General features: G+C 40.2%; 1 long non-coding RNA gene across 1 annotated transcript; it reads left to right on the top strand.

The window, feature by feature from the left end:
* Nucleotides 1-22,486: 22,486 nt before the first annotated feature.
* Nucleotides 22,487-70,082, top strand: LOC112546683 (uncharacterized). Its single transcript, XR_003090398.3, has 3 exons — nucleotides 22,487-22,595; nucleotides 68,700-68,737; nucleotides 69,146-70,082. It is a non-coding gene; the product is annotated as an uncharacterized LOC112546683 (long non-coding RNA).
* The last annotated feature ends 2,007 nt before the right edge of the window (nucleotides 70,083-72,089 follow it).

The raw sequence follows: 72,089 nt of genomic DNA, 5'->3' as shown, positions 1-72,089 counted from the left end.
GGAAACAGTCACTGGAAAAACTAGTTAATTTTAATATTTATTTAGTTCTTCTTCTAACTTAGCATTATATTTTGTCTATCTACCTGTAACCCAGATTTAAAATCATCTGAGTTCCTTCCTGGCAAAGGAAAGAGAAGAGTATAAGCTACTGGAGGCAAGATGGATTGGTTGTTAATAGCAGACTTTATTTTCAATTTCCTTTAGTCACAGTGACACAAAGTAACTGCTTTTTGCATTTATAGTGTTTGTCTAGGGCACAGTCATATATCCTTGTCATCTCATTTGATTAATTGCCTCAATTCCAGGCCTCTGCCCCTGGGTGTCAAGGACATTCTTTCCTGCCTTATTAATAAAGAGAGTGTCCCACACAAATACAAGAAAAATGCATACAAATCTGCATTTCTTGGAATTAGTTGTCTTGTCTTTTCACTGGAATGTCTGCCCTAGCTCCCACTCCTCAATTTTCTTCTACAGTCATATCAGAAAGCTTCGTCATATCCAAGGGTACGTCTAAACTACATGCCTCCGTCGACGGAGGCATGTAGATTAGCCAGATGGGCAGAGGGAAATGAAGCCGCGATTAAAATAATCGCGGCTTCATTTAAATTTAAATGGCTGCCCCGCTCTGCCGATCAGCTGTTTGTCGGCAGATCGGGGCAGTCTAGACGCAACGCGCTGACAAAGAAGCCTTTCTTGATCGGCACAGATAAACCTGGTTTCACGAGGCATATCTGTGCTGATCAAGAAAGGCTTCTTTGTCGGCACATCGCGTCCAGACTGCCCCGATCTGCCGACAAACAGCTGATCGGCAGAGCGGGGCAGCCATTTAAATTTAAATGAAGCCGCAATTATTTTAATCGCGGCTTCATTTCCCTCTGCCGATCTGGCTAATCTACATGCCTCCGTCAACGGAGGCATGTAGTCTAGACACACCCCAAGAGTTTTGTCTGACTATTTCAAATCTCTGTCCTCCCTGTGAACATCCTTATTTCCATTCCCCCAAAAAATTAGTGGGTTGGGTGTCTGCGCAATTTGTCAATATATATGTAGTCCAGTAATCACATCTAATGTGAAAGAAATTTCACATTTCTACAAATGTTTACAGGTCACTAATAAAAAGATTGTCAATGTATTCAAATTCAATTTATTTTTGCTCCTTTTTGTAAAGCTTTCTGTTCAGCTATAGAGGGGAATAACATATTTATATACGCTACAATATATATTCCATCTTTAAAATGTATTTGGCCTGGATTTGATCAAGTTTATCATTAAACCTAGTCCTACAGCTGATCCATGTACCCAATCCATCTGGACCCCTAGAATCTTCTATATTCTTGACTTTAATGTATGTTCCAGTGTAGATCCAGTTGGAGGAGGGGGACCTTAGTTTTGCTTGTATTATCCAAACCATTTTGACCCTACTTTAAAATCCAATGGTCAACTCTTTTAAAGCAAAAGGGAAGCAAATTAAATGCAGCAGAGTGTAGAATTTTGTCTAGTATGTTTAGAAATAGTGATGGGGCTATCTTCTTTTCCCCCACCTGTGCTCTGTTTAAAGATAAAAGTATTTTAGATTGCCAGTCAATATCTAAACTGTATATTTAATTATTTTATTACACAAATACTGGTGGCAATATTTCAATGAAACTTTTTACCTGAGATTTTAAGAACAGAGAATGGGATCCCACTACTGCTGAGTAACTATCAGTTTGTTTATTTTTTCATATGTGATGACACGATACTGAATCATCATTTCATTTTGGTCTGTAGCATAGTAGATGACCTTCTGTGCAAACTCCCATCAACACTGTCACCTAACAAGGGGTCACCATGTGAAAGTAGTAGATAGTAAGTTTAAAACAAATAAAAAGAAATATTACTTCTTGCTAGAGGAGGTTGTGAAGGTCAGGACTTGAATAGGGTTCAAAAAAGAGCTAGATGGATTCATGGAGGTTAGGTCCATCAATGACTGTTCTCTAGGATGGGGAGGCATGGTGTCTCTAGCCTCCGTTTGTCAGAAGCAGGGAAAAGGCAAGAGTGGGTGGATCACTTGATGATTACCTGTTCTGTTCATTCCCTCTGGGGCACCGGGCATTGGCCACTGTCAGAAGACAGGATACTGGGCTAGATCAACGTTTGGTCTGAGCCAATATTTTTCTTATGTTCTTATATTTTAACAAAATTAGTAATGTGTTAAGGTTAAAGTCACTAATAGTCACTAAAAATTGGTTTACAACTTTAATTTGATCCTATGAAAGTCCCATTTCATACTAAGCAGTATGACATATCGACAAGAGCACAATTTCATTTTCTCCTGTGAGAGCCAATGTAGGCTGAGGATTTCCATTTCAATCCCATTTAGCATGAGATAACAATCTAGTCCACGCACACAGCTCAAAATGATTTGCAATTTGGATCGTAAATTTATAAATGTCAGTTCAGTGAATTAGACTTGAAGGGAAATGTTCGGCAGAGGTTTTAAAACCTGCATGTAAAACATAGGACAATTTGTACAGGAAAGAGGTTGCTTGCTTCTGTTATACTGTACAAATCCCAGAGATAGCTAAGGCTGAAAAGAATAAAATACTCTGCTCTTCTTCCATCTATTCACTTACAGACCTTTTTGATCTATACTGGTTTCTTGCTGCCCCATGTGGAGAAAAATATCAGCATAGTTCTGGCAGTTAAGAGCTTTCCCAACCGAACAACATGTTTTGGAGCTGGTACATAGCAACTGCTAGAGAAATACAGATGTGAGGCTCAAACTTAGGCACAAAAAATTGGAAGATTTTATTTTTAAATATGAAAAAAACACTTCCACATGTTCTCCCATCATACAAGTGACTGGCACAATATTTCACTGACAGCCTTGATCCTACAATCACTTATGCATTTACTTAACATTACTCATCTCAGTAGTACATTGTGCACTAGTGATTGAGGCATCCAGGCTTAGTTTTGAGGGGAGGTTTGGGGGGGAGTTTAAGATACTTATTTTGTGTGGCTCTTCAAACTGAAATGTTGTGAGTTTGTGAGGCTGAGATTTACCCCACACATTCTGGAAAAGGGTTAATGCAGGTCCAAGATGCCAAGTAACCTGCTTACTTGCACTACGAGGATGGGCCCACCCTAATTAGAAATGAAACCCCTTCTTTGCAGGGAAGAGCAGAGTTTGTTAAAGAGCAGAGTAATCCTAATTGCAGGAGAGTATGTAGAGATTTCCTTCTCTCTGGGAAGCAACTTGAAAGTAGCTAGAATTCTATGCTGCAGTCTGCCTGAACCCCTATATGAGTGGTAGGTGTTTTAGCACTGAACAGTGGGAGTATTAAAAACACAGGAGCCTGATGCAAAGCAGCTGGACAAATTGTGGCTGATGTGATGCACCTGTAAGGAAGATTTGGCTTTGTTTACATTACTTTTGGATGTTGGTAGAGGACTGTGTAGACCCAGAAAAGGCAGAACTCTGCAAAGTGGTACCCCAGTCTCCATTCCCAGTTTCCTCAACCCTGCTCCTTATCCTCTCTCTCTCTCTCTTCTCTTCTCTTCCCCCCATGCCTTCTGTTCACTTCCTAGTGCCAATAACTCCCAGTCTCTCTCACTGGACATCTCTTCAAAGCTCAGTTTCCCTCTTCCTAGTTCCTTGTCCCAATCTCTTTGCGCAGCCAAGCACAATTTCCCTCTGCAAACCCTTGCTTCTTTTCATGTCTCCCCTCCTGACACTTCCATCTCCAATGCTTCCAAGTCCCAATCCTCTCTGACCCCTCTTGCCAAACCAGTCCCAAAGTCCCACATGCCAAGTTCCACTTTCTATTTAGCCCCCACCTCCGTCTCCCTCAGTGAGCATACAGTTCCTCAACCCTGGATCCATGTCCTAGTCTATTCTCCTCAACCTCTGGCAATTAAATCAGGCAGATTTCTACTTCATATTGCCCTGACACAGCGGGAGGTATATCAAAAATGGAAGAAACAGCAGACGCTCCCAGATCTTCATTTGGGTGCCCAGTCTCATGCTGTAGCCTCTCAGAGTACCAATTGTACGGAAAGCTCTACTGAGACCCATGCAGACAGAATCTTCAGAGATTTATTGGTTAAACTCCATGGGTTTCTCTATAGGTGGGGTAATGTGCCATAAAGGAGTGTGATTTCTAAAGCACACTACTGGATTATGCATTAATTGGTGTGTCTAGACCAATGGTGTGCACTTAAGCTTCCCTAGTATACTTTCTTTTAGCACTGTTTCAAACACCATATTAAAGCATCTCATCAGGGAGAATGGTGGCCTTTTTAGCAGTTGCTTTGCTCACCAGGAGGCTTTTTCAGGACATTTGGTCGCCAATTTGATGTTATTAATTTTTCTTACAGAGGTAGCAAGGGAGCAAGCTTGTCATTTCTTATCCCACAAACTGAAAATAACATCGCTAGTCCTAGTCCATTCCACAGTGAAATGCTGTTTACATCAGGAACTGGCAGACAGATAACTAGTGACACATTTTTAAAGTACTTATACATAAATGCTAGAAGACTAAATAATAAAATGGATGAACTAGAGTGCCTATTTTAAAGGAGGTTATTGATATAATAGGCATCACAGAAACTTGGTGGAATGAGGACAATCAATGGGACACAGTCATACCAAGGTACAAAATATATCAGAAGGATAGAACAAGTCGTGCTGGTGGGGGAGTGGCACATATAATATATGTGAAAGAAAATGTAGAATCAAATGAAGTAAAAATTTTAAATGAGCCTAAATGTTTCATAGACTCTCTCTAGATAGTAATTCCATGCTCCAATAATAATAATATAGCAGTAGGGATATATTATCGACCCCCTGATCAGGATAGTGAGAGTGACTATGCAATTCTAAGGGAGATTAGAGAAGCTATCAAAATAAAAAAACTCAATAATAGTGGGGGATTTCAACTATCCTCATATTGACTGGGTACATGTCACCTCAGGATGGGACACAGAGATAAATTTTTTGATACCTTAAATGACTGCTTCTTGGAGCAGCTGGTTCTGGAGCCTACAAGGGGAAAAGCTATTCTTGATTTAGTCCTAAGTGGAACGTAGGATCAGGTCCAAGAGATAATTATAACTGGACCGCTTGGAAATAGTGACCATAATATAATAAAATTTAACATCTCTGTGGTGGGAAAAACACTTCAGCAGCCCAACACTGTAGCATTTAATTTCGGAAAGGGGAAATACACAAAAATGAGGAAGATAGTTAAACAGAAATTAAAAGGTAAAGTGACAAAAGTAAAATCTCTGCAAGCTTCATGGAAACTTTTCAAAGACACCATAATAGGGGTCCCAACTTAAATGTATACCTCAAATTAAAAAATAAAGTAAGTGAACCAAAGAGGTGCCACGGTGGCTTACCCATATAAAAGAAGCAGTGACAGATAAAAAGACATCTTTTAAAAAGTGGGAGTCAAATCCTAGTGAGGAAAATAGAGAGGAGCATAAACTTTGTCAAATTAAGTGTAAAAATATAATAAAAAAAGCCAAAAAGGAGTTTGAAGAACAGCTAGCCAAAAACTCAAAAAGTAATAGCAAAATGCTTTTTTAAGTACATCAGAAGCAGGAAGCTGGTTAAACAACCAGTGGGGCCCTGAGATGATCAAGATGTTAAAGGAGCACTCAAAGATGATAAAGTCATTGCAGAGAAGCTAAATGAATTCTTTGTTTCAGTCTTCACAGCTGAGGATACTGGGGAGATTCCCAAACCTGAGCCATTCTTTTTAGGTGACAAATCTGAGGAATTGTCCCACATTGAGGAAGCTTTGGAACAAATTGGTAAACTTAACAGTAACAAGTCACCCAGGCCAGATGGCATTCACCCAAGAGTTCTGAAAGAACTCAAATGAGAAATTGCGGGTCTATTAACTGTGGTTAGTAACTTATCCTTTAAATCAGCTTTCGTACCTAATGACTGGAAGATAGCTAAAGTGATGCCACAATTTTAAAAGGGTTCCAGAGGTGATCCTGGCAATTAAAGACTGGTAAGTCTAATGTCAGTACCGGGCAAATTAGTTGAAACTATAATAAAGAATAAAACTGTCAGACATATAGATGAACATAATTTGTTAGATGAAAGTTAACATGGTTTCTGTAAAGGGAAATCATGCCTTACTAATCTGCTAGAGGTCTTTGAGGGGGTCAGCAAACATACTGGCAAAGGGGAGCCAGTGGGTATAGTGTCCTTAGATTTCCAAAAAGCCTTTGACTTAAAGGCTCTTAAGTAAAGTAAATTATTATGGGATAAGAGGGATCCTTTCATGGATTGAGAACTGGTTAAAAGACAGGAAACAAAGGGTAGGAATAAATGTTAAGTTTTCTGAATGAAGAGTGGTAACTAGTGAGGTCCCCCAAGGGTCTGTCCTGGGACTAATCCTATTCAACTGATTTGTAAATGATCTAAAGAAAGAGATAAACAGTGAGGTGGCAAAATTTGCAGATGATACCAAAATGCTCGAGATAGTTAAGACCAAAGCAAACTGTGAAGAGCTTCAAAAAGATCTCACCAAACTAAGTGATTGGGCAACAAAATGGCAAATAAAATTTAATGTTGATAAATGTAAAGTAATGCACATTGGAAAAAACAATCCCAATATATATATATAATTTGATGGAGACTAATTTGGCTACAACTACTCAAGAAAAAGATCTTATTCCCACAATAAAAGAACTAGGGGTCACCAAATGAAATTAATAGGCAGCAGGTTTAAAACAAACAAAAGGAAGTTTTTCTTCACTCAGCACAGAGTCAATTTCTGGAACTCCTTGCCAGAGGATGTGGTGAAGGCTATGACAAAAAAGAGCTAGATAGATTCATGGAGGTTAGGTCCATCAATGGCTATTAGCCAGGATAAGTAAGAATGGTGTCCCTAGCCTCTGTGTTTCTGTAGGTGGGTGACAGGGGAGAGATCATGTGAGGATTACCTGTTGTGTTCCCTCCCTCTGGGGTATCTGATATCGGCCACTGTTGGCAGACAGGATACTGGGCTAGATGGACTGTAGGTTTGACCCAGTATGACCATTCTTATGTGCCCCAGTTTGGAGTGGAAGCCAACAAGCCATTTTTAGTGGATGCTGAAATTAACCTTGCTCTTTGCATAATCAGCAACACCCTTCTATCAATACCAAGTCCATGGCCTTCAGTACTCGCTAACACTGTGCTAGCAAATACCCAATGTGTTCCTGAGACAATTAGTGAGTACATAAACATCATGACAAATATAATACTACCACTCCATCATGATCTAAAACAAGCTCCTTACCAATGACTAAAATCAAGGAAACCCTTACAGTGCTGGGCCAGATAGAGATATTAACAGACAATGATCTGAAACCAACATGGCTGCTGACTTACCAAACAAAAATCTAATTAGTGGCCCAACTGCACAAATGCCAGGCTTCTCCTCCCCATAGAACATAGGGACATCTCTAAACTATAACCATACCAGACATGGAAGATGTGTTGGCTTACTCCATAAATAGAATGCGAAGGAACTGCTGAACTGTGACTGTGGTGTGATTCAAACTGTCAGACACATCTCAAACAGGTGCTCAATCTATGCTTCTCCTGGAGCTGTCACAGCGATTCACATGACTACCCCCTCTGCATTACCACGGGTAAGATACCTTAATATCCTGCTCTAGTCATGACTTTCGCTGTTCCACTATTGCTATATGGGGATATGAGACGGAGCAGGAGAAGGGTCCAAATGAACCACTTAGTGCAGCATATGTTAGAGCTCTTTAGAAATCACACCATCACAAAGTACATTATCCCATGTGTAGACAAGCATGTGTGAATTCTGATTTTCCAGCAGCTTATAAATTGGCCTAATTTGAGCAGATTTTCATGGAGAGAAAAAAAGAGATGCAAGCTGACACAAAAGCCACCTCAGTGACAAATTTCACTTCTCGGTTCCAAAGCATGGGCATTCTGGATCTGCTAAAAAAATGCTTGTAGGAAAAAACAACATCTATTTTTCTGGCCATGGTATCAGAAATGGCTCACTCATTTTAGCTGAAATTTTACAAAGCAATTTGGCCAGAGGCAGACATCCAGCATGGAAAATTGTGCCCAAACATTTTTCCAAAGTTATAAACATCTGGAAACAGGATCATATAATGAGAAGTGACGGGTCATATTGATTGTAAGTGGTGGAACCAGCCTACCTAGAATGAGTCAGGGTATGTCTAGACTACAGGTTTTTTTTATTTTTTAAAGTGGCCTTTTTTTGAAAAAAACTTCCCCTGCATCTAGACTGCTGCCACGTTCTTTCAAAAGTTAATTGAAAGAACGTGGCCGTTTTTTCAACCGCGGAAAACCTCGTTTTACGAGGAAGAACACCTTTTTTCAAAAGTGCTCTTTTGAAAAAAGGCGCTATGTAATACAAACTGCATTTTCGAAAGAGAGCATCCAGACCCAGGCAGTCTGGATGTTCTCTTTCGAAAAAGCGGCTTGCTTTTTTGAAAGTACTGGTTGCAGTCTAGATGCTCCTTTTCGAAAAAGTCTTGCAGTTTAGACGTTGCCTCAGTATCAAATTGGATTTATATTGCTATAACTGTTGCTTTCATTCAATTACTTTATACAAGTGTGAAATCAGAATAAGTTGCACATAGTTCTAATGCACACATACATGTTGTTAATTGTCACATTGTCTTTTTACTCCAGAAATTCCTCCGCTTCCTCTTTTTTCATCAGAAACAAGTCTAAGTGAAACATCTTCCCTGGCTTAATTATCATTATGACTCATTAAGAAGACAGTATATCCTAATGTGCCTATTGCTGCTGTTGAGCAGAAGCAATGGTCAAGTTACAGAGTTACATTGTCAGTCATATTAATACATTTAAAGATATAAACATTTCAACGGGCTTATGTAGTTTGCAGTCTGTGCCAGCAATTGGACTTTGCTTTACAAACATAATACCCTTCACTCAAAGGAGTCAGGCATAAAAGATCCTCTGTGTGCACTTAATCTGCTTAGTGTTATCAGTCTCATGACTGTACCAGAAGAAAACACATCTATTTTAAATACTCCCTGAAGAAAGAGCTTGAGTGCCACTCCTTGAAAGGACTCGTCCCCTTTCCTCTGCAGGTCTCTTTCCTTTATGTCATATCACTGCTGAGAGTGGGTAGCTATAGATTGCACTCTGTGAATGAGAATTTAGGCTCAATAATGTAACTAGGGTACAGTCTACAGTACCTGCCAATGGTCAGCTGGAAAATAATAGACTTTCTGACAAACAAAATATAATTTCAGAATGATAACTATGAGGTCAAGTATGTGCTGATGTCCTCATTTTCAAAGAAGGCATTCTTAACATTGCTAGTGTTTGAGAGTTTAAAATCTCCAGCCACATTTTAAAAGTACTCTGATGGGATAAACATAGTGATGAATTATGCTTTTGTCAGCATGATCTGGGAGGAAGTTACTTATGCATTATCTGTTTTACTTTTTTAAGAGCGATTAGGAGGAGGGCACGCTCAGGCATTAAATGTCTACTGGATTTTCTTAAGCTGTTTAAGTAGCATATCTGAATGTCAGTCTGAGCACACAGGCTTGTCTGTCAGTAATTGCTTCATGTCTGAGGACAAATACTCCTTTCCACTGGAATGGAAGAAAAAAATCTGGCACGCTTCCCTATCCTCACAATCCCCCTGAGCTCCCTCCAGTCAGATGCAATGTATGGGGCAGAGGGGCATGGAGGTCACAGATTTCTGCTGGGGTAGGAGTTGGACTGAGTGCAGCTGAGGGAGACATGACAATGAAAGGGACTGGCACTTTCCCACTAAGTTCTGCTATGAGGCACCACGAGTGCAGGTCCACTACTGAGTGCAAGGAAGCTAACTGAGTCGTATCCTTTCTTTGCCTGCAGCCTCAGGGCACATCTACACAGCAGGGCTAAAATCGAATTAAGTTACACAACTTGGGCTACATCAATTGCATAGCTGAAGTCGAAATAGCTTATTTTGGCTTTTGGCACAACGAGAAGTCGAAGGAAGAGCATTCTTCCTCTGACTTCCCTTACTCCTCAAAAAATTAGAGTTACAAAACTCGAAGTAATAAGTACTCCAGCTGCCATTATTTTTTAAATAATGGCTTGAGGTGTAGACCCTCTCATTAGAATAACATCAGTTGTTCTAAAATAATGATGCTGTTAGATATACCCTCAGTTACCTGTTTGGCTGTAGATGTCTGGAGTCCATTCCAGCCTGCACTGTACCCACAGCAGGGAAGCAATGGGAGAGGTGGGGAAGGAGCGTGAGTGAGGGGAATAGGAGCAAGGTGTTGCCAGCTTGGAGAGGATATGAAAGGCACAGAGCAGAGTGGGAAAGGAGCCAGAGGCAATGAGTGTCCCCTCACTATGAAGGGTTACATCTTGCCACTACTTCCAAATGAACTATATGGGGGTTGGAGTCCCCAGGTGGGAATAAGGCAGCTAGGTACAGGAGTGGGAAGCGCCCAATGTTTCTCGTCTCTTGCCCCTATCCCTCAGCTTCTCAGGGGCTCCCAGATACACAGCTGATATTCACCATTAATTTATGCTCGTTGCCTTCAGTAATTCATTAGGAGAGTTTGAAGGAAATGAGCAGTGCAGGGTACCATAGAATCCAACTTTTACCACTGCTATCCAAAGGTTCAAAACTACAGCTTATTACTAAAAGTTCATGAGTTGTCTTTTAAAACAATCAGAGTTGGTTTCTTATTTCCCCTCTTTTTTTGAACTGTTAGTTTAAAGCTTTTTGATGCAATTATGAGTGTTAGAAATTTTTTTAAAATGAAAACTGAAATTCTCACATAAGCACAAGACTTCAGGAGCTGGAGGTTTTAAAAACTACCAAATACAGTGAGTTTTATGATAAAATTACAAGTGTTGGCAACACTTGACAGGGACACACAGGCAAAAGGGCCAAAGCCGTGAGCTGGGTGAGTCACGGGGTATTTGTGGGGAGGTCAAAAGGTTGGAAGCTGGACCCGCTGTTAGTTTTGTGGAGAAGGAAACACAAACCATTACTGACTTACCTTTTAGAACTCAATGGTCCTATGTCTCATTTACACTAAAGTCATATTACACTAGGCCAGTGGTCCCCAACCTTTTTTATACTGGAGACTGGCAAACCCATTCACAAACTTTTGGCAGACTTGTAACATTTTATTTGCCCCCTTCCAGAACTCCCAGTTCCTGCCCCATCCCCCTCACTTAGCACTGAGCTGCTTCCCAGCTGCCAGTTGAGCACTGCTGCCCAAGTCACAGTTGCTCTAAGGCTGTCATGCTGGGCTCTGTGTGGCCCTCCCCCCATGCAATGAAATGCTCTTCCATGTCTAGGAAGAAATTCCACCCCTGCCCGGCGCTGGTTGGCTGAGAGGCAGAGCAGGACATGCCTCTCCCAACAGCCATGGCGGGAGCGATGTACTCCAACTCTGGTCCCCAGAGCCACCACAGCTTGGCAGGAAGAAGTCTACAGCCCAGCAGCAGCCACGGCCCGGCAGTTGGGAATCGCTTCACTAGGCCACAGTATACCAGTGGCAGTGTAAAGGGCTTTAAGTGAAAGCAAATATAAATTACGTCTGTGACAATGTGACATACTGTAAATTAAAAATCAAGCTCAGGGCACTCTGTTCTCCCTTTGGAAATAAACTTTGTGGTGTATGATTTGGCCCTTAATCATTAATAACTAGTGAACCTCTTATCAGTGCTTGCCACTTATTATAAAAATTATTATATTCTGCAACAAGTATCACAGTGGTACATTACCTGCTGTGTACTGATATGAATTACAAGTTCCTGTATCATTAAGGTATCATTTATCATACTGAATTACTCTCAAGCGTGTGCTGAGTGAGTGACTGCATACAGATCTGTTTGAAGCCATAGAGCGGGAATGGGTAATCTTTCTTCTAAAGAGGCCAGTGACCCACAGAAAAAATCAGTAGCAGGCCACACACATCCCTGCGATGGGGGCAGCAGAGTGTAGAGAAGTTGGGCTTCCTCTGGGTTCTGGGGTTGTGTGAGAAATGAGGGATACAAAATGCAGGAGGGGACCAAGAGGTTTGGTGTGTAGGAGCAGGGGTTGGGGTGGGGTGCAGGTTCCAGGAGGGTATTTGTGCATGTGAGGAGGCTCAGGGTTGGGATGCATGTTAGGTGCAAGGTCTGGGAGGGGGTTAGGATTCAGGAAAGGGTTCAGAGTGTGGGCTCTGGCCAGGCAGTGCTTACCTCAGTTCACTGCTGGTGGGCAGTGAAGCAGAGCTAAAGTACCAGAACCAGACACAACATCCAACTGCTAGGTGGAGGAGCCATGCAGCTCTTCACAGTGCACACTGCCCAAATATTGGCCATGGATCCTGGTCAGTTGGCGTTGCAGAGACAGCGCTGGGGGGGTAGGAGCAGTGCACTGAGCTTCCCTGATAGCCCTTTTACCTAAGAGATGCAGGGGCATGCTGGTGACCTGGCGCTCTTGGCTCCAGCCCAATGGGGGTGAGCACACTTATGTTTGGGGCATCCATGCAGTGCAGAGACTTGGTGTGAACCACATAACAAAAATCAGCAGTCCAGATGCAGCCAGCTCTGCCATAGAGTCACAGCTTAGCAGCTTTCATCTTCTTCCTTTGACAGGATAAAAGCAGGCACAGTGACAGTGATACATCCTTTGCACCTGGAATGTCCTTTCCCTACAGTGACACTCCTTTTGCAGCAGCACTTCTCTTGTGAGTGGTTTGGAGTACAATATGGCTGCCTCTCTGCTGAGTCCCACTGTATCGCATGCCAGTATCTCTGCTGAAATGGGAGCATGCTATGTTGAAGTAGAGGATATATGAGACTCTCTTCGTAAGGGGTTATGAGAAAGGAGCTCCTATGACAAACAACCCAATTTCAACTGCCCTCCCATCCCCATCCCTCTTAGTATCCTCTTCCACTGAAGAGCACCCCAACTTGACTTAACTCTCCAGTGTTTCAGTCCTATTTCATTTCAGCTATTTACATCTTTTTCAGGCCCCCCAGTAACAAAGACACAGACCTTTCCCTCCCATCTTATTGTAGTGTGATATATGGTAGATAAAGAAAAGGAAGACATCTCAGCTACCAGTTACAGAAATCTGTCTATTATGTTATGACAAACTCTGCTGCTTCCATTTGGCCATCAAGGAGTTATTTGGGAATGGGAACGAATGGCCTCGGTGGGAATACAAAGGCAGTGAATCAGTCATTCCATGCATAAAATAAACAGGCACTTTGTGAATTATGGGGCTTTATATAACCCCATCTTGGGGTTCTAACGACAACATAAACCACTCTAGCTCAGCTTTTCTGATTTATGCTGTCAGCAGAACATCCTGGTGAAATTATAGGCTAATAATTCTCAGTTATCTATTATACAAATATATAATAGCAAAATGTGCCCAGACAGGAAGATCGGAGAACAAACTGATATTTTTTCTTCTTTTTTATTATTGTTTAGACGTATAAAACACAACGGTAATCCATCTAATCCATTATCAAGTCTCCAGTGATGTGCAATGTCTGGTGCTTCAGGAGAAAGGGAAAACCCATCTAATATATCCAAATGTCAATTACTTTCTCTTAAAGGTGCAAAAAGTGTAACTGTTACCCGTGAAGTTTGCAAAATGGCAATATATAAATAGGATATTAAATAGAAAAATTCATGGATCATCCAGAGATCCAGTGAAAGCCTAACATGCTGCCCTGAAACCTCAAGCTTGTTGTGGAGCTACACACGGTGGCAAGTGTGGAGAAGAATCTGAGGCAGCATATTCAGCCCTAAGAGAAAGCAGAGCCTCTGTTTGTTTTCTAGGAAGATGTTCTAATTAGGAGCACCGATGGTGGGATTGGTCTGTACCTTTATTAGAGACTCTTATAGGTTTCACATCTAGCTCCCCTCTGTAATTCCGAACCAAAGACCACTGAAGCTAATGGAAAGACTCACAGGGTACGTCTAAACTACATGGCTCCATCGATGCTGTGCCGATTGTTGGCACAGCGCGGCAGTCTAATCAGCTGGACGGGACTCTGCCGATCCCAGAACCCTTCGTCGGCAGATGATGTAAACCTCATCATGAGGTTTCATGAGGCATAAAGGATCTGCCGACAAAGGGTTCTGGGGTTGGCAGATCCCCGTCTAGACTGCCGCACTGTGACAACAATCAGCTGATCGGCACAGCGCAGTGGCCATTTTGATTTAAATGAAGCGGCGATGATTTAAATTACAGCTTCATTTCCCTTTGCCGTCCTGCCTAATCTACATGGCTCCATCGACGGAGCCATGTAGTTTAGACACACCCCCATTGTCTTCGTGGGGGTGGGTATATCAAGCCCTGATTGGAGGGCCTGGCAGCTCAGATATCGCACTCAAAGGTGACTTTCCTCGTAACTTCAGTAGTGGATACAAGAGGAAATTCAATATAATGCCCCTTGCAAGCAGACACCATAAGAAAAAATTGTTTTCCGGTTAACTCCACAGATGCTTTTGTACACCAGATCACATTTCTTTTAATTCTTATGTTTCTGGAAGATAATTTCTCCTTTTTGTTTAATGTGAAATACTTTGAACAAATGCTTTGTTCATGCCAAGACAGCCATTCTTATAACTTCATGTACCAAATACCTAACTGGCAGTTTCTGAAATGCCAGGTTGCTTAATTTATACAGTGTCTTGGGAAAAAAATTGATGACTGAAGACAAGTAGAATACTATGTCCACATAAGAAACATCTACTACAACAGTTCTTTGCTTAATGGGCCACTATTTAATAGCACAGGAGCCATTTGTTAGACTCTGGTTTGAGAGCTGCTTAATGAGGATTTGGTGTCTCTTCATTATTCATCTAAAATCAGCTTTCTCCCATCCCTCAGATATCTATTTTTTAATCTCCAGATAGGAACTACCAGCTGGCAAATGGTGGATGGCCTCTGAATTTAAGCAGATTTAGTAGGACTTCAATGGATGTTTATAGTGCTTAAGCTAATTGGAAATAAGATTTACAATGCTTCTTTTAACCAATGCCATTCTAGATTTGGAAGAGGGAATTACTGAGACCTCACTAAGACTGTAATCTAATTTGTTCATGAATATAACCTCCTTAAGTACGCATAGAATTGTCACAGCTAATCTAGGTAACACAGTATGTTTGATTCTTCAGCTATTATTTCTCTCAATAGTAATTGAATGAAAGACACACTCTTTTATAACTGCATTATATCAGACCAATATATCACGGTCACTCTTGAGAATTATAATCAGACTATAATTTTTTAAATAGGAAGATTATCTGTAATTTCACTGAAATTGTTTTTTATTTAGTTCAGCCTATTACATGTAACTGAAAGTCAGCAAAAGCTAAAGACAAATAGATTGGTACAAATCAAAGTGTTTAAGTTAAAAGTGATGAGGGGTCCTGGGAAAGTCTTAGTTTGTCTTGGCAAAGGAGATGAAAGATTCTGGAAATGGGAGGTGTATGTTGAAATCACAAAGTGTGATTTGACTGCATAAGGTTAATGGCATAAGGGTGACATCCCTTCTTTGATACAGTTTATCGGGGAGTTACTAAATAGAAGCAGAGGGAGTATGTGACTGGAAATAGTGAGTTTTGCCATCATGGCTGTTGTAATGCCAGCTGATTCATGGGACCCCCTATCTATGATGACACCATTGGGTTTTCCTCATCCTGATCCTAGAAGTCACCATGACCAGATTAATCCAGAGAGGAAACTGAAGACATCACCACCTTCACTGGCTTGGGGCAAAACATTTAACAGCTCCTAGAACGTAAGACTTGGAAGACTGTTGCCATCCCCTCCTTCATGTGTCCTTTTTCTTCCCTGCCTTATTTTTTTTTCCTTCCTATCTCTTTCCATTTACCTTCTATTTCATAAATTTGCCTTAGCCAGCTAGGAGTTTGTCATCTGAAACATTGCTGAGATCCTGTGAGTAGTGTGGCAGTAAAACATCCAGATGGTGGTACAAATTTGTCAGGTCTTGGCGTGGCTGATAAGACTGTGTGCTGTGCCTATGTTGCTCCAACAGCAAAGCTGCAAATGAGACCTGGCAGCAGAGACTGATGCTGCTTTTTCTCTCTTTTCTTTGCTGTTCTTTTCTATCAGCTTTTGAGTGTGTGTTTGCCTTGTTTTGTCTTCAAGGAAACAAGATAGAATTTTAAGAACAGTAACAACAAACATCTCTAGCCCATCTCAACTAAATTTCTCCTCTCCCCCCCCCCCCAAAGGACAATTAATATCAGCTCTAATACTATCAAATGGGGCCTTTGCCTTAGAAAAGCTCCATGTCACTAAAGGAAATAAGGGATTATTAAAATGCAAGCCTTACTTAATACTTTAAGTTGCAAATATTAAATAGTGTGGGGTATCTTTAATAAATGACTGAAAAGTCTTTTAAATGTAGCTTATTCAATGGGAGTAAGCCAGCAATAACTTTATATAAAGCCCAAAAACAAAATATAAGATATTAATGAAATCCTTGTTCCCTAAGGTTATGTCTACATTGCAGCGTTATTTTGGGATAACTGATATTATTCTGAAATAACAAAGAACGTGTCTACACTGCAAGCCATTATTTTGAAATAATGTTGAGCTGGATTACTTTTTACTCTGATTCCTGCAACCCTCATTTTATGAGAAGTAAGGGAAGTTTAAAAAGAAGAGTGTTCTTCCTTTGACTTCCTGTAGACCAAAAGCCGAATTATGCTATTTTGACTTAAGCTACGCAATTGACATAGCTCAAGGTGTGTAGGTTAATTTGACTTTTGTCTTTCTATGTAGACGCGCCCTAATGGTACATCTACACCCTTAGCTTGAAATAAACTACGCAATTTGAGCTATGCAAATTATGTAGCTTATTTTAAGTGAATTTCAAAACAGCTTATTTTATAATTTGGCACTGTCTAGACAGCGCCAAATTTCAAAATGAACCACTATTCTGAAATGTCCCTTAATCCTCTTGGAACAAGAGTTACAGGGACATCAGAATAATGAGCCCATTATATTTCGGAAAAAACGGACGCGTTGTTAAGAAGCAGAATAGCTATTTCAGGATACCACCGCAGTGTAGGATACGTCTGTACCCTAATATTGCTGTATTAGCAAACAAGGATTTCAGTAATATTTTATTACTTGTTTGAGGCCTTTTGAACCTCCCCACATATAGATCCACAAGTAAGTGGCCTGGATTTCAGAGCTGCTTCACATCTGAAGATCTTATTTAAATTGGCCATTTTTTTCCCTTTTAGGCTGGAGATGACAGTGCAGCCAGTAAAAGTTACTCATTGATTATTCATTGTATTTATCATAATTGACATGACTGAAAAGAAAATGGGTTGCTTGAATTGACAACAGATTTTTTGGCCTCCTTGCTTTTATTATTATCTTCATATTTCTTCTCTTCCCCATCCTGTTAGTTTCACATAAATTATTACAAAGATATTAAGCAATATTATGTATTTCTATAGCAAGTATTGAGGATTTCAGAGTGCTTTACAAATATTACAGTTGTGTGTTTAAACTTGGATGTGCTCACAAATACAGCTGATGGGAGGATTTTAAAGAGGATAACAAAAGCTTTACGAACACCTATAACGAGTTATTCAGTTCCTCTGCCAGACAAATGATTACGAAACTTACAGAGCAGACCTGAAGAATGACTAACTTGCTTATACGTTAGGCTGATATGCCCTGTTATGCTCCTACTGGTACCTACCCCTTTCAAGATCAAAGACAAATATAGGCTTCAGTGTCTTAAATGATTTTGTTCAGGCTAAGGAAAATCTGATACTTTGATTGATGGGTATAGCTATTACCTATTAACCAACTACAAATGAAAAATGTTTGTGATTGTAGATGAAATCTGAAGGAAGGAAAATGAAGAAATCCTGCGAATGATATGAAATTCTGCTTTAACTTTTGGGAGTGAAATCTAGAGGATTTTTTTTCCCTAGAGAAAATTATGGTAGGGTAAATTAGTAATGGAATGATCCTCCTTTACCATTTTCCTTGCCGAAGTATTCCTCGGGTTACGTACAAGATAGGGACTGTAGGTTTGTTCTTAAGTTGAATCTGTATATAAGTCGGAATTGGCGTCCAGATTCAGCCGCCGCTGAAACTGCCCAGCGGCTGACTACAGGAAGCCCGAGGCAGAGTTGCTCTGCCCCGGGCTTCCTGGAATCATCCGCTGATCAGTTTCAACAGTGGCTGAATCTGGACGCCTGGGACAGAGCAGCTGGGGCACTGCCAGGTAGGTCCCCGCAGCGCCACACCTCAGCGCTGAGGGGACCAACCCGGCAGCACCCCAGCTGCTCTACCCCAGGCATCCCCAAGTCAGCTGCTGCTGAAACTGATCAGCGGCTGATTCCAGGAAGCCCAGGGAAGAGCAACTCTGCCTCGGGCTTCCTGTAGTCAGCTACTGGTCAGTTTCAGCAGCGGCTGACTTGGGGACGCCTGGGGCAGAGCAGCTGGGGTGCTGCTGGGTTGCTCCTCGGCACTGCTGCACCAACCCAGCAGCTCCCCAGCTGCTCTGCCCCAGGCGTCCTGATTCAGCCACTGCTGAAACTGACCAGCAGTGCCTGAATCAGGACACCTGGGGCAGAGCAGCTGGGGTGCTGCCGGGTTGGTCCAGTAGCACCGAGAGCGGCGCTGCGGGACCAACCGGCAGCACCCCAGCTTCTCTACCACAGGTGACCTGAGAAAAGCCTGGTCTGCTGGGGGTGAGGGGGGAGTACTAGCTGCGCCCCCCCCAGCAGACCAGGGACACGCGGGCGGCGGGACCGAGACGCGCCGCGGTCCCGCTGCCTGGGTCCTCCACGTCTCCCTGGTCTTCTGGGGGGGACCGCATCTCCCTGGTCTGCGGGGGGACCGTGGCGCATCTGGGCGGTCCCCCCGCCCGGGTTCTCCACAGCTTTTCTCCGTGTTTCCCTGGTCTGCTGGAGGGGGGTCCCCAGCAGACCAGGGAGACGTGGAGCAAAGCCGCGGAGGACCCGGGTGGGGGGACCGCCCAGATGCGCCGCGGTTCCCCCGCCCGGGAGGCATACCTGGGTGGTCGACAAATGCCTTTGATGTCGACACCCGCGCATCCAAACTACCGCTCAGAGCCGACAAACAGCTGATCAGCTGTTTGTCGGCTCAGCGCGGCAGCCATGTAAATTTAAATGAAGCAGCGAGTCTAGACGTACCCATAGTCAAAAAGCTCAAGAGCAGCAAGTGGGGGAAGAATCACATAAAATCTCTAAAAGAAAAGTAAGGTCTAACTAGCGAAAGGCACTCTTGAATTTGAACCCTTGAAGACCGAAAGCCAGAAAACATCTAGATACATAGAGATAAGAGCCTACCTTATATCCCCTTGGCGGGTGAATCACAGAGATGACAAAATCTGAACATAAAATGCCTGACTAGGTGATAATTATTACATTGCAACTGCAAATTAAAATGTATAACCTTACTGTATTATATTAATTACCTCTTTGAAAAGTAGATAAGGTCTAGTGGGACAGCTTGCAAAATCCTCTTTGTAGAGAAATGTGAATTTCTTTCTTTTACAAGCAACTTAGGGGTGAGCATATTGCAAATCTGATTCGCTTGATTCCAAAGATGTGAGAGGAAATAAGGATGCCACTCAATGCTTGTAATGGCTCTGAAATTTACTTGGGTCATTCTATTCATTCTTCCAAGTTTGGGATGTGAGTATGATTTTGTACGAAACATTAAGCAGGAGTGAGAGAAAAGAGTGTTTTTTTAGCAGTGTAACTGTGATTTTCATATCATATATTGTTCAGAGCACTGTGAGGGGCTTAAAGTATAATAAACAAATAATAAAAAAACCTGTCAGTTTCAATCCAGAAATATTTTTCTTTGCAAAAATTCATGAAAATTGATTTAGCTATTGTTAAGTCATTGGAACACACAAAAAAACAAAAATATTTTATTTTAATCTTCTTTTCAGGCACACATGCATAAAGCAAGATCCTAAACCCATATATAGACTCCTACATGCCTGAAATCTAGACATTCTAAGTGGGAGTTGCGGGTATGCAGCACCTGTGAAAGTTAGGCTATATGCAGTTCTGATTCTGAGAGCATGTTGTCGAATTTAACTGAGGGGAGAGAAAGAGATGCCAAGGGCCTAGTAGTTTAGACAGGCATATAAGATACTTGTCTCATATAGTGCATAGGCCCTGTGCGCAGTCTAACTCTTGTTTATATCCTCATTGGGAAAAAATGCCTCTCGTCCTCTGAAGGCTACCGCACTCCAGGTCATAGCACTGAAGCTGGGGAGAGCATCCTGAAAGGCTGGTTCTCTAATTCCCAGGGACAGGACTGGAAATGGGTTCCACCCTCCATCCAAGGTCTCACATTCTCCCACACAGCTAAACTGGTATAGCTGAACTGGTATAGACCAATAGCAAATTACTTCCCATCTAAAGCAAGGCAAGAATAAAATAACACTGACTTATAGTCCATGGTCTGTCCCTGGACTTTTCATAGAATCATAGAACACTAGAACTGGAAGGGACCTTGAGAGGTCATCGAGTCCAGTCGCCTGCCTTCATGGCAGGACCCAGTACTGTCTAGACCATCCCTGTCTATCTAACCTGCTCTTAAATATCTCCAGAGATGGAGATTCCACAACCTCCCTAGGCAACTTATTCCACCCTGACAGTTAAGAAGTTTTTCTAATGTCCAACCTAAACTTCCTTTGCTGTAGTTTAAGCCCATTGTTTCTTGTCCTATCCTCATAGTCTTAGAAGAACAAGTTTTTTCCTAATTTTTTTGAAGTGACAATCTAGCCATTTGTATTTTGTGGTCACTTTTGAGAATCATTACTTCTCACAAACATTACATGCACAAAATTATTTTAATTGCCACTCCCATCAACATGGTAGTGTGACAGAGCTTAATTAAATTCATCATTGTTTTGGAAAAAATATTTATGTACCTAATTCCAAAATGAGGCTAACACTGCCTTAGGAGAGAATTAGACTCTCTTGTGTTACTTTCGCTCTTCAGAATTCTATGCCATGTCATAATACCTGATTTCCGATGACACTTTTATAATTGCCAGTTTAAAGTACATATGTTTTGTGAATAAAAGTGAAGAAATATTTCAAAATAATTATTCAGCAAAGCTAACTGAAAGAAAAACTCATTTCTTTATCAGACTTGGCCTAAGCAATGGTCTTTTTTTATTAAACCTGTGCTTAAAGCTGCTTGAAGAAATTGTATAATTACTGAAACTCAAACCCCAGGGAGCAGGAAAACAGCAATAATCTCTTAGCAAAATAAAATAAAATTCAGATGATTTAGACTCAGAGGACCTGGGTAGAGTTTCTCAGTCAGCTGCAGGCTTCCCATGAGATATTGTGAAAGTCATGTTAGAGCCAGATTTTGATAACCTGGTTCATAATAAGTTGCATTGCACTCTTCATTGATTTTACAGGGACTACTTGTGAAGAAAAGTACTAATTTTCCACGTGAAGATCTGGTCTTTAATCTCACTCTGCCTTCTTTTCTCAGCTGTAAAAAGAGACACTAATTTTTGTGTATAGATTAGATATTATAATGATAGTGATCATGACCTGATCCAACAAAGTGCTCGACTTTAAGCACAAGTAGTCCCATTGAAGTCAATGGCCCATATACTTACATATTAATCTTTTTATGGTCAACCTTATGAAAAAAATCTAATTAGTGTGTGTAGGATCTAAATGTTGTGGTAGTGGATGATTTAGAAATGACTATGATAGAATAAAATAGCAATTGGTTCCACTTCTAACAGAAATAATCCCACTAGACTGGTTGTATTGATAAAATGGGGAACTGCAGCTCTTATACAAAAGAGGGAGAAAAGGTGAAGTTAAGATTGTCATGAAATAGGGCAATGAAAGATGTAATTGCTTATTAAGAAATATTCATCCCCAGCATTCTAAATGTGTCGTCCTGTTTTATTACTATTCATTATATCTACATATATCAGCAGTGCATTAATTAGCATACTAATTATATTCTCTATCACACAATATACAACATATTCGGAAGTTTCAATACACATTCTTTCTGAAATCTACAATCAAAAAAATCAGTTAATTATTTTTTAATATAGGATTTAAAAATCTAACTTAGCATGCACATTAAACCAGATCTGATCAACCTTGAACTTTGCAGTATTCAAAATCCAGATATGAACATTGATACTTGAGCTTACTTTAAGAATGAAAATATCCACCTTTTCTCATTCATGCAGCATCTGTAGTGGGGAAGAGCCAGATGGCTAACAGAAAGTAATAAAAGCAATAAAAGATAGATATATTAGCCCTACTGCGAACAAATCTTTGTTGTCATGACAACCAAGCAACAGTTATTTCAGGTTAATAAGACACCTGGGGTCAATTAAGAATCCCAGAACTCATTTGAGACACTTGCATTGATTATGATGCCTGGAGACAATCTAGAACCTGCTAGAACCCGTTGAGGCAGTTAGGCTTGACTGGGACACCTGGAGCCAATCAAGAACCAGCTGGAACTGGTTAAAAGCCTCTCCTTACTAAAGTTTAATGGTATGTCAGCAATGGTGGGAGGAGGATATGCTGCTGGAGAACAGTAACTGTAGAGATGCTGTCAGGTACTAGGAGGTACAGAGGCAAGGGGCAGAGAAAACCTTGTTCAGGGAATAGCCCCTTCAGGCCCCAGAAGTCCAAGGAAGGAAAATCTCTGTTAGAGGGGGAAAGACTGTTATAAGAAATCTCATCTGTTGCTTCCATATCCTACAGACTAGGAAATTTTTCCACTTCCTTTTTTCCCCTGTTACACCAATGATGACAGTGGATAAATTAGACTTTTGCTTGCCCCTAACATGAAGTAAAGGGGTTAGACTGAGTGCTGTAGTCAGCCACTAATGTGAGAAATTAGACAGTGAGTTGCTGTTTCCTGCCAGACAGGGAAAGATAATATTCAATCGCCTGCTGTCTAGGAATGCAGGACCCACTGTGTGGAATTAGCTTCGTCACACCTCCCTTTGCTGATATTCAAGATGTAGGTCTAGGTCTTCATTACTTATTGTTAGTATTCAAATGAAACTAGAGTGCTGTTGAAATGCAATACATATTAAACTGATTATTTTATATCCAAACAGTTTCAGGGTTAAAGCCTGGAATTTTTATATGCTTAATCTGATATGACATGATGGGGAAAAAATAAATATTCTGGGACAGAAATGTGTAAACTTTTTCCTGGGCAGTGCTATAAGCAGTATACATGGATTTGCAGTTTTCTAGACAGAATAAAGTATACTGCTAGTCAAAACATATTACAATACATAGGTCATACAGGATAATATGAAATGGCCACAGGCATCTCCATAACATACGTTCAACACAATTTGTTTGGTAGATATGCCAGTGATACTGTGGCAGTATTTGATTCATTTGTCTTCCAGCTTGTTAGTGTTATACTTAAGAGGATAATGAGAAGCAGAGAATGATTATTATGAAACATAAAAAGTATAATTTAAATTCATCTCCAGTATATAATCAGTAATTTAGATATATTGCAACTATATCCTTGATATTGCTGGCACTTTGATACCCAATGCTACCTTTCTGCATCAGTAGAGTTGTACTGACATCAGCAGTTTGTCTACTGTGTAGCAGATGACTTTTCCTCTCCAAATTGGTCAGTTGCACTGGTGGGTCCTTCTTTTATTCATTGCTTTTGTCCATCTCTCCTGGGAATGCCCTTATAAATCTATGTTGCAAGAACTGACTTTTCTAAAAGAAACTCTGCTGGAAGGTATATTTATGGAAGGACAGTGATCCTCAGCTTTAGAGACTTGGAAAACCACTTTATCCAATGGAGTTATTGAAAGCCAGAAAAAAAGTGTCACCGTTCTCTTGTGGTCCTCTGTCACTTAATTAAATAAAATACCTACTCTTTTCTCCCAGCAGCACTCTACTGGCTGCTGAGAGGCATGTTCACTGGTTGAGAGGTGAAATTATTACATTTACTTAAGAAATAACTAGCAGGTCACCAGAAAGTACCCAGATCCTATAACAACTTCTATGCAGACAATTTACTAGGAAAATTTGTTCTTGAAATGCTGCAATAATGTTACATTGCAATCACTCCTGCACTCTCCCAGAGAATGGAAGAAAAGAGAGTTTATCTGTTTTCTTCCATCCTCTGGGTAAAGGAACAAAGAAATAAACAAAGGAAATGTCAGAAAAATGTCCCATATTCCTCATTCCCCATCCAAATAGTTAAAATCAGAGCATATGATGTGTGCTGTATAAAATGTTTGTACTTTTAAGAACAAAAAATAATTTTCCACCTCTGTTCTACATTTCATATGTGAAATATCTTTGCTCAGAAATATGTGCAAGTTAGTAAGAACAAGATCAAATTAATCCTCAGATACATATTTTAAGTATATTTTCAAGTAAATTAAATAACAAAATTAGGGAAATTATGATTTACCAAAGCAGCACATATTTTGTTCTTATATTAGAGGTGATGCCATCTCTGGGCTTCATATAGAGGCTTGTGCCTTTGACGTTGGCCAAGAAATCTCTCTTGGTGACTAGCTGTCCAACTGCTAAATTCTGTGTAGTTCACTGAATATGTCAGCACTCTAGTGGTTAAAACTAATATATGATCACCCAAATACAGGTGTTAGTCAACCAGTTTGGGCATCATTACTTAACAAGGTGTGATGTGCATAGCAGCCAGAGGATGCACGTTTCAGCTAAAGTATTTATCTCTTTTGCCCTCCAAAGAACTACTACCTAATTAATTGCAACAACTTAATACATATTTGCCCGTCTGCATCATTGTATGACAGGCTTTCTGCATGGGATGGAGAACAACCTCATCAAGAAAATGTTCCAGATACTCTGGTTAGAGCTGAATATAATGTGATGGTTTACTGAACTAGGGTTTCAAGTATCAGAGGGGTATCCATGTTAGTCTGGATCTGCAAAAGCGACAACGAGTCCTTATAGATTAACAGCTGTATTGGAGCATAAGCTTTCATGGGCAAAGACCCACTTTGTCAGATGCATGTATTGGAAATATCCAGAGGCAGGTATAAACATGCAGGCCAGAATCAGGCTAGAGATAACAAGGTTAATTCAATTAGGGAGGATGAGGCCCACTTCTAGCAGGTGATCTGGAGGTGTGCATATCAAGAGAGGAGAAGCTGCTTTTGTAGTTAGCTAGCCATTCACAGTGGCTACATCTAGATTTCATCCCTTTTTCGTAAAAGAGATGCAAATTAGACGTATCGTAATTGCTAATGAAGCGGGGATTTAAATGGCTGCCGCTTTTTTTCGGCACGGAGCTTGGCCGGAAAAAAGCGCCAGTCTAGATGTGGATCTTTTGGAAAATAAAGCCTTTTCCAAAAGATCCCTTATCCCTTATTTTAAGAGGAGAGATTTAAATCCCCGCTTCATTAGCAATTGCGATACGTCTAATTTGCATCCCTTTTATGAAAAAGGGATGCAATCTAGATATAGCCAGTCTGTTTAATCCTGAACTGATGGAGTCAAATTTGCAGATGAACTGTAGCTCAGCAGTTTCTCTTTGAAGTCTGGTCTTGAATTTTTTTGCTGCAGGATGGCTACCTTTAGATCTGCTATTGTGTGTCCAGGGAGACTGAAGTGTTATCCTACAGGTTTTTGTATATTGCCATCCCTAATATCTGATTTGTGTTCATTCATTCTTTTACGTAGGGACTGTCTAGTTTGGCTGATGTATATAGCAAAGGGGCATTGTTGGCACATGATGGCATATATTACATTGGTAGATATGCAGGTGAATGAACCAGTGATGGTGTGGCTGATCTGGTTAGGTCCTGTGATGGTGTTGCTGGTGTAGATATGTGGGCAGAGTAGGCACCAAGGTTTGTTGCATAGATTGGTTCCTGAGTTAGAGTTAAAACTAGAGTTTGTGATGGTTTACTGAACTTATTGCTTTGCTGATTTGAGACTGTCTATGTTTGGCCGAGAAATAGCGGTAGATACTTTATTTTAAAATACAAGTATTAAGGTGTTTGTCATGAATCATAAATGGCCAGAGTAATTAGTTTACATGTTCATGACTGTCTTTTGCATTTTTTTATTCTTGCATTTTACTACTCATCCTTAGCATTTGTTTTATAAAATTTATATTTTCTATTGCATTTTTTCTCTTTCCAATTTGAAACTATGAAAGAAAGGAAGAAAGAAAGAAAGATATATGGCTAATATTTTACTTCAAAGTGCTATGAGAGTGGTACCCATGGTTCTATTTATGATAGAAAGGAGACAGAGCCATTTGGAAAGTAGTGGTATATTAATTTTAGCAGTGTTGTCTTCAAGTCGTCATTGTCAAGTCCAAGTCAATTCTCAAGTCACTACAGTTCAAGTCCCAAGTCGAGTCTCAAGTCTTAATTTAAAAAATGTCAAGTCACTTTTGTACAAGCCATCAATATTGGCATTTTAGGACAATTTTTTCACCAAGTTGATTTAACAAAATCAGCAAGTCTCAAGTCGAGTCTCAAGTCAAATCACCTAGGCGACTTAAGTTGGACTCGAGTTCATCATGGGACTTGAGTCAACAACTCTGCATTTTAGTAAGTGTGTCATTCATAGTCCAGTCTCATATTTCTTACTGAGGCTACGTCTAGACTGAAGAGATCTTCCAAAAAAGCTGCTTCTGAAACAGAGCATCCACACTGCCAAAGCGCATTGAAAAAGTGATTTGCTTTTTTGAAAGATAGCATCGACACAGAATGGATGCTATCTCGCATTTTAGCTGTGATTACTATGGATAGAGTGGTCACCAGGGCACCTGTGCTTTTCCTTTTTCCTCTTCTTTTGAAAGAACTCCCTCTTTCCCGTCCACACATACCTTTTTCCGATAGAGCTCTTTCAGAAAAAGGCTTCTTCCTCGTAGAGAGGTTTACCAATGTCAGAAAAAACCCGCTGTCCTTTTGATTTTTTTTTTGAAAGAACGTGATTGCAGAGTGCACATAAGTGAAGTTTTTTCTAAAAAACTCTATAGTATTGACATAGCCTCAGAGAAAACTTACTTCAATTTTCTCTATAGAGAAGGCAAGCTCAGGCCCTAATATAACTATTTTTAATGTATGATTATTGGAGGTTACTGCTTCATAGAATTTCCTGGATTTTTTTCTTTTACACTGCTATGACACAGTGGCCAGTAACAAAGTATGTCATTTTGAAAGATGTCAAGGCCTGTTGTCTCTGACAAATTATATTTATATACCAAAGGCATTTTCCAAATATAGAACAGCTCAAAGAAGCTTCCACTGCTGTTATTTTATAGAAGGTGACCTTAGTCGGATCATGATTTTATTTTAATCATTAATAGTGATAGAAATTAATTGACACTGAAAAATATAGTGAAACTGACAGATCCAGTGAGGGAATTCACCGTTCGGATTGTTCACATTACTTTAAATATTTCCACATTTTTCTTGATAAAATATCAGCACTCAGATATGGCTGACAGATCACTTAATACAGACTTGAATACAGAAAATCTCGTGAAATATTACATTTTCTTGTTGTCTCTCTACATAAAATCATGATAGTTTTCAAAGTCCTTATAAACTGAATTCATTTCTTCATTCCATATAAAAGTCATGATCCTCATTAAGGGCAGAGATGAACCCAAGACAAAAAAATCATAATTGGAATTCAGTCTGAATTTATCCCAAATTTGGCAGTGTATGAACCAGGGGTTTTATTTTGGACTTTCCTTTAACTAACCCAACCTTTCAAAATTGCTATGAAAAGTTTCCAGCTAGGAAACCTATCCACCAAGATTATAAACCCATTGTACTCAGTGCTGTATATGCACATAATAAGCAACTGGCCCCGCCCTGAAAAGCTTACAACTGAAACAGACAACATGGGATAAAGAAAGATTTATTAGCCACCCATCATGCCTGACAGATTGAGGAACTTGTGTAGGATCACTGAAGGAGTGTGTGGCAGAATGGGAATTTAACCCCAGATCTTCTTATTTCTAGTCCAGTATATTAAACACAAGGATAGCTTTCTTATCAATGAAGAATAGTGATATTAAATGTTATTGGTCCATTTAAAGAATTACCTCAGGCAAAGCTCACTTAGCAGCAAAGGTCCAGATCCTGAAAGGTATTTAAGCATCATAAATTCCATTGAAATCTATAGGAATTAGGCACCTAAATGGTTTTGAAGATATGAGCCAAAATTCTCTCCTGTACCCAAAACTAGATCTGCTATTTCCATTTCTTCCCCCTCACCCCACCAGACACATTTTTTCTGCCTCTAGAACTTCTGTTACTAAGGCTACGTCTAGACTGCATGCCTTTTTCGAAAGAGGCTTTGTCGACAGATACTATCGACAAAGCCTTTGTCGAAAAAGAGCATCTAGATTACATTATGCAGATCAAAAAATTGATCTGCTTTTTCAAAAAAGAGCGTCCAGACTGCCGGATGCTCTGTCGAAAAAAGAAGGCATCTGGAACTGCTTCTGGCAGGGTATGGGAGCAGTATTTACTTCCTGGTGCTGCTGCCTGCCCTTTGCAGAGACGTGTGCTTAAGGAGACCCCCCCCGCGCCCGAACAGCCATTGCTTTGCTCCTTCAGCTGCCTTGCTTACCTCCTAGAAGGAAAGCAAAGGTCTTGCAGTGCTTGCTGTGAATCCCTTGCTTCCTGGGACACCACAGCAGTTTGGGATTTTTTTGGAGGTTTTTCTGATTTTGATCCCTTTTTTGCCATGGAGCCAGAACTGCCCCTGGGCAGGCGGTGGCCTCACACCATCATTCTGCAAGTTCTACTACATCTGCATGACACAGTCATGATGCTCCTTCCCCATCTGGACCCAGACCAGAGATATGAAAGCTTCACCCGGGATGCAGGACCATGCTCTTGCCTCCAAACTTCTTCCTGGAGAGGCATTTTTGGAGGCTTGACACCAGCTCTGACTGGTGGGACCAGCTCGTTATGGAGTTGTGGGACGACCAGCAGTGGCTCTGCAACATCTGGATGCGGAAGGCCATGTTCCAGGATCTGTGTGCCTGGCTTGCCCCTGCTCTCCAATGACAGAACACACATCTGTGTCCCACCATCCCTCTGGAAAAGAGGGTTGCTATTGCCCTCTGGAAGCTTGCAATGCCCAACAGCTACTGCTCCGTGGGACACCAGTTTGGCGAGGTCAAGTCTACTGTTCTGACCATCTTGATGGAAGTAAGTCATTCTAGGGGGACAGTCACTGCTGGAGGGTTGAAAAAGGGAGACTGTCAGGAAAGGACAAGGAGGAGTGGGAGATGGGGTGGAGTGAGAGTGGGAGGGAGCTCCTACACTCACCCTGTGCTGCTCTGGAGGGGTGTAGTCCTGAGGAGGGGATTCCTGGGGTGTTTGGGGTGGAAAGTTGAGGGTGTTCTCTTCCCGAGGGCTCAGGCTAACATTTTTTTTGTCTGTCTATTTGTCTCTCTCTCCAGGTGGTGAGGGCCATGAATTCCAAGCTGCTGAACAGGCTCGTCCATCTGGGAGACCTGGACACCATTCACTGCCCTTGGCTTCCCGAACTGTGGAGGAGGGCTCGATGGGACACAGATCCCAATCTGTACACCGCCCCATTGAGCAGCCCAATTCATTAATAGGAAGGGCTACGTTTCAGTGGTGCTCCTGGCCCTGGTCGACCACTGGGGACAGTTTACTGACATTTGTGTTGAGTGGTCGGGGTGGGCCCATGATGCCCACATCTTCAGGAACTCCTACCTCTACCAGAGGCTGCAGGCAGGAACATTTTTCCCGTATTAGGACGTTGCCCTTGGGGACGTTGACATGCCAGTGTGCATTGTGGCTGATGCCACCTACCCCCTGATGCCGTGGCTAATGAAGCCCTACATGGACCACCTGGACACGAGCAAGGAGCAGTTTAATGCTTATCTTAGCTGAGCTCACATGCAGGTGGAATGCACATTCGGACATTTAAAAGGGAGATTGTTACTTTCTCACACAGCTAGAAATTGGGGAATGCAACATCCCTGAGGTGGTGGTCGCATGTTGCATTCTCCATAACCTTGTGGGGAGAAAGGGGGAAGTCTTCCTCTCAGGGTGGGGTACAGGTGCTGATGGCGCAGAGAAGCAATTTGAGCAGCCCCAGACAGCTGCCATCTGCCAGGCTCACCAGTCTGGCATTCGCATCCGGGAGGCCCTTAGGGAGCAATTCTCTGAAGGAGACTAATGAGTCTCCTGAGGGTCTTCTCTATGGGGGGTTGGCCCTGACCCAATACAATCTTCCCTCCGTAACCCTCACCTTGACCCTCTTTCTAGAAATAATAAACATCAGATTTTGTTTGAAAAGAATACATTCTGTTTTATTGTTATCAATATCATTAACTGAAGGCATCTAGAAATGTAGCTAAAATATAAAATCTTTTGTTCATTGTGCATAGTTTCTGATTCAAAAATAAACATGTTCTTAAATAACCAACATTGTCAGTGAGATGGATTTTAAGGGTGCGAGTTACCCCCCCCCCCGGCAAGGAGGGAGGACCTGTGTACCCACCGTCTGGTCTTTGCTAGGGGTCTGAGCCTGCAACAGACTTTTAAGGGTACGAGCACCCCCTCCTGGCTGAGAGAGGGGCCCAGTGGACACACCATCTGGTATTTGTTAACGTTATAGGGTCCCTTGCCCCTTTTTCATGGATCCTCCCCAGGGTCCATGTTCTAGTGACCTGAGGTCCTGTGTTCACCTGGACTCGGTGCCCAGTGTCTCACGGGTGAGGGCAGAGTGATGGTGAGGGTCTTGGGGGACCCAGTCCTGCCCTATCCACTGGGTCCCAGCCCGGGGCCCTAAGGGTCAGAGAGTTAACTCCCTTACCCAGCTGATGGGGTTCCACCCCGAAGCGCATCAGCCTACCGGTGCCAGAAATGCTCTTCCCTGTGCTGCTTCCTATCTCCCTCCCCAGCTACTGGCCTGGCCGATGGGTCCTGGGGGCTTACCCATCCATCGTCTTCCTTGGGTTCGGTCAGGCTTTGCCGTGTACAGGTGCACCCCTTCGTGCTCCTCCAACGTGGAGGAATGGTATCCTGCTTGGAGGCTGGCCAGCAGCTCATTCCCCTTGAGCCGCCTCGCTGCCTATGTCCCGGCCACTTTTCAAACGGCTCGGGTGAGGTCAGTGCATCACGGTGCCCCGCGCCCCTGGGGGTCCTCATGCCCTGGGATGTCGGGTCACGAGTTTGGGCCCCCATGATGAGGGACTTTCTGGGCTGGCTGGTTATGCGGCGGCCAGCCGACGCAGACTGGTGTTTTTCCACCCCGCCTCCTCCCTGGCGAAGCTTGCTGTGTCTTGCCACGCTCAAACTCGGCCACAGCGGGCCGAGTGCCAAGAGTGCCGCCGCCCCTCACTGCCCTGCCCTGTCCCTCTGCAGGGAGAGTGGGTGAGGTCCCCCTAGGGGCAGTGCGGGTCCAAGTGGGCCAGTCACAGTCTGTAATTGGGTTGTGGGGGGTGCTTAAAACCTGGGGGGATGAGGAGGCTTAGAACCTGGAGAGGGGAGCGGGTTCAGGTGGGACAGTGCTTCCCTGCTCACAAGCTCCTGCCACCTTGCATGCGGAGACCACCATGGCCTCGGTGTCGGGACTGTCCATGAGGGCATGCCCTCGCTGTAAGGGACTCTCCTTCAGACAGGGGACTCAGAGGTTCTGAAAGTAACACCATCTGTGAGCTGGGCATCAGCCTGAGCAACACAGGGGCCCCAAAGTGCCAATGGGACCATATGCCCCCTCACACTGCCAACCCACCTGTGTGTGTTGTGGAAATGGCTCCTGGCACCATATGGCTCCCTCCCACGTGTCACACTCTACCACTGCACATGCACAGCCAGCTGCATGATGTCCAGGCAGAGCATGACACGTTTCCCTTGTGCATCACCCACTGTGCACCCACCACCCCCATCCTGTGTGTGGCACAACCTCACAGCACTCATGTGTTGGTTCTTCCCCGATGTCCAAAGACACCTGGGAGGCCTCTGGGGTCTGGGTGACTGGCTCCAGGGTGAGGGTCATGGTGTTGTCATCCTCCTCCTCCTTCAGCAAGAGGTCTCGCTCTCCAGATTCCCTGGACTGCTCATGGTCCTGCTCTGGAGTTCATCCACCACAGGCTCCAATAACCCAGACTGCATGAGACGCAGTGGAGTTCGGGCTTTTCCACCGAGGACGTGTGCCAGCTCCACGTAGTATGGGCAGTAGTGTGAGGCTGCCCTAGAGTGGGAGCTCTCATCTCAGGCCTTTACATACCCCTGGCACAACTCTTTAACTTTGGCCCACACTTGCTCCAGGGTGTGGGGGTGGTGCCCTCTCCTGGCCAGTCCCTGGGCCATGCAGCTATAAATTTCTGCCTTCCTGAGGTGTGTGTGGAGGGTTTGTAAGGATTCCTCCTAGGACCACAGCTCGAGAAGACTCTTTATTTCTGGCCCAGACCATGCTAGTGCCCGGCATTTGGAGCTCCTGGGTGTGTCCTTATAAGGCTCTCTGCTAGGGCTAGGATGATCTTGGGGCTGGGACATGCCTGGGATCCTGTGGGACAGAAATAGCCATGTGCTCTGGCTGGTTTCCTGCCACTAATGGCTGGCAAGGTGCCTATCCCTTTAAAAGATGGCTGCAGACAGGAACAATAGAGGTGCCAGGCATGCAGATGGACTGTCCACCAGGGCTTCTTCCTGGAGGCCTTTTTTTTCAGCAGAACTGGCTCCCTGTGTCCACACGCACCCTCTGTCAACAAAACTGCCACGTTCTGTTGACTTACAGTCGACAGAACGCGGCGGTAGTATAGCCGCAGGTATAGTTTTTCCAACAAAAGCCAACTTTTGTCGAAAAAATCCTGTAGTCTAGATACACCCTAAAAGATCTGTAGTGAAGATTGACAAGGGATAGTTTTTCTGTAACATCTATTTAAATATTCCATATGGTTGTTATAGGGAAATAGGAGGTGTGGCACTTTCAGAAGAAAGACGCTGCTTCATTGATACCTTTTCATAGGAAATTGATTCCAAAATAAGCTCATTAAACAAAATATCCTGGGATGCTGTTATTAGCTACAAGCCCTCTGAATAAAGATGTGATTATTAAATTCAAGAACATTTATACTTGAAAGGTGAAAGCAGAAAAGAAATTGGGAGCCTACTGATCAGAAGCTGCAGAAAGTGAAATATTTTGTCTTTGTGACCTGTCTGTGTTGTCTTGTTTGACCTGCCATAATGCATAACACTTTTTTTTTCAGTATAGCTCCTCAGTATAGCTCCTCCCTTGTCCAGCACCCTTGGGACTGAATGAAGGGATTTGGCCAGCAGCTCCCCAGCCTGCCACCAGCTCCACTTCTGGCCTGGCTGGTCAACCTGCCGACAGTCCCAACTGGGCTGCCTGCCACTGGCCCCCACTCAGTGAGCTGCTCTGGCCCCATCCCAGGCTCCCCCGGGTCCACTGCCAAGCTGTGGTGGCCCCAGCCCTGGCTCTGCAGGGCTTCTAGCTGCTGGCCCTCCTGCCATCCGACACCTGCCACTGGGGCTCTCTGGCCCAGGAACATCGAATAATACACGTGGCGAGACAAGAGAGTCCCAGTTTATAGAGGTGCAGTCTGTGTTGTTGTTTCTTACTGTTTCCTCTGGCTCATTAATCTCTTTCCCTTGATACTTTCCTGGGAAGTTATTGACTGATTTGGATGACTTCATGAAATGTAATATTTATTTCCAATCGTGCTTATTTTACAATTAATTGGAAAAAAATAGCAAAACAAGAACAACTTTCCACAATATTATACCTCACTTATTACCCTGACGTAAAGAACCTGAACTATTCTTCTGTGCTCAGGAAAAAACATACAGGAAATACTACAACTACAGGCAGAAATAGACAGTTCTAATTACAGAAGTTTTTACCCTGTCTTTTTTATTATTATTTGGCTTTGCTAATGCTATCTAGGGGATAGGAAAGTTCCACACAGAAGAAAAAAAGGTCTCTTCCCTGAGGAGCTCACAGTTTAAGAGCAGACAAACAAGCATTCAGAGAACTGGTGGAATGAGGAGAAATATATGGTTATAAGCATCAAAATTGACAAAGCATGAGTGCATGCTTTTCTTTGAAATCAGTCTGTGTGATTCCAGTGAAAAAGTAATTGACTTTAATTAGATGACTTGTGTTTAGATACTATGCGTAAATGCTTTGCTGGATCACAGCCTTTCTGGACCAGACCTATGGTTTATCAAATCCACTGTTCTGTTTCCAGCAGTGGGCTATGCCTGATGCACCAAAGAGAGGTGAAGCTATCTTCTCCCCAGCCGCAATTGATCTGTTCATTTGTGCCTTTTAGTTTAGAAGGAAAAATCCTTCCTCACCTCTGCTAATTCTTTTGAAGGATGGGAGGGGCAGAGGGGAGCAGCAGTCAATGAACTGTAATGCAGTACTGTAGATACAAGGCAATAGATGGGGGATGATTACAATAATGCAGCAGCAGACCATAAAATGTGCTAATTGTTGGGAGAGCATCCTTTTGCTCTTCTGTGTTTGGTTCTTATTTTTGCATACATTTTTATATATTAGGTTATGTAGATAGCTCTGATGGTGAAGACCACACTATCATCACAATACCACCTGTGTACTTCCTAGGTACTTAAAAGGTTTATCCTAAAGTCACCTCTGTAAAGTAGGATAAAATCTTCATTTTACAGATAAGGAACCAAGGCACAGAACATTAAGTCCAATTAACAAAAAGAATTGAATGCACATCTCTGGAGACTCCATCTAGTTCCTTAACCACAAGATTATCCCTTCTTCCAAATATAAGTAAAGGAAGATGTGTGTAAATAAAGCTTTACAGATAAGATGGACTAGGTCACAGAGGTTCCCTTATGACTGTCATCTGAGAGGCTGAATACCTGTCCTCTGGTGTCCCCCATCAAAGGCATAGCCCACAGCAGAGCAACATAATTGCTGCTAATGACCTCAATTAGAACATCTACATTGAAGTGGCTTTATGATTCATAACTCAGCTTCAGATTCAAGAATAATACATGCACACAAATAGAGCACTCAGATGATTAGAAGCTCTCCAAGGACAGTTTACATGCCCCAATTTTCATGAAGCATATGTGAGCTATGCCTATGGATACTCAAAAACATATTTGCATACAAACATGGAGGTGCATCAGCACAAAAGGATCTGGTTCAATGACCACAGTTAAAAACAACAGTCGAGCAGAAGTAAAAGTAACTTTTGATATAAGGAGAAATAATATTATATGAAAATATACATTTCTCTAGATTAATTGTAACTGAAACTAAAGTTTGTAAAATTATGCTATGCTTCTAAAAGTATTAAATCTGTTTTCCTATGTACACTATTAGTGGGATAAAAACATCTTTGTCCAGTTTATTTTCAATTCATATCATGAAAATGGTTGTTAAATGGTTACAAATCAAACCTAAACTGACCACATGTAATTTGATCAATAGGAAAGAGAGCCCCATGTATTACAGAGTGGTTTACATTAAATTATACCTTCAAAGGCATCAAATAATTTGGATGCCCAATTAGCTAATTATGTCTAATACAGGCAGTCCCCAACTTACGCGGATCCAACTTATGTCGGATCCGCAGTTACGAACGCGGCTTTTCTCACCCCGGAGGACACGGACTGCGGGACCTCGCGGTCCCGCCGCCCGTGTACTCCGGGGTGAGAAAAGCTGCTCTTCGTCTCCCTGGTCTGCAGACCAGGAAGACGCAGAGCAAAGCCGCGGAGGGGCTCGGGCAGCCGGGCAGCCCCGGCGCGCCTGGGCTGTCCTGCCACCGGCTTCCCCCACGACTTTGCAAAGCCGCGGAGGGGCTGGGGCTCCGGGGCAGCCCAGGCGCGCCTGGGCTGTCCTGCCACCGGCTTCCCCCACGGCTTTGCAAAGGCCACATACGTTTATCATTAGAATGCTATTGTCACTTTATGAAAACTTTCCCATATAGCTTTCAAATTCATTGATACCAGAAATGTGACAATCATTTGTGTGACCAGATGCCTGGATAGATGCTTTAGGAGGATAGGCTGGGCTCTCTACCCCAGGGGAAGACGACAAACCTAAATCTCTGCTAAGGAGAAGGCTGACTGCCTGAATGTGGCAGATAGTGGGTGCTTTACCTGATGCCTATCTTGCCCAGGGTGCTTGTAATAATAATTACCTTTCCAAGAGAAATGAAGCCATATTTTCACATATATTCAGAGAGCTACTCAAGCCGCTAGATGTAAATTCCTATAAAAGGCAATTATTTAGTCTGAAAATTAACACCAATATTTTGTTTCCTACTTAATGAATTATGTGGCAATATATTTTAATTTGCCATGATGATCCTAAATATTATTTCGAACCTCTCATTCTCATAAATAAAGACACAATGACAACAAATCAACAAGTTCACTGAACCCAATGTCATCTAATCTTTAATGGACTGAACGTTGTGAAACTAAAATAATTTAGAAATCTTTCATTCAAATCAATAGGATCAGGCCTTACCATTTTTGCTGAAGTCATTCTATCTGGTAATGGAGTCCCCACAAGAGTCCTGCCAAACTGACTGACACATAAAACCAAGATTTCCTACATTGTAAGTGACCTTTTAAAAATGTGTATCATGAATTGTACCTGGAAGAAAGGCATGTTTATTCAGCATAGGCAAATGAATGCACAAAGCCAACAGGGTTAACTTGTATAAATACATAAAGATCCAACACTGGAAATCCTTAAAAACATGAGGAGTAAATTTACTAGGATGATTAATCCACTGAAGTCATGTACATTTGTTTTTGCAGAATTACAGTAGCAGTTTGATGAACGTGGATAGGTTCTTTTTTGTGTAAGATTACATTTAAAAATATAATCACCACTTATTTTATGGATTTTAGGTTGCTCTTTCCATTTTAATATAAATATTTTTAATATTTTCATAGTTTTGTATTTATAATATTTAATCACGTTTGTTGTATATTTGCACACATCCTGTTTTCCCTTTTTATTTTGTTTAATCACAACCATACTTTAGAGAAATCTTCAATATTGTTTTGTTGTATGCTATTGATATCTTGGTGGTATCTGAGGGTTTTTTTCTCCTAATGGTTTTGTTGGTGAGAAAGGGTATGAGCTGCAGACACATACTTGTATCATGATTATGAAGCAGACTATAAGGCAAGAACACATGAGAAATCTCAACTGAAAATGATAACTAATATATTGGGAAACAAAAATATTTAAAACTAGTTCTGTTTAACAAAACCTATAGCACTGAAATATCAAATAAAAGCTTGTTGTCAGCTCTACTGAACTTACATTTTTTGTAAACTGAATGAGTAAAGCCTATTTCTCTATGAGACTCTAACTGAAATTATTTATGAAATTGTAGCTACTGCCTCTAGGTTGTATTCATCCAGAGACACAAAACATTTCATGTAGCCAAAAACATTACAGAGGGTTCTTTATGCAGCACACTTAACTACCTCTATTCTGAGACAAGACTGCAAGTTCATTTTTGTTTGTGGTTTTTCTTTTTTTGTTATAGTTGAGGAAATGAAAGCCTTTGTATTCCATTTAAAGCTGGCTCTCTCACAATCCCCTGAGAAGAACTTTTAATGTGTTTCCCATGTTTTCCTCTTGATTTTGACATTCAATATTCAATGTATTTTGCCTCTTTTCATTTAGTGTTGAGCTCCTCTTTTTTCTTGCCTGAAACTGTACACCATTAACACAGAAAAGTCTGGAGTACGTTGGGTCAAAGGTGGACACTGATTCTGTGTTTTGTACAAAACCCATGCAAGCCAGTGTAACCATAAATTACTTCTACCTTCTTTTTATAAAGCTTTTTGGCTTTACTATAGTGGAGATGAAATATATTCTACCCAAGTGGTTGTATGAAAGACTTAAGGAACTGAAGACCTTATGAATAAGCATTTATTCTTCTGCCTGCACCCCAAGCAAAAGTGGCAAACAAAGCAATTGGGATTTCAAAAATGATAAAGTGACAAACTAAAGGTAAAGACAGGTGTGATTTCCCTGGACAGAGAGAAAGGATAAAGACTGGCTAGTTATAGTATACTACAATGTTGAGGAACTAGAATACTCATGTAAATTATTCTAGAACAAGAGCATTTAGGCTATGTCTAGACTGCAAGCCTCTTTCGAAAGAGGCTTTTTCGAAAGATACTTTCGAAAAAGCCTCTTTCGAAAAAGAACGTCTAGACTGCAAGCGGAACTTTCGAAAAAGCAAGCCGCTTTTTCTAAAGAGAGCACCCAGGCAGTCTGGATGCTCTCTTTCGAAAAACCCCTGTTTGCATTCAAGAACGCCTTTTTTTGAAAGAGCACTTTCGAAGAAAGGCGTTCTTCCTCGTGAAATTAGGTTTACCACCGTCGAAAGAAAAGCCGCGTTCTTTCGATTTAATTTCGAAAGAACGTGACTGCAGTCTAGACGCAGATGAAGTTTTTTCGAAAAAAGGCTACTTTTTCCAAATAAAACCCTGAGTCTGGACACAGCCCTAGAGAGAAGGCAGATGTATGTCAGGGAAATCCTTCTATACTCCATTTATGGTCATACTTATTAATACCCCAAAGGAATGGAGAAGCATTAATCTCACTTTTGTAATTTTCAGGGTGCACTGCAAAATTCACTCATTTGTGATCCCTATACCAGTGAAGGATAGGCATAACCTAGCTCCATCATACCCTTTCTTCATTCCCATTCTTTTAGAGAGGAAAAGGGGATGTACATTTATTAGAGACTTTTGCCCTCAATATATACAGTGTACAAATATGCAAGTCCAAATAATATGTATGCCTTAAGGTAAAGAGAATTAGCTAATACATTTACTGTTGGAAATTATCATTAAAGAGCAACTAGAGAACAGAAGGTAGAAGAGGACTGGGGCGGTGGAACCATACATGTAGCACTGATTGTATCAAAATTCCTAAATAATTCTGAGAAATAAGGTATAATCCAATGCCTATTTTAGTTTTAGAAATCCTCCATTCATAGTAAGGGCCTTATCTTAAACTCACTGATATAAAATTTTATTTAAAACTAAGTAATCCTGCATTGATTGTGAAGTGGACCAAAGATGAGTCTTGAATTGCTCAATTATATTAAACTATACAGCCAAATATAATTTATATATTTGCCCGTTGCTGCCTTTTAAAGATATTATTATGAACTGGGTCAAAGGTTTTGACTCAAAAACCCATTGAGATATATGTGTGAGCATTTCCTTTAATTAACCTATCTGTAAGCATCCACCTCACCTAAGGCAGAAAAGTACCTATCAGAAGTTATTGACTGGGTGGCATGTCAAAGCTGTTCCCCACGCTAGCACTTTGAATGCAGAAGGTGGATGTCTGCAAGACACTTTAAAATACTCTGCCACTAAAGGCTTCTCTTTAAAAAGTCCCCAAGGTCACAGATCCTCTGACCTTGGATGGTACACTGCCATCAACCAAATGCTAAAACCCCCTTGAAAACCCAGGAAGAGCTACTTGGGAATTTCTTCCTGTGAGGTACCCTCAAGCTCCTTAACCCTCCCTCTGGAGAGAGCTTTAAAAATTCCTGTAAAATCCTTAATAGCTGACAATGCAATCTTGGGCAAATGCACATTGAACCTCCCACCTTCTAGGACACAGGATTCAGAACATGGTTTTAAAGGGATGATTTTTATTAACTAAACAAAGAAGACATATTCACAAAACATTACTTGGTTGCAAGGTGTTACATTACAACTGAAAAAAGAAAAATTAAAAAAAAAGAAAATTGCTTCTCTGGAATTCATTTTAAAAGTTACAGTGTAAGGAGGTGGGGGCATATGGACTCAGCACAGAGAAGTCCAAAAAGTCCAAAAATAAAGAAAAAGCCTGACTGAGTCTGACTAAACATTTTCTGTTCTACTCAAATATCTGTTGTTCAGAGGTTTAGTCCTTCCCTAGGCCATGATGTTACTGGATTCTTCATGTCTTGCTTCCTGGCTTAATTTATGTCTGTCCAGCTCTCCTCTGGTCACACAAAGACTGCAGCAGAAAGAGACAGCCTCCAATTTAAAAACCCACACTTTGTTCTCATTTTCTCTCCTGGCTTCCTGCAAACACTTTCTGTTTCTCTATCATTCTTTAAATGGAAACATATAATACTGTAAAGACAAAGATTCTTGTTTTGTTGTATCTAATGTTTTATAGTAGGATTTTTTTTTAATAAAAAACACCACATCAATCTTACTTTTTCATAAAAATTTTGATTACAAAGTTGTTGGTTTTTTTTTCACTTTTTTAAACATTTTGGTAGTAAGCTAAGTAGAGAGCTGAGGAATATTTTGATCCTTATTTAACACGTTAAAGAAAATCAGAATATGTTCCATTACCTGCACTTCAACTGAAGACACAGATGTTGTTTACAATAACATCTGCCTCTCCAGGCTCATTGTAAGTATAAATCAGAACTATATGTTACTTTTGAGCAATTCTCACCTGTATGTTACAAGCACTCTTACAATGAAAAACAAACAGAAAGACACTGATTTACAAGTAAATATGATTTAAATAAATGATCACTATAAATCACAAATCACAAAAGGTCTGTGCTGGTATTCTACTCAGACTCCTGAGCAGCCTCAGCTCAACAAGGGCATGTCTATACTAGGAAATTATTTCAAAATAACTAAGTTCAAAATAATGACTCCTAAAATAAGTAGGAGTTAAAAATTGAAAGTAGTGTGTCCCCGCTATAGGGGAGCCTTGAAATTAGTCTGAGGGATACTCCGTTAATATGGACACACTATCTCAATGTAGAGCTCCAGAAAGCACTGGATTAGTCCGGGGCAGGCTCTGTTAATGTGAACATACTACCTCATAGAATCATAGAATACTAGGATTGGAAGGGACCTCAAGAGGTCGAGTCCAGTCCCCTGCCCTCATGGCAGGACCAAATACTGTCTAGACCATCCCTGATAGACATTTATCTAACCTACACTTAAATATTGTACAACCTCCTTGGGCAATTTATTCCAGTGTTTGACTACCCTGACAGTTAGGAACTTTTTCCTAATATCCAACCTAAACCTCAGTAAAGCTGCAGTTTAAGCCCATTGCTCTTTGTTCTATCCTCAAAGGCCAAGATGAACAAGTTTCTCCCTCCTCCTTATGACATCCTTTTAGATACCTGAAAATGGCTATCATGTCCCCCCTCAATCTTCTCTTTTCTAAACTAAACAAACCCAATTCTTTCAGCCTTCATTCATAGGTCATATTCTCTAGACCTTTAATCATTCTTGTTGCTCTTCTCTGGACTCTCTCTAATTTTTCCATATCTTTCTTGAAATGCGGTGCCCAGAACTGGACACAATACTCCAACTGAGGCCTAACTAGCGCAGAGTAGAGTGGAAGAATGACTTCTCGTGTCTTGCTCACAACACACCTGTTAATGCATCCCAGAATCATGTTTGCTTTTTTTGCAACAGCATCACACTGCTGACTCATATTCAGCTTGTGGTCCACTATAACCCCTAGATCCCTTTCTGCCGTACTCCTTTCTAGACAGTAACTTCCCATTCTATATGTGTGAGACTCAGGGGCAGATGAGGATTTTGCGGGGCCCTGGGCAGCACAATTTTGCAGGGCCCCCACTTTGACATGGCACATACGCGGTGGCGCCATGGCTCATGCGCCGGGATTCTTGAAGTGCGGGGCCCGGGGTGGCCGCCCCGCTTGCCCTGCCCTATATCCGGACCTGGTGAGACTGATTGTTCCTTCCTAAGTGGAGCACTTTGCATTTGTCTTTATTAAACTTCATCCTGTTTACCTCAGACCATTTCTCAAATTTGTCCAGATCATTTTGAATTATGACCCTATTCTCCAGAGCAGTCGCAACTCCTCCCAGCTTGGTATCATCTGCAAACTTTCTATGTTACTTTCTATGCCAATATCTAAATTGTTTATGAAGATATTGAACAGAGCCGGTCCCAAAACAGACCCCTGTAGAATCCCATTTGTTATACCTTTCCAGCAGGATTGTGAACCATTAATAACTACTCTCTGAGTAGGGTTATCCAGCCAGTTATGCACCCACCTTATAGTAGGCCTATCTAAGTTGTATTTGCCTAGTTTACTGATAAAAATATCATGCGAGACCGTATCAAACGCCTTACTAAAGTCTAGGCATACCACATCCACCACTTCTCCCTTATCTACAAGACTCATGGATAAGAGATAAGACCTCAACATAGAACCCCAGGAAACACTGGGGAGTAATTACTAGTGCAGAGCATGCACACTAAATCTATTTCAAAATAACTATTTTGAAATAAGTGTTATTCCCCAAGTGTACTAATTTTGAAATAATCAGCAGGAGTACTGATTTTGAAATAAGAAGACCCTTATTTTGAAATAACAGGCTTAGTAGTGTAGACACTGATTATTATTTTGAAATAAAGGGGGTTATTTTGAAATAACTCCTTAGTGTAGACCAGGGTCGACAGCCTTACAAATTGCAAACATCATATGTCCACAGATACAGTCTTTACATCACCCACTTCTGCAGTACTATTCAAAATCATGTTGTTTAATCCTGTCCTAAATCAAGCCTTTTGGACTATAATGTTTTCATTGCTTGCCAGCCCAGTAAATGGCTCTTTGGTGTGCTTATTATACTGTAGATTGTTCTGCATAAAACATACAGTGTGCAAGCATAGTTATTATAAAGGTTTTAACATTGCCATAACATTATTATAAAATCCAATTATATATACCTCCCTTTTTTAAATAGACTGGCCACATGGATAATTTGTTCCTAGAAGAAATATAAAATATATAACGAATAAAATATATATAATTGAGAAAAATAGGGATGCATGCACTAACAGAAGAAATTTATTTTCCATAAACGTTTACTGATCAACCTGAAAATATTTAATATTTAAAGATGCTATTCTAAAAAAAGATATATACCCACTTTCCATAAAGTAACTCTTTGTAATGCTTAAAATGTAGCAGAAGTTCCTAAATCATAAAAATGGTAATTGGAAAATGATGGGTTTGAATAAAAAAAACACAGACAGCAATTTAAGAGCCTGAGTTTAGAAAATAAACGCATGTAATTTTGCATGTAAATCCCTGATGTGCATACACACACATCACATATTTGTGAATGTATATGTCAGTTATGTGCTCCTGCAGCCAAATGCATGTTCAAATATTAAATTTTCACAGGAACATCTGGTATTTGCATAGCCAATTGACCATAGGCACAAACAAATATAGGAGCACAACTGTACACATGCATCTGTCAAAATCAGCCCCTAGCTATCGTTCAGTATTTCCGCCATTACCTTTCCGCATGCAGATTTATTGTGGTATTTTAAAGTCTCCATATCTTTCCTTTTCAAAGTACATTTCTCATTAATGAGCTATTCTGAAATGAACATCACACAAAACTATTTCTGAACACAAAATAATAGCTAAAATGATGTTAAAGTATCATCCATAAAAGACTTCTCTTTTATATTGATCATTTTTCATCTTTAAATTACTGTAAGATAAGACCATAATTTAGCAAAATACTTAAGTACATACTTAATTTAATTCAGCTGAGAAAACCCATTGAAATACCTGGCACCTTTCATGGGGAGGGGCACATGTTTAAAATTAATGATATGCTTAAGTGCTTTGCTGAATCAGAGACTAAGCTAGCACAGTTAAACAAGTACCACTAAGAAACACATTTTGAGATAGTTTTTAAAAAGTAAAAACACATCACTCTTAATATATAAATAGGGGTTATGAACATGTGCTCAATCATGGCTTCTCTGCCACTATATGCCAAAGGCTCTTGTGTAAATTACATGGCCATGGGATAAGAGGGAAGGTCCTTTCTTGGATTGAGAACTGGTTAAAAGACAGGAAACAAAGGGTAGGAATAAATGGTACATTTTCAGATTGGAGAGGGGTAACTAGTGGTGTACACCAAGGGTCAGTCCTGGGACCAATCCTTTTCAACTTATTCATAAATGATCTGGAGAAAGGGGTAAGCAGTGAGGTAGTAAAGTTTGCAGATGATACCAAACTGTTTAGGATAGTCAAGACAGAAGCAGACTGTGAGGGACTCCAAGAAGATCTCACCAAACTGAGTGATTGGGCAACAAAATGGCAAATGAAATTTAATGTGGATAAGTGTAAAGTAATGCACATCGGGAAAAATAACCCCAACTATACGTACAGTATGATGGGGGCTAAATTGGCTACGACAAATCAGGAAAGAGATCTTGGGGTTATCGTGGATAGTTCTCTGAAAACTTCCACACAGAGTGCAGCGGCGGTCAAAAAGGCAAAAAGGATGCTAGGAATTATTAGGAAAGGGATAGAAAATAAGACCCAGAATATCTTACTGCCCCTGTATAAAACTATGGTATGCCCACATCTTGAATACTGTGTACAGATGTGGTCTCTTCACCGCAAAAAAGATATTTTGGCCTTGGAAAGGGTTCAGAAAAGGGCAACTAAAATGATTAGGGGGTTTGGAACGGGTCCCATATAAGGAGAGGCTAAAGAGACTGGGACTTTTCAGTTTAGAAAAGAGGAGACCGAGGGGGGATATGATAGAGGTCTATAAAATCATGAGTGGTGTGGAGAGGGCTGATAAAGAAAAGTTATTTATTAGTTCCCATAATAGAAGAACTAGAGGACGCCAAATGAAATTAATGGGTAGCAGGTTTAAAACTAATAAAAGGAAGTTCTTCTTCACACAGCGTGTTGTCAACCTGTGGAACCCCTTGCCAGAGGAGGCTGTGAAGGCTAGGACTATAATAGAGTTTAAAGAGAAGCTGGATAAATTCATGGAGGTTAGGTCCATAAAAGGCTATTAGCCAGGGGATAAAATGGTGTCCTTGGCCTCTGTTTGTCAGAGGCTGGAGAGGGATGGCAGGAGACAAATCGCTTGATCATTGTCTTCGGTCCACCCTCTCTGGGGCACCTGGTGCTGGCCACTGTCGGTAGACAGGATACTGGGCTAGATGGACCTTTGGTCTGACCCAGTACGGCCGTTCTCATGTTCTTATCTTTGTTACCACAACTAAACTGCTATTATTCTGTTAGCTCCATGATATCTAGCATGCGTACATGGAGCTGAGGAAGGGACTCACACCCCTAAACATATAGGGTGCGTCTAACTACATGGCTCCGTCGATGGAGCCATGTAGATTAGGCAGAACGGCAAAGGGAAATGAAGCGGTGATTTAAATAATCGCCACTTCATTTAAATCAAAATGGTCACCGAGCTGTGCCAATCAGCTGATTGTCGGCACAGTGTGGCAGTCTAAACGGGAATTTGCCATCCTCAGAATGCTTTGTCAGCAGATCTTTTATGCCTCGTGAAACGAGGCTTACAGGATCTGATGACGAAGGATTCTGGGGTCGGCAGATCCCCGTCTAGACTGCCGCACTGTGTCAACAATCAACTGATTGGCACAGCTCGGCGACCATTTTGATTTAAATGAAGCAACAATTATTTAAATCACCACTTCATTTCCCTTTGCCGAGTAAACTAATCTACATGGCTCCATCAATTGAGCCATGTAGTTTAGATGTACCCATAGTATAGATGTAGCTTTACAGACTCATTTTAAATTAATTTCACACCATAGTAAATCTATTGTCTTCAGGGAAGACTTGAAACAGTCTTTCCAATCATTATCTGTCTTGTTCCACCACTACCATTGTATCTTTTAAGATGAGTTATGATACTAGAACCTATTCTCAGAAACCTATCACAATTTAGAGAGGAACCAGTAGTCCTCTGTAACCCTTACTGTTATATACATGGAATGGTTTGCATATCACAGTTGAAATATCTTAGGGTATGTCTATTCTTGCACCCTATTTAGAAATAGGGATGCAAATGTAGGCATTCAAAATAGTAAATGAAGCTGGGATTTAAATAAACTACGCTTCATTAGCAGTTCTGGACTGTGCAGAAGCTCACAGGCAACTGTATTAAGGTTGTTGTAATTTAGAGCTGTCCCCATTTGTACCTGTTCACGGTTTCAGAAAGCACTGCAAATACAATATACACTTCATTTTCAGGAGACAAGAACTAAATATTTAAATCAGTATAATTTCTGAACTGAATTAATTAAGCACTGAACTGAACACTGCACTTTCTCATTGTGCCCATATTCTTTGGATGAGTCTAAATGGCAGTGGGAGGTGTAATTTCCAGCATGAAGATTTCCAGTATGTGCACTTAGTTTTGTTGAACTAGAGCAATAAAAATAGCAGTATAGCCAAGGTGGTGTAGGTGTCAACACTGGCTGGCTATCTGAGCATAATCCTGTCTGATACATTCAATATGTACCTGCCTGTCTAACTCACACTGATACACTTCTTTTTTTAACATGTTTATTCTATCAAAACTAATACATGTACATCTATCTATGATGAAAATTGCACCTCCAGTCGCTGTGCAGATGTTCCCTTTGTATCTAAGTAATGCAGTGGCATTCTGGGTAACTCGCTCTTGAAACTATTATTTCCTGTCTCTGATCACTCAATTATAGGCAATCTTTTACCTCTCTAAACCACAGGGGAGGGAGGGAGGGTATCAAAAGTTTGATGCTTCAGAGCTGCATCTTCCCCATTTCCTCCCTATATATTCAAACACATGGCTAAACTTTACGAGTCTACAAAGTGCCATGATCTATTTCCATATTCAAAAGAGGAGGCTGCATACTATACACTCTTAGGCCTTTGCTTTAGTGACACAGCCCTTCCAGTTGACACTACAGGCACAGCCAAGGAGAACTTTCTACATACTTTTCATTCATGCCTGTGAGACATTTGTCTGCATGTAGCTATGTAATATGCTCTTGCCCTTCAACAGCTCATTCAGCCAGCTGGAACTGTATTGACTATATGGTAGAATTCTTGAGCTCGTCAGCCATGATTGAATATTTGTCTAGTAATATAGGGCACAGTTCTTCATTCTGCCCAATGACCCATGGTAAAAGGACCTCCCCTCCTCCCCCATCATGATTTCTCTTAAAGCAGCCAGTGCTCTGAAGCACCACTAAGTCAAGTATCACACAGGTTCCTCATGGAAAAACAGAATGGACAAAATAAGGGGAAAGCTCAGATTTCAGCCATGGTTTTCCTGACAATAGCTCAAAAATTAATAATAAGCTTATGATTTCTTAGGCCCTGATTCAACAAAGCACTTACGTTTGCTGTTTAAGTGCTTAACCATTAACTTTAAGAGGACTATTTGTTTAAATTATCCAAGTGCTTTGCTGAATAGGGGCTTTAATGTCAATAATTAAATATCAGGGCAAAAATTCTAATGGGAGTGACTAATTTGTGCCTGGAAATTTTACGTTTATCAGCTGAATATGTCTATTTTGCACAAACATTGGGAATTTGTACAAACATCTAGGCACCATAGCCCATAACTGCCCTGTGGGCATTAATAAATAGCTATTTATGGCACGCTGGGCCCACCACAGATACAGAACATGACTCCTGAGTGTGTCCATTTCATCTGTACATTTTCATGCACAATTTAGGAAACTAACTTTTGAATATAAGGCTCTCAGTTTTTTGGGTTATTCAGAAACTATAAGGGTTTGATTCTTATTTATACTAGATCTCTTTATCCCACTCTGCAGTGTATGGTGCTCTTGTGCAATTTACAAACATTTTTTAAAGTTCTGTTATCATAAACCTTTTGTGGTTTATCATGAATGTTTGATATCCACTCGCCTGTACATCTGTTAAGATACCAGTGACCAGGATTAGACCCAAATCATCAGCTTATTGACTTGCACATTTGATCTAAGCTCACCTTGCAATTTGCAAGGGAACATTTCTATTTACTGAGGTGCAGTCTGAGGGGTTGCCCTTTGTGACCACACAACTAAGATCACTTACTTTTAAATGGTTCAGCTAATGCTTTCTCACTCTCTAATTCTGTCCTTTATTAGTTGATTTAGTTGAGTTTCTTTGTGCTTTACTATGAATAGAGTATACAAAGTGAAATATATAAATGCAGTACTCGTGAATTATTCAGTAGCCTGGGCCACAGGCTGTTTACTACCTGAAACAACCTATTCTACATCCTTTCTGCAATACAGGTTGAACCTCTTTAGTCCAGAACTCTCTAGTCCAGAAACATCTGTTGAATGATTTTATTTAGTCAGATGTCCACTTTTCATGGCTGTAGCCAAGTTTCCTGTGGACACGTAAAGTTTGTTTACAGCCATCAGTTCTAGCTTTCAATGTTCTGTGCTGTTATTTAGCTCTCATTTACCCCTAAATGTCTTCTAACAACCCAGTAAGCAGTGGATGTATTGGTAATGCTGTTAGACAATATTGACCTTCCACGGTCTGGAAAATTCCCTGGTTCAGAACTAGTCAGGTCCCGAGGGTGCTAAACTAGAGAGGGTCAACCTGTACACACTTTTTTTAAATCTTAACAATGTCATATATTCTATATGGAGTTCTTCTTATGTGCTCAGGAAACTTAAGTCATATGACCCAAAGAAAAGAAAAGGAAATCACCATATCTAAGTGTTGGCAGGCATTTTAAAGCTTCATCAATGAAAACATGTCAATAGCCTCACATCTCCAGTGCAGTCTTGGAGCTGTGGTACATCCAGTAAAGTTTCTTACTCCAACACACAAGCTGTTGGCTTATATTCCACACACTTAACATTTTTATTACATCATATATTCTTTTCAGAAATCTAATCTCAATGGAGGCCACTTATGAGGAAAACCAAATAGTTTTTAGTGGTACTATATTTCTTTATTAGATGGAAATATTTAGTGACATTTCAGCTTTTTTAATATCCATACACTTTCACTAGAAGTTCATCTTTACTGCATGAATATCAATATAGATTCATTTTGCAGTGTGTATGTTATATGAGATAGCTATATTATACTATTAACATTTAACACCAACTGCCTGGCAATTGAAAATATTGATTTTACCAGTTGCTGCATGCTCCATTCTGGAAGTCACTATGTGTAGAAATTCTAAATTAAAGCCCGTGGCATACTGAGCCATATACTTTACTAACTTCACCTTGTTACATACTAAACTTCACCTTGTTACATACTATCTGATATTTGCAAAAGCTCTTGAAATATTCACACACCAAACGTTATAGACAATAAAATTTAACTGAGCTTGTGACTTGTTAGAATGAGAAAGCAACCAACCTCCTCCTGCTGCTCAAGATACCAGAAAATGGTACATGATTATTTAGTACCATTACTAAAAAATAACAACTTAAAACAAGCAATGTGTTGGAATGGGCACTAGATGCTGCCACTAAAACTGACTTTGATTAGGATACAGCATATGTGATTTTCTATATAGCGAAAACATATTTCACTCTGCATAATCAGAAAATATTGTGATCAATATAATGCCTAACTCTGCCTTTTTAACTTTCAGTTAATATATTTTCCTGTTGAAATAATGGCTTTTGCCTGACAGTCTAGCATGCCTCGATCATGCAAAGCTGGGAAGAAACTATATGCATACTCATAACTTTTAGGATATTCTTAGTATACAAGTAAATTTTAACAGGTTCCAAGACCACAAGAAACCACTATGATTATGTTGTCTGACCTCTTGTATAAGACAGGCCATAGAATCTATCTGAAATTATTACTTTTGAAACAGCGTATCTTTTTTTAAAAAGTCCAATATTGATTTAAAAATTGCTAGTTATGGAGAATCCATCACAACCCTTGGTAAATGGTTACAATATTTAATTATCCTAATTGTTTTCTCAATCTCTACCTTTTAATGATGTGATTCAACAATGCCATTGTAATCCACACACCTTCTGGGTGTGATATACTATCCCATGTCATGGCACTTGGAGAGCTTAGAGCCAGAGAAAGTGAGTTTGCCCCATAGCCTTAGCTGAGAGCCATCTTTTAGCTCAAGTGATAGAGGCTCATCCACTAGGCTCCAGAGGTTCCAGGTCTGGTTCTTCACTTCACTCTAGATCCTCTATCCCCAGACAGTTGGCAGTAATATGTGATTATAAGCAAAGTTAGCAGGCTAATCGGGAACATGGGTGCAAGGATGTGTAGAGGAATAGGAGATAAAGTAAGATAAAGGAGAATATTTGAGTTATTGTAAAATGCTGAAATGTTTATGCTAATCCTATTAAGATGGTTTTTATATATGTAATATATAGTATATGAGCATTATGTATATACACATACATATATATTCTCTCATGAACGGATTTTCAAATATTGTATTTGATCTATAAAATGCCTAGAATTATTTTGGATACAGCATTAAAATAATATTAACTCTACATGGCTGGGAAATTTATAAGAGCTGTTTGATGAATTCATCCATGAGGTAGATACATGAATGATGTAAATATGAGTTGAACAATAACAAGAAACATTTGTTTTCTCCACTTGTATAAAAGACTGAAGGAAACACTCTGTTCTCCATTCCATATTTATTTTTTCCAGGCTTATTCAGTCCATTATATAATTACATATCTAGAGAGTCTGAACAACTGAACGCTAAGTACAGGATAGAGTGAAATATCCCTCCATTATTTTATAAGAATCATTTTATGGTTCTTTGACATAAGATTTTACAGACCTACTTTTCCACTTCAGAATGAAGAGTATAACAAAGCTAATATTGATGTGGGCTTTTTTTTCCAGAAAGCTCTGTGTACAGTGACCTAAGCCTATCTTCCCTCTCTTCAGAGAAACCCACAAGAGTATATAGAGAAATCCAAAAATTTTAAATGCAGATTATTAGCTTTGTTCTTCAATGCAAGAAGGCCTCATCCATCATCCCTGTGGAAAATGGAGTTCTGTGGAGAATAACTGAAGTAGAGCTAAGCAAATCATTTGTGTCTTGTTGGCAGTTCTGAAAAAAATGGTGCTGGTGGTGGGGAGAATGATTCAGCTAGACAGAATCTGAACTTCTCAGAATTCTGTCAAATCAGAAATGTCCATTTTGAGTTGAACAAAATGTTTTGTTTGCCTTGAAATGTTTTTTTCCCATGAATTTTAAGGGCAAGATCAAGGCCACCAGCAGAGGATGGCAAAAGAAGCAACTGCCCCAGGAGTCGGTGATTCATTGTGGCAACAGTGTCCTCCACTGAGCCCTTTAAATTGCCTCTGGAGCACTGTGAGCCAGACTCCTGGCAGTGCTGAAGGGTGAGGGGCATGATGCAGTCGAGGTGGCACTGAGATCGGCTGCTCCAGCCCCTCCCCTGCCACTGAAGACCCTGGCCTTACAGGAGTACAAACCAATCTCCTCCCATATTGCTCAGGATCTTGGTGAGCAAGCCATTGGCTCCCCTGTACTGACTTCACAAGATGGCCAGAAGCAGTAATGGTAGCAGCCCCCTTCATAAACTTCAGTCTGGTAGTTAGGGCACATCCCCTAAGAAGAAGGAGTACTGGGTTGTATGCCTCTCCCAAAACTTGGAATCTGATTTTGGGTCTCTGCACATCCCAGATTAATGCTCCGACCACTGGGCTAAAAATTATAAAGGGTTCTTCCTCCATTTTGTGAATTCAGCCTGAAAACAATGACCAAAACAATTTGGCATTTTTTGTCAAATTCACAAATAATTTAAGGTTGAACAAAACTGTATTTTTCAGAAAATAAAGTATCCATCAAAAAATCATGCAGCTTTATTTAGGAGACATCTGGGCTATTCTCTGTGCCTGACTGATTGCTCTCAGACAGTATGTTCTGAGATGGGTACTACTTTTTACTCCTCCTCTGAGGATGAAACAGATATAGAAGTGAAATAAATGATGCATTGAACAGCACTGACGTTCTGCTCAGTTATGTATGTATTCCAGAGGGAAGAATGCTGTAGAGGAAGATCTTCCTGGAATCCCTTTTCTGCCTCCTCCTACTGTCTGCACACTCCTGAAATCCTACTATGTAGTCCAGTGGAGTAGGAGCATAAAAAATTCCATGCTGGAGCAAGGGATGTTGCTGAACCCCCTGGCTTGCAGTAGTTTCTATTATGTACATTTTTACAGTTTGGTTCAATGGCTCTAAGCACCCCCACTATACAGATTGTTCCAGCATCTCTTCCATGGGCTCAGGGAAAGGAGGAAAATGTGCTAGGTTGTTTCTGTTCCTCCAGCTGATTTCTGAGATGTTTCCACATTATTTTATTTCTGTTTGCTTTCATCTGCAACCCAGACAACAGTTATTGAACCATTACTAACTCCATAATATTTAACAAAAATATCAAAGCATCAAGCTCACAGTGTGTTCAACTCTTAAATGTTGCTAAATAAAAAAACTAATTATAGAAATGCATTCTATTAAAACAGCTTGTTTCTAAAGCCATGTCCATATTACTAGATAAGGTTAAAATTATTAATGTCAACATTTTAGCATCTGATTTTATAAAGTCGATGGAGCATGTCCTACTGTGCACCGTTATAGCACTTTAGTGTAGATACTACCTACACTGATGGAAGGGGTTCTCCCTGAGTAGTAGTAGCTAGGTCAATAGAAAAATTCTTCTATCGTCCTCACACTATCTGCTTAGAAAGAAAATAATCCCTCATCTATATTAGAAAATTAGATTGGGTTAGCTTTGTTGGTCAAGGGTCTGAAAAAAATCCACAACACTAGCATATTTAAGCTGATCTAAGTCATTAATTAATGCTAGCAGACAAATGTTTAAACACATAATACAAATACTATGTACAATTTTAGGTCATTTAATTTTGATGACATACCTATAAATGATGTAAAAGTGAAATAAATAATATATAATTATCTAGAAAGGTAATTCCCTGGGTCACACAATTCAAATGCTGTGCTGTTAACTCGTCACCTTTTTGGCAATCAGAAAGTTTAATAATTAAAAAACTGAGTTCAGTTCTTGAAATTGTAGCATAATAGAGATTCATATTTGAAAGGTCTACTAAACACTTGAAAAGACTAGAAGTTGTTCCCCAAAACACCCTTTTTCCATCCTCTCTGTAGTTAAAGCTGTTGATACCAGGACCTTTATGCCAGTATTTTTATAGCCCAGATTTTCTAAAGTACCCCCATTTTTGTGTACATAATTTAAGAAACTAAAAAACATTCAAAAAGTGCTGAGCACCCACTCTTAAAACTGAATGGTGAATTCCTGGATTTTCTGAAGTTGATGAGAGTTTTGCCATTTATTTCTATGACTACGTCTACACTGCTGAGCTATTTCGGATACCAGAAATATCCCCCAATAGCTATTCCGCGTCTTTAAAGCAGCTCATTATTTCAAAATAGATTTCAAGATAAAAGGTGTGCTACTCTGGCATCTGTGTAACCCTTATTCCACAAGGGTTAAGGGATGTTTCAGAATAGCACTTTATTTTGAAATTAACTCAAAATAAGCTACACAATTTGTGTTGTGCAAATTGCTTAGCTTATTTCCAGGTAAGGGTGCAGTGTAGATACACTCTATGAGACCAAGATTTTACCTCAAGACTTTTAAAAGGCTCTCAGAGCAGGCACCCCAAAACTGAGGAACCCAAAATCATTAGTTATTTTTGAATATATTAATCAAGATCTTTTAAAATCAGGCTACAGCTATATCTACTTCAGGATGCAAATTCATGGAAGGGTCTTTTTGAGCACTCTACCCAAAGCTCAAACATATATTTGTTTAATATATTTATTTACCAGATCTTCAATCTTTTAGAATTTTAGAACTTCAGTTCACTTATAATAATGAAAATTAATTTATCTAACTAAAAATTCAATGGAAGTTTTGCATTAAATTGTATTATAGTGTCTCAAACATGTATTCCAGTTACTATCGGGGTTAAATTAAAAAAGAAAAAAAGAAAATGTTTTGAAGTTCTAAGAGAAATACCTGGTGAAGACAACTATCATAAATGTAGTTCATAGGAATCTCTGCATAATGCCTGTGTATGGAATGCATTTGATAATTAATTATGGCAAGTACATTTTTAAAATAAAGCTATAGGACAATATCCTCATCTTGTGTAAATCAGTACAGCTCCATTGACTTCAAAGAACCTGTTTACATTAGTTAAGGATATGACCCCAAATAGTCTGTAGCCAAGGCACTTTATAATGTTTTTCCTTATATAATTTTATAGAGGGTTACTGTTTCATTAAAAGAAGAATTCTTTATATATCCCAGAAGAGTTTGATAGCCAAACACACAACTCAGAAGGGTCAATGAAGCTAATGCTGCCATGAGAGAAAAAAAACTTTCAACTTATGAGATGGTATATACTGATCTGTATTTACGCACAAGTTTTATTTTGACCCAGTATAACAAGGAAATTTTTGTTTTTCATTTTTTCTATTTTTGTTTTTACATGTTTTTAGTTATCTGTAAAATAAAAGCAACATTTTTAACATAGAGAATTATCAGACACAAAAAATAGTATTAATCTATGCACTGTCTTTGTGAAGTGATGGAAATCGCTACATACGTGGTTGAGAGTTCTTTTAGAAACAGCACCAAGTTCAATCATTACTAGGTCCCACGAGAACCAGATGGCATGCTGATGTCCAGAGATTTTGTAGTAGTTGTAATATAACAGTTGCTCAGTGAAGATGGGAATAACAGCTATGCAGGGTAACCAAAATAGTTGGGCCTCTAGCCAGGAGGCAGCTCTGTGCACAAATTTCAGGGAACATGTTTCAACACCAACATTGCTCCCTATAGCACAATGCATGGAATCAAGAGCCACCGTTTGGGGGGTTATTAAACCACAAATGATTTTAAGAATTACACCCAGGTGACAATATAGATGTTCAGTTACTTGTTATTTGTAATGCACAGACAGATTTCTTTTCATGACTTATACACGGTAATTGACAGGATGTTATCTAACCTGAACCCTTCACGACACATCCTCTTTTCCTCATTCCCATCAATTAGCACCTTTTTCCACTGAAGTTGACTGTGAATGTTTCTTTTGTGGAACATGTTGCTATTCAAAATGAGTAAGGATATAAAACCCCAGCCTTTGCTGTTTATCTGAAATGAAGTTATTCCCTGAGCCTATCACCACTGTTTCTGAGTGCCTATTCGCTATACCTCAGAAGCTCAGCTGACACAGAGAGAATAGCTGCACAAAACTATTTGGTCACAGGGGAACTTCAGGCAATAGCAAGGAGACTGGAGACTGCAGATGATGGTTTTGTCTGAACTGTTCAAGACATATCACTGAGCAAAACAGGCCAGCATAAAGGGGGCACAGAGTGCTTTGTGACACACAGTAATTGGTTTTGTTCACCTCTCGTCTAATGCTATCTAAAATAATCTGTAAGGTACAGGACAGATATCTGACTTTACAAAAAGGAGCTCAAAAATGCATTGAAGCAGATTCAGTCAAATTCATCCCTGGTGTAATTATTAGTACTATCAGAGATGATGTAAGCACATTATGTGTGATGCCAGTGCTTAAATTACTGATCTTTACAATAAGCAGTCCTTTTCATTATAATGTAGTGAGTTTCTTCTGATTGATTGCTGCTGCTCAGTCTGCAGGGATTGTCTCTGCGTATACATTTCTAATCAGAAAACATCATTAATTCTGAACATTTAAGCACCAAATTGGCATAATTAATAACAAACAATAAAGGGTTACTGAAGGAAAGACTAGAAGGAAATATAATTTTGATAAATTTTGTTTGGCTCAGAACAGAGTTTTCAGATGATTCTGGTCAAGAGCCATAGACAGGATATTAATTTTCTGGATTATCAGAAATGAGTGTGTCAGCCTACAGTAGAAATCTGAGTTTTGGAAGATTATGTATCCGCAGGGTATGTTGACACTGTACCATGTGTTGAAATAAGATATGCAATTTCTGCTATGTAAATTGCATATCTTATTTAAATCTTATTCCAAAATAGCTTATTTGTAAATAATCCACTATTCGGAAACGTCCCTTACTCTTGTGGAATGAGGTTTATTTACAGGGATGTCGAAATAGTGAGCCAATTATATTTCCAAATAATGGACTCGCTGTTAAGACACGGGATAGCTACTGGATACCTCCAGTACTTCAGACTGCGTCTAGACTGCAGAGGGTGGGGTTCAGAAAAAGATATGCAAATTGCAAACTGCAATTTGTGTATCTTTTACCGCTTTTTATTTTTGGAAGAGATTTTTCCAAAATTTGGCCCATATACATGGGGCCAAATTTCGGGAAAATCTCCTCTTTTGGAACATCTCTTATTCCTTTCAACGACAGGAATATAGGGATGCCGAAAGAATGTGCCTGCTTTTTTGGAAATTGTTCTAGACATAACCTCAGTGACCACTGCAGGCTATTTCAATGTGGTCTTTGAAGGCCATTGAGCAAAACTGTTTGCAATTTGTAAAACATCAATTATTGAAAATTTTAACCCAAATTCACCAAATTGCCCATATGCTATCTAAAAAGAAATCAAGTTATCTGCCAATTTGGTTGCAGTATATTTATGTTCACTTTCCTTCATCCACTCCAGTGAATTTAGATCTGATGTTTAGCATACATTTCTTCTGTTGGTTTTGTTCACCACATTAAAAAGAGTCTGATCAAGGTAGTCTTCAGTGATTTCTCATGAGTATCATTACTGAGGAAATCACATCCTTGTTATTTGTTTTGTCAATTCACTTTGGACTGAACTTTGGACTGAATTCTCTAAGCAAAAAGTTTCTTGATCTACATTTAGGAAATTGTTTAAACTTTTGAAGATGTTCTGGATGACAATTCCAAACTAGTGCAAGTTACAGTAGTATGAATAACTGTTTTTCTACTAAGCTGAGCAGAATTTTAAAGGACGCTGTCAGGAACTATTATACTACTTCATCAGTTATACACGTGATAAATACTTATACACTGAACCAATATTCTCAAATTAATTTCAAAAGCAAGGATTTTTGAAACTACATCTGTGTGTGTGTGTGTGTTTATGCAGAGATGGAGATATAATGATAATTTTGGTCTGGTAGCACATTATAGACTAACAAAACATGTAGATGGTATCATGAGCTTTCCTGGGTACAGCCCACTTCTTCAGATCACTGGAGAAAATCAAAATTAATTTGTTGACACTATCCAGTCATGTTCTCTCTTTCTGACGTACATGTAGGTTTCTTCACGGCAGTTGACACATTTTAAATAGCTTAGGAATAATCTAATTATGAAATATTTATTATCACAAAATTCTCAGATAAACCTGAAGTGTTGTGTTTGTGTCATTTAACTACTTTGTCTTCTGCCCGTTGTGTAATTCTAGACTATATGACAACTCAACAAATCAAAACTAATTTAGTGTGTAATTTATGCTTTGTTTTCTGAGCTACCATGAAATCTTTCATAATTCATATGATTTCTGTTCATTGTGTAGTATGCTTTAATGAATAAATCCATGCCAACACAAATATAACCATAATATAACAAAATAATAGAAATTAGAATTGAAAGTGATCGCTAGTAAGTCATTTAGAGATCACATCCTCAATAATGCAGGAATTATCCTTATACAGTACAAGTTGAACCTCTCTATTCCAGCACCTTGGGACCAGACCAGTGCTGAACCAGAGAATTTGCTGAACCATGGGAGGTCAATATTGTCTAGCAGTGTTACCAACATGGGAAAACTTGGCCACACCCACGATAAGTGGACATCTGGTTAACTAAAATCAAGCTTAATCACAGATGTTCTCAGACCAGAAAGTGCCAGACTAAGAGGTTCAACCTGCAGTACATTTTTAATGTGTTGAAAGTGTGCTTCATTCTGAATCTGTGTATGATTGTACAGTTTGAAAGTGAGGTCTTGCGGGCAAATATTAACAAGACACTAATTAATCCCATCTAGTAGTAATGTTTTAGTATTAAAACCATGATGCAGTATGAATGACAAAGATTTGGGGCTTGGTAAATCTCTGAATCCACTGTACTCTTTCCATAGGAGAGAGACAGCTACAGGAAAGAATCTATCTGGTCATGTGTTCCAAGTAACAGGATAGCTCTATCATATTTCAAGGAGAAATACTGCTGTCCATGACAGCACTGAATTTGCTGGACCCAGAATCACTTTTCTGACATCCACATTTGGAATAGAGTCTTGGGCATTTGTCAAATGGGCTGATCCTTTCCTTGGATTTGTAAACCAGTTTGCTCCTCAGCTGTCTGAATGTATGGTAAGTAGCTGTGCTTCAGAACACTGCTATATCCTTACATCATTGATGCCTCAGGCAACTCTCGGGAGCAAAACAGTGCTTACTTTAAATTTGCCAGATGAAGCTGCTCAGCTATAAAAGAAGCATCAATTCCACGTACAGCATGCATCTCTGCTCTACTGGTTCCTTTGAAGGACTCCTCTGGTCCACAAGGACTCACAAACCTGATGACTTCTTTGTTCTACAGTCTCACAAGAATAAAAATTCCAGAATGAGAAAGCAAGTAGCTTTTTCAAGACATGGTGAGAGGAACAGATAGATTTTGAGAGAGTGTGGACTTCACAGAAATTATGTATGAGCATCTGCAATATCTTTAACTTTCTAAGTTCTGTGGGGGGAACACGTGTTGCCCAAGCTAGATGAGTCTCCCTTTCGGTAGTGCCCCCAAACAGGACTTATTGTCTCTTGGTGTTGTCTCAAGTTGTTGGTGAGAATCACATACATAGCACAAGGGTGTTACAAGATAGAGTGGACCAGAGATTCATGGCAAGATGGACAACAAACAAATCCCCCATGAGATTTCTCCTCAAGGACTATGGAGAATATTTTCTGAAGTTTTGGTTTGTTTTCTTTGAGATTAAGATGGGGATTTATAGAGAATGGGATGATGAAAAGGGCCTAGGTTTTAATTTTCTGATTACCTCTATGGTGATGTGAACTTTGATTTATAACTGGAATGTCATCTGACTCATTGGGGGAAAATGTAGTACTGTCCAGATCACATGATCTTTAGAATTCAGAGATGTATTTGCTGCAACATTTCCTTTAGTGGTGGTCTAATCATTGTCTTCGATGGAGAGCTATGCTCAGTTATAAGCTTGGCAGAGATTCTCATCTACTCTTTAGCAGTAAATAAGGATAGGAGAGTGACTCATTTCTCATTAAGCAAAATATAATCAGTGAAGCAGCAAGTTTTCCTGCAACCTGTAAGCAGCAGGTCCAAATCTTCTACTTTAACAGAAAGCTGTAATAGTGCTCATGGCATACAGCCAAATTCTCCCTACCACCAGTAAGGTTATGTGTCCAGTAGATCCATAATTTATGGACCAACTGAATATGGGGTCATCTGTTATGTAGATGGCAAACAAATGAAGAAATTAGATAAAAACTTGAATGCCCTTGCCAGGTTTTCATGTAGTGACACTTTACTTCTTTGCATTCTGAATAATAACACACAAAATCCTAAAAACAGAGAGAGGAAAAATAGGCTGGTCTAAAAGACAGTGAGGCATATCTTACCTCAACTTACTTTAAGATGGCTCCTTCCAGATAAATTCCAAGGGTAGATGGAAACACTATGATCATCTACTCTGACTTCCTGTATTACACTGGCCATAGAACTTCCCCAAAATAACTTTCCTCCAGCATATTGTAGGAGAAAAACTCAGCTTTGATTTAAAATTTGTCAGTGATTAGAAATCCCCACAATCCTTGTTAAATTTTTTTCAATGGTCAATTACTCTCATAATTAAACATATACACCTTATTTCCAATCTGAGTTTGTCTAAGTTACCCTTCCAGCCATTAGCTTGTACTACATCTTTGTCTTCTAGATTAAAGAGTTTATTAAATATTAGTTCCCCATATAGGTACTTGTAGACTGTAATCAAGTCACCTCTCCATTTTCTCTTTGTTAAACTAAATTGATTAAGCTCCTTGTGTCTATCATTAAAAGACTGGTTTGATAAGCCAATAACTATTTCCATGGATGTTTTTTGAACCTACTCCAATTTATCAACATTCTTCTGGAATTGTGTTCCTACAAAGAATGTTCTTATAAAGTACACACAAAGGACATCAAGATCATTCTATTAGATCTCTGGTCTGGATTCCAATGTGCAATTAGACTGACTCTTGGTAACCTGACCATGGTTCTCTTCAGGCTCTTGAGTTTCTTTCTCTGCAGAGGTCACACTGTTCAAAGGGCTCAGAGTCTTGTACCTTTCATATTACTACCTGAGAGCTCCTTGTCCATGATGCTTCACTCACTGCTATACTCCAAACACAGTCAAACCCAAGAGTAAAAACATCCCATCTGTAGTCGGCAAGAGTAAGTCTCAGGTCCAACACTGGGTTCCCAAAGTACAAAGGATGCTACACAGGTATCTGTCAAACACAAGTAGTTTATTTCTTGACAGCTAACAGCTGTGCCCCATAAATGGAAGAACACTATAACAAAGAAGCGGCATATCTTACGTCCCTTCCTGCAAGCCTGGGACCCCAGGTAGGCTGCGGACAAAGTGCAAGGTTGTTTCAGCTTCCGAGGCACCGGTACCCAAAGCCCATCAGTGAGGTCCAATTTGGTAGGCTCTGAGGCAGCCTTAAATACAGTTTTCCTGCCTTGTTTGGCAGTTTGGAAATTTCCAGGGCTTACTCATTAGTGCTGATGTAGGTAGGGCTTAGCTGTTAGTTATTGATCTGGTTCTGATCTGGATCTTCTTGTTCTTTGGCCCTGTTTATGTAATCAGTATGTTAGGGTAAACAGAATTGTTTATGCGTTCTTGCCCTTTACCCTTATCTTATACTTGTTCTTGCTATACTGGCAACAATGCTTATCTTAAGTGGCGTATGTTCTCAAAGACTTGCTTCTGACTCATCAGATGTAGGGAAAAATGGAGGAAAGAAAGCAGGCCTCAACACCCCTAAACTAGCACGTACAAAGTTCTTCCGCAATTGACCACTACACCATCATAGAATCCACTTTGGAAAATGCTGGTGTATGTTTCTAGTTTCCAAGAAACATCATAATGAAAGTCAGTGAATTTGTTTTTTATCATCACTCTTCTGCTTTTCTCAGCAGTGAATCTGTCTCTAAAAGGAAATAAGATTTCTTGCTGAAAAAAAACTTAGAGAATTTCATTAATTCTAAAATTAACCAGATATGAGATTCATTATACTAATATATCTGGCTGCGAAAAATAGCGATTTATCATGTGGCAGAGGAAAACTTATCTAATCATAAATGTCATCATAAATTCTCTTTCATATGATTTAGAACTAAATGCCTACTTTTACATTCTGGGATATGACAACCTCTTGTCCATGATTCTGATTGCAATCAAGGTCCATTATGTCTCTGTATCTGATGGTCTTCATTAATGTTTCACAACAGTTTTTGAGCTAGAGGACCTAGCTGCTGACAGCCCAAAAACAATATCTAAATATGTTATTATAGACAAAGCTAGTGAAACCTTCTTAATGAATGAAACTCATGTCATCAATCCCCACTGCTTTAACTTCATTTTTATCCAGGATCTTACCATTTTAATCACAGGAAGTCTAGAAGGACTAGAGAACAAACAAATAATTTGTCTTGTTTCTCTCACTTAAATCCTTTGATCTCTCTAAATAACTTTCCAGGATAGATGATTCACTGACTGATCTCTTTATCTGTATCATCTCTCTATAGATACGGCATACTCATTTTTAAGTCTTATTTTGAAATTTCCCTTTAAATATCTATCATATCTTTTTAATGTCTAAACCAAGGTCCTGATATGTAAAGCTGATATTTTACTGAACAATATTTTATTCATTCTAATTGTCTTACTCTGGACTGAACATTGTCTAATTGAATATCCAAAAGATTTAGTGTTTTGTTGTGACTTGTTCAACTAAGTACCCATCTGAGTCTCAGCTTTGAACAATAACTAAAGGAATAACCCATGACAAAGCATATATATTAATTATAGATAAAAATATCCCTAATAGGTATTTATTGTTGAGACATGAATTGTTAATATCAAATGTCCCTAAGAAATTAAAAGACTGATTCTGATTTCAATTATACTAATATAAAGCCAGAAGAGATTAGAATCAACCATTTTTTCTTATATAGTTTTAGAATCAGGTTGTACCAGCAAGTATAGGCCTCTGTATGAAGCAGTGTAAAACCATACCACCTTAAGGAGATTTCAAAGAGGACTTTTAAATCCAGAGGCAGCATACCTACTGGAGACTCCTGGGGAACATGCATATAGGATGCGATATAGGATCTCTTCAGCTGATACATCTTGCTATCCATTCTTTCACATGTACTTAATCAGGACGGTGAGCTGTCTCCCTTTGAGAGCGAATGTGTTAAGTCTCCCAAAGGCAGTTGCACTAAATAATTTTATTGGGCTACAGCACAGCTGAAGAATCAGTTTAGCTAACATGTCATGATCATGTCTGTACAGAAAAAGACAAGTCATATTCACTATTGTATCTGGTAGACATAATTAAATCCTGGCCTTACAGAGTTCATCCATGACTAGCTGATGTGATACTATACTATTTGTCCATAGCCGCAGGAAGTAAGCGGGGGGGGGGGGGGAGGCTGCAGCACCCTCTGATTTTCCACACTGCTCAGGAAGCTGGGCCTGTGTCCACACTTTCAGGTAGACCCTCTGCAGTCCTGCTGGACCCTAGCAGCTTCTGCACCCGTTGGGGTTCTGCCACCGACCATCCCAATGGGTTCTGCAGCCTGCCATGCATGGGCTTCAGACTACCAGCCATGGAGACTACGCCACTGCTCTAGGTCCTGCTATTGGCCTTAGGCTCTGCAGTTGCCTCCAGCTGTGGCAGGGTTGCCAAATGGTGTCCATTCCTGGAGAATTGGAAACTCTAGGTGTGACCCAGCCTGGGATGCTGAGGGGTGCAAAAAAGTTGGGGGGATGAGGCAGCACCACTGGATTTCCCCTTGACTGAACTGACTATGAAAACATGGTTGCCATCATGCTACTATCCAGTCACATACAGGGAGAGGGAGGGCAGCTGGGTGAAGAGGCTGTGGAGCCTACAGGATTGGGGCACCAACAGACTGGAAGTCACATTTCCTCACTCTGCAATCCAGAGGTTAGCTGAAAGGCAGAGACTTTACCATGTCAGCACAGTGCCAGGCTTTGGTGCACACAGTGCTTTGTGACTCCTGGCCAGTGCCCTGGGCTGGATGGGCTTGAGCTTTCCTAAGCCACTGGCCCAGCCTACGGCAGTGGGGAAAGGAAGGAACCTGTTAGTCAGGCTGTTGGTGAGCCAAGCACTCTGATCAGCAGCTGTTTCTCCACACAGCACAGGGAATGAGCTGCCAGGGGAAGGTGGTATTGGTGAAGAGAACATTGAGAAGAGGAGGATTTAAAGGGCAGTAAAAGCAACAAGTAACTGACTGCTGCCTGCCTGCACTGACCAGCCACTGCAGAACTCAGAACACAGCTAGTGCCAGCCACAAATGGGACAGAGGCCTGTGGAACCTGCTGCGCTGGTGGCTGGTAGCCACCCTGGTCAGTGCCTCCCAGCCAGAGCCTGCTTCTGCACTCCAGCCTCTCCCTCCCCCCAGCTCTCTGCACACTAACTCCTGTACCCCTATTCCAGTCCCCTGCCCCAGGTCACATCCTAAATCCCTGCAACCCCTCCTCTAGGTCACAACACCCTCCCAGACCTTGCACCCCAACTCCTAATCACAACACAAATCCCTGCACCCCCTTCTGCATCCCTGTCCCAGAGCACAACCCCCACATTCTCATAAGGTCCCTCCTCACCCCACATCCTTTCCTGCCCCAGTTCCTTTCCCTAAGTCCCTTCTTCACCCAACCTCCATCCCAAACCCCACATCTTGGCCAATTACCACATTCTTTGAATGTCTCCCCATCAAAAATTATTGCCCACCACTCAACTAGAGCCAGTGACAAATTCCTATCTTCTCAAATAATACTGTGATTGAAATACTAAGTGTGTACAGATGAGTGAAGAGCATGCACCTTGTAAAGAGAAGGAGAGACTGTATAAAGAAGTTGAAAATGGAACTAAGTAACATTCTGTTATGATAGAAATTGGCAAATAAAGGAAAGCAGAGAAAGTGTTGTGCTACAGGACTTAAAAGAAGGCTCAGTTAAGGCTGGTGAGGCAGTTAATTTACTCTGCTCAATGCTCAGACTAATAAAGGGGATGTAGTGAAACTGTGGAATACTTACTTGAAAGCCATATGGAGAAAGAGAAGAACATTGTGGGAGTAGCTTAAACTAGCACCTAATTTAGTGCCCATTCACATCCATACAAAGCTTACCACTGATTTCAGTTGGCTTTCGGTTAGCAGTGTCTCCCTTCGCCCTCCTCCAAAAAGCAATGATGTGCTTGAGCAATACAATTTGGATTGAATCTAGATTTTGAACTTCCAGGGGCTTGGGATGTTCTGATCAGGAGATCTAGTCAGGATAGTTACAGAGATAATAGCCAGTTACAAAATCCATGTCCAGATTTAAATTCAGGTTGATTCATACTTGTGAGGGCATTTTCTCCGTGTAATATTACTTTCCTAAATGAGGGTATGTCTACACTACCCTCCTAGTTCGAACTAGGAGGGTAATGTATGCATACCGCACTTGCTAATGAAGCCCGGGATTTGAATTTCCCGGGCTTCATTAGCATAAGCGGGGAGCCGCCATTTTTAAATCCCCGCTGCTTCGAACCCCGTGTAGCGCGGCTACACGGGGCTCGAACTAGGTAGTTCGGACTAGGGTGCCTATTCCGAACTACCGGTACACCTCGTTTCACGAGGAGTAACGGTAGTTCGGAATAGGACCCTAGTCCGAACTACCTAGTTCGAGCCCCGTGTAGCCGCGCTACACGGGGTTCGAAGCAGCGGGGATTTAAAAATGGCGGCTCCCCGCTTATGCTAATGAAGCCCGGGAAATTCAAATCCCGGGCTTCATTAGCAAGTGCGGTATGCATACATTACCCCGCTAGTTCGAACTAGCGGGGTAGTGTAGACATAACCTGAGAGAGGCTATTTAATCCATCTCTTACACAGGGCAAGAATTTGTGAAGCCATTCTAAGGACACTATTAACCCACGGTTAAAAATACAGATACAAAGTATATTAATTTAACATCCTCACAGAACTATAAATCTGTAAGTATTCAATGGAAAAGATAAGGCTGGAAACACAAGGAGGCAATGATGGCAATTGTAGCAGGAGTATTTAGCAATTGTGAGTGGTTTGGAGCATACAGTTTAACAAAGATCAGGAAGAAAGACTTTTAGTGAGCATAAGTAAAAAATGTAATAGTCAGCAAGATGTGCTAAGAACTGGTGACAGCAGATCCATTAATAATGGAGGGGAAGAAGGGTTAACCAATAATGATTTTTAAATGGCTGAGAAAGCAACTTTCTTTTAAATTCCATCTTTCATGGGAAAAAGAAGAGCACTGCAGAATTAAAGAAGACCTTGTCAGATAGCTATAGAAAAAAATCAGGCAAGGAAATATCTGGAAAATATATTTATAAATGAATCAATGGGTCTGGCTGACGTGCATGTTTGAAGCTTAAAGGAATTAATTAACAGATTTACTGAACCGCTGACAATTCATTTAGAAGAGTAATGGAGGACTGGGTACATATCGGGAACAGGTAGGGGAAATAATGTAAATGTAGGAAAGGGAAACTAGTGCTAATATGGTGCCAGCCTTGAATGATCTATTTTCCATTAATTTTTAGTTCAATTCCTGGTAAAATAATAGAACCAATATGATATAAAAATAAACATCTAACAGATACCATGTTCATGAGCATTGAGCAAGAACAGGTTTAAAAACAAATAAACTTGACAGATAAATATGATTGCTTTCTTTTGCAAATAGGACAAATATAATGGATAGACAGAACACAGTTGATTTAATGCATGTTGGAGAGTGTCATGAATGCACATACTCCAAGGCCAGAAAGGACCATTGTGATTGTATATTCTGATTTCCTGTATAACATGGGCTATAGAACTTCCCCAAAATATCTCTAGAGCATGTGTCTTTTAGAAAAATCTATCTCCAAATTCCATCCTTTGAAGCATAGTATACCTTTCTCCTCTAGACTGAAGAGCCCATTATTAAATATTTGTTCCCAGGTAGGTACTTAATAGATTATAACCAAGTAACCTTTTAGCCTTCTCTTTATTAAGCTAAATAGACTCAAGGTCAATTAAGATTCCTAATCCTTTAATCATTTTCATGTCTCTTCTCTGAACCTTCTCCAATTTATCAATCCTGAACTTGTCATGGATGGTCTTGTCTTGTATATTCTTTAGAGATATGGAAAAGGGGGTACACAGTAGACCTGGATGAATTTTTAGGGCTGCAACTTATTTCATTATAAAGATCAGATTCAGGTCAAAGTATTTCTTAGGTTGGTATCAAATTCACTGACTTGCATTGGTCAGAAAAAAAATCTGAAAAAAAATTGAAACATTTTGATATGATAGTTTTGAAATGAAATGTTTGAAATGAAATATAGCTGAACGAAATGGCATGAAACTAGGAAAAGTGACAATGAGGATATAATGTATATGGAAAAAGACAATTTCTTGACAATGAGCCCTGTTCTGCTGTGGAATATTTCCCAATCCAATAATAGTTTGGAACATTTCAAATATGGCTGGAAAAATATACCATAAGGAATACTACTTCACTGGCAGGGAAATAAGCTAGAATACCCAATAGGTCCATTCCTTCTCTAACTTCCATAGTTTATATATACTGTATATATAAATATATAGCCTGACTTCTGCAGAAGATTATTCCATCTGATGTAATGCAAATAAAGAATAGTTCCTGATGTAGAACTAAATCTATAGTTGACGTAAAATGACTTCAACTGATTTCAGTGCAACTATGCTGGTTTACAGCAAGTTTCAGGGCAGCCTCTCTTAAAACATCCCTACTCTCTTCTTTGATGTCAAATCTTAGCCCTGTTAAAATACTTACCACAAAGTTTTGAATCCCACTCTCACTTTTAGAAGCATTAATTCAATCTGTTAAAACAATATAATTACAATCTGTTCTGTATCTGGAAATATATTTTGGAACAAAATGGGTCCAGTGGTACTGACCAATTTCTGTGTCAAATTATGTATAGCTTTTTCTTAGCATTAGGTTCTCACTTCAGAGATCAGTGTGTTTCTCAGACCAATTGGTCTGATATAATTTAAACAAGAAGTAGCTATTCCTATCATATGTTGCTATATTACAGAACAGTGGGGCTTTCAGAAATATGTATTTCTTCAGCAGACAGGAACTTCACAGAGCCAGGCATTGATAACTGTACAGATGGAATCTGATGGCATTATTCAATGCAACTGAGTCAGCGCATCTGCTCAGGGATGAAAAAAGAGAAGAACCGTGTTTTAACTTACAGTGTTCTGTCACAGGATTATCAAAGAAAATAAGAGGCTGGTGACAATATGCTGTTGTGTTAAAGCCTTTGGATTTGAAAGCCTGAACTTCTTTCTGCTGCATATTTTGACTAACAGTGAGAAGTAAAAAACATTTGGAGCACTGTCACAGAGTGATTTAAAGCAATTATAAAAGAACCTAGTCTGAATGCAGATGTGATGTTCCTAAAATGCACTCTGATGGATTTTGTCTATTAAAAAATTGTGTCAAACTGCAAAGTTTAGATCCAGATTAATATCCAGATCCAAATTATCCCAAAATGTGATGGCTTTTGGAGCTAGAATTTTGTTTCAGAATAGCTCTAATATAAATATCCTGTTTATCTAATAAATGTGTGGTAGAATGCTTTTTTGTGAAGATGAGAAGCCTTAGATTAATGTGACTGCACTAGTTTTAATTTTATGCTATTACAGGTTATATGGTACCCTGTATCTGCTCATTTCATGTAATGTGAGGGGGGTAACATCCCCAAATATGAATGCTTTCAACTGTTCAAGAATGACAACTATTTAATAAGTGCACTAAAATGAAGTTATATTCATTCTTATGAATGTGTGTGTTTCTGTAAATAGATAGATAGAGGGCACATTAAGAATGATGCATCACATTTGTTTAATACTGTAACTTTTAAAATATATTTTATATTACCTTATTTTCTTTGGAATATATGAGTCATTATAAAATATCACTCATTTTTTTATAAGAATGATTTTTACATAAACTTTGCAATGACCAATATCCATCACAAGCTAAGTACCATTAGTGCAAAATATATTTAGTCTTAACTGAATGAATTTTATACAAATAATTACAAGAAAATGTGGTGTCCAGGTTCACTGCTAGTATAATTGGATGAAACTTCACTGAAGCCTGTAGGGCTAAAGCAGAAAATATACACAAGTGGACAATATGCACTCAGGTTTCAAGGTCATTGTCTATGAAATCATGGTTCTCTATATCAGAAGAATAAACACAATTGTTAGGTCCTTGCCCTGAAACATGTAGCTGATTTTTAATGTCATTTAACAAACTACTTAAGTTGGCTGAGGAGTTAGAATTCTTGTAAATGTCTGCTGCTGCAATGCACTGCCTTCTGTTTCCATTTCTTTAAAAGAGAAGGGGACTCCATAAAAAGGAAGGTAAAGGTTGAAATATCAACATATCTAACTATTTTTGTCTATATCTTTCCTAGGCATTTTAATGTGCCCTTTTGATTCCAGATGATTTCAGGTAAGGTTAACTAATATTGGTCCATGCTATTAAACCGTTCACAGTCAGGAACACAAAGGACTAAAGACATTTGAGAGACTGAGAAATATTCTGATAAATGGATGTTGAAAATCACAGTATATCCAATTCTTGTGATTTTATCATGAGTCTCATGACAGATATTTTGGTGTTTTACATAAAACTACCCTGACTACTGGAGTTACAAGATTACATGAGAATTTCTGCTTTATTTAAAATAAAAAATATTGCTAGCCATCATGATTGCAGAGAAAAAATTGAAACAGTGATCACAAAGAATCTGGCACCAGTTGGCGAATAAAAATAACTTCATAATATAGCCAGAACAGCTTAGTGGATTGCAGCAGCTATGGAGAGGTCTTTACTGTTGCTGTTTTGTTTGATTGGCAGGTGACACAAGGAAGGGATACTGTTGATTTCTGAAGGATCCGGACGATAGGAGAGAGCAAAGAGGAAGCACAGCTTCAGAGGAGGAAGCAGTAGACACTGCAGAAATAAGGTCATCAAGTTAGGAGGCATATCAAGAGGGCTTACTGGTGCTGGAGGTGGGTCAGAAGCCCCTGCCAACATAAGACCAACTACCATCTGTACAGGATATTTGCAATATATCTAGATAGCTTATATACTTCGTCTGCTGTTCTTGGACTCAAGGCCTGTGAAGACTTGTACACATGCCTAACTTTATGCACTGTGAATTGTCCCACTGAAATCAGAGTTACATACTAAAGAGTAGGCACAGAAAGGAAATGATTTTGTATCAGGCCGAGAGTTCCTCAGCACATTTGGGAATTCTGACTGAATATCTATGTATTAGCAAAGAGTTAATAATTTATCCTTTTGCAGTAATGTCAATCATTCTATGATGCATTATCTAACACAAGAGAAGAAAAAGGTATTTGGAGATTTCCTTCATTTTTTGTTGTCACATTTCCAAGTTTTTAGCTATGAGCAAGTACTATACAAAATTTACTGAATTTAAATTGCCCTCTCTGCACATTAAACAATGGCTTTCATATACAAAGTATACTTTTAGCAAAGGAGAATTGTAAAGGATGCATTATAATTTAACATTGGATGCATGAATGTAGCCTATGTTTTTTAGAGAACAAAGACTGACTTTTTATAGATGTGTATGTTTTATTCATCACTGAATAACTGGGCTATAAGTGTACAATCTGTAACATTATTGATTTGCAATATGTGCAACTGGTCACATTCAGTTTGCTTTCTGCCATTATTACCTGCTTAGTTTATCTATAATTAAAGTGAATAAAATCTCTTTAATGTACTTTACTGTTGTATAGCATTAAATAGTAGTTACAGTCATAAAATTTCGTTTGTGCATTGAAATCGTAAGAAAATGTGGAATTTGCTGTAAGAACATTCTCTTTTACATTGCAGAAAGATAATGAAAGGTACTTTTATATACATAAAGCATAACATAGTAACAAACTTTTATTTTAATCTATAATGGTACAATCTATGTAGCACTCCATTCATATCAATTTCATATGTTTTTGCAATGTCTGGTAATGCAAAAAATGGAGAAATTTCTGAATCATGGTGTGGTTCCAGTGAGAGTAAATTGGCTATCAGACTTGAAGAAGAGCTCTATGTAGCTCAAAAACTCTGTCTCTTCAACCTACAAAAGTTAGTCCAATAAAAGATATTATCTCACTCACCTCTCTCTAATAGCTTGGGACCAGCACACATACAGCAACATTGGAAATACCTTAAGAGCAACCATCCAAGAACATGTCCACCCCTTGAGCAGTAGATATAAACTCCCAGCTCAGACAGACATACCTGAGCTAGCGGTGATTGAGCTAATATGCTCATATTAGAGTTTGGCTACAGTGACTTGAACGGCATGAGGGATTAGCCACCCTGAGCATGTCTTGGATAGGTATGAACACTTGGCATCAGGATCCTCCTGACGCTCATGGAAGCACTCTAGTTTTATCATGATGGCTGAATCAGAGCAAGCATGGTTTTGTCTCCTCTGACTGGGATACCTGATACTTGATTCTAGTTTTACTATTTACACAAGGAGGAAGGGGGAAAGGATGGTCTTGTGGACAAGGCCCTAGCCTAGGACTCAGGACTGCTAAGTTTAAGTCTTGCCTTTGGCACAGATTTCCTGTGGACAGAATCCACAAAGACGGGGTCTCACCATTACAATGCCTACCTTAAGGAGCCCTATACCTCAGCACAATTTTGAGCCCCAATTTAGGCATCCAGTCTTCCTTCACAGTGCATGGAAACAGTTAGGCATCTAGGAATACTATTGATAAGTAGAGTGTGAAGCCACCTAAATTAGTCAGTAGAAAATACTAAGCCCTTCCCATGAAAGGGAAATCAGGCACCTAAATCCAGGTCAGATAGAAATGCTTCTCTTCACTCAGAATTCACAATTATGGACCCTTTCCTAGAGCTAAGTGGCTAAACCAGGTCAGCCATTTCTTAAGATATGTCAAGGATGCAGTCATCCCTTTCACCCAGTATACTACAGGTGGAACACTTATCTTGGATAGTTGTTTGTCCATAAAGGCAGAAAGAATGACTGGTGGCCTTAGCTTGGGCACCCACCTGGAAGTAGGAGGATGCAGTTGCCAGACCATGCTCCAAGGAATGTAACCCTTCTGTCAGACTGCAAGGGCAACAGCCAGGGTTAGGGTTCCTTTCCATCTATCCAACAAAGAACTCGTTAGACACCTTCCCTCCTCCCCCCCTACCTCCCCACCAGCACCCAGTAACCTGGGAAATTCACACACACTTCTAGGTGCCTCTGAGAGGCAATGTTTCCCCACTCACAAACACAGAATTTGAGAGTAGAAAATAAACTTTTAATGAAGAGGGGGAGAAGGAAAATGGCATTAATTTGGGAAAACACCACAAACAGAGTTCATAACCAAGCCATCAGTAAATGTCCCAGGTCAAGTAGGTAGGGCAATGTCCTTTTGCCTCTCAGGCTCACAAGTCCAGCAATGTAAGTGTCCCATTCAGATGCCCAACCCTTCTCTGCACCCCACTCACAGTTGCTGCCCTTAGTCATGGCAGACCAGAGTTCAGAGGTGATCTGCAGAGTTCACCTCCCATTGTGGCGGGGGGGGGGGATAGGTAGGTGGCATCTCACCCACTCTGCTGGTCACTCACTATCCACCTGATCACTGCTTTCTGATGCCACTTTGCTGGCTGCCTGCCAACTGCTCCTGCTAGCTGCTCCCATCGGCTGCCTGCCGGCCACTTGCCACTGCTCCCACCAGCCACCTGCTGGCCACATGCTTGCTCATGCCAGCAGCCCTGCCAACCACTCCTGCTGACCACCTGCCAG

This window comes from Pelodiscus sinensis, chromosome 4 (assembly GCF_052426305.1).
Source record: "Pelodiscus sinensis isolate ZL-2025 chromosome 4, ASM5242630v1, whole genome shotgun sequence".
Lineage (NCBI taxonomy): Eukaryota > Metazoa > Chordata > Testudines > Trionychidae > Pelodiscus > Pelodiscus sinensis.
The sequence above is the reverse complement of the archived record's forward strand: the minus strand, read 5'-3'. Positions and strand labels throughout refer to the sequence as shown.